At 38.9% G+C, this 67,469-nt stretch overlaps 1 protein-coding gene across 1 annotated transcript; it reads left to right on the plus strand.

Moving 5' to 3' along the window:
* Positions 1 to 29,875: 29,875 nt before the first annotated feature.
* On the plus strand, positions 29,876 to 49,709 carry VCAM1 (vascular cell adhesion molecule 1). The gene is made up of 9 exons (XM_059136798.1): positions 29,876 to 30,066; positions 30,594 to 30,869; positions 32,993 to 33,313; positions 34,834 to 35,100; positions 39,531 to 39,806; positions 41,600 to 41,920; positions 42,830 to 43,096; positions 44,574 to 44,840; positions 48,758 to 49,709. Exons 1-9 carry the CDS (start codon positions 30,003 to 30,005, stop codon positions 48,916 to 48,918), a joined length of 2,220 nt encoding a protein of 739 aa, XP_058992781.1. The 5' UTR covers positions 29,876 to 30,002; the 3' UTR covers positions 48,919 to 49,709.
* Positions 49,710 to 67,469: the final 17,760 nt, after the last annotated feature.

Below are 67,469 nucleotides of genomic sequence, written 5' to 3' on the forward strand. Positions count from 1 at the left end.
CATGTGTCCAACCCCATAGAATGTACAGCACCAAGTGTAAACTGTCATGTGAACTATGGACTTTGAGTGGTAAGGGTGTATTCATGTAGGTTCATCAGTTATAACAAATGTCCCACTCCAGTGGGGGATATTCATAGTGGGGGAGGCTATGCATGGAAGAAGGCCGGGGACAAATGGGAAATCTCTGTATCTTCCCCTCAAGTTTTCTATGAACTTTTGACTATCCTAAAATAAAATGTCTTCAAAAAATTGTTAAAAAAAAAAAAAAAAGAAAAGAAAAGAAAAACAGCCACAGAAGGAAGTTCTCCAATGACTCTGTGCTGAAGGATGGAGAAATCCGGAAGGGAGCACTCTAGTGGAAAGACAGAAAGAAGAGCTCTTGAATAGTAAATAGACAAACATTTGACAGATTTGGTGGAGTAATTACTCACATAGAAAACTTTACAAATGAAAAAAGAAAGTGAAACAAAAGGTTGTTGATAAAGGAAAATATAATTCTTAAGCACTCTTTGGCTTAGCAGTGGATAATATTTACATCCTCATAATAATATGGCCATCAACTATTTCTTTTGCTACAAATTGTCATGTGGCTTTATTGGGAGGAGAAGAGAGAACTGAGTGTGTGAGCAATGGTGGGGTAAGGGCCTTAAACCCTCTATTAATGCAAAATGTCCAAAGGGAAGAAATAAACTTGGTAAGTCAAGATATAATATATATATATATATATATATATATATATATATATATATATATATATATATATATTGGAAAGTAATATGGAAAAAGAACCAGTAGAAATGGTGATAGGAATTCAAAGTAGTCACCTAAGTCAAGGTAGGGTAGAAGATCAAGCATGTATGTAGGGGACTGTGGTGTTGTTTCTGTGAAAGTATTTTAAACATTTAGAATATTTGTTTCATTGTTTGAAAGGTACATATATTACTTTGATTTTTAAAAACCTATATTAAGCAACTACCAGGGCCTGGCAAAGTGCTTCACCCTACCCATGACTTAGGAGAAGGGATAAAACATGATTCTGACATTCCAAGACCCTGAGTCACTTGGGAGGATATAAGCTACTACCCATATATAAAAATTAAAAAATAAAGAAAAAGCTATGACTAAATCTGAGGAAAGATGCAAGAAGTTTTGTATTCAAATTACATGCACCTTAGTGTTTATAAAAGTGTGTAAAGCAGAACTTACCATTTTTCTCTTACTCTAAGGACAATGAGAATGAATTACTCTATGTTCTCCTTCCTAAGGGTTTACAAATTTGGCCCCATCGAAGGTTGCTTGAAAACAGGACTATACTGAAGCACTAGCTAATCCCTGCTTTGCTACTGTAATGGCTACCTTTGCAGTGTTCCATCCTGGCTCCACTAGGGGAAAAAAAAAAAAAGAAGAAGGAGAAGAAGAAGAAGAAGAAGAAGTTGAAGTTGAAGTTGTTGAAGTTGTTAACTGCTTACTTTGTACCAGACACTTTTTTCTTACACGATGAGCATTGGGTTCCTGTTCCCTTTTGCCCAATAACCATCCTAAAGGAAACAGCAGGGACAGCTGACGAAGGACAGGCAAATAAAATCAAAACAAAGGGGTCCAAAAAATGGAGGGAAAAAGGGGAGAAAAGAGGAACACAAATATTGTGTTTTCAGAACATTGGGGGCAGCTTCGCCAATGTATTTCTTGCCATTGTTGCATGTTTTACTTGGACATCCTGTCACTTCCTCCATGCCCTTTGTGACAGAAGTTTTTGTGAGGAAGGTTAGAATCACTGAAGAAGTTGTTTATGTGGCATGTTTCTTGGGCAAGAGATTCATCGCGTGGTCCTCTGAAAAGTGTTAAATTGCAGCTGACATTTAAGCCTACCCAGATTAGAAGGTGTCAAATGTACTTGAAGTAAAGAGAAAGAAGCAATCTCTGGAGGGAAGGTGTATCACAGAGATCCACCACGACGTACCCTCTGGAGGTTTATTCTCAAAGTTAACAAAACTGACCCTCTTAGGCTCTGAAGACTGAGAACTATCTGCTTTTTTAGACTAGTAGATTTTGAAGCTAATACATACTTATAAAATAGATTTTGGAAGAAGAAGACAAATATCCAGAAGAAAGTTACCATTTCTTATGATCACACTGTTTAGAATGGATTACTGTTAATTCTTTTGGTTATATATATAAATATATATAGATATCATATTTATGTGAAAAAGAAGTGTCATATTGTGTGCATATGGTTTGCTATCATGCTTTCCTTCCACTGACAATCTGGTCCTTTTTCTTTTTTTTTTTTTTTTTGGTGCTAGATTAAGTTGCCAAGAATTTGGGGTACATTTCCAGACCTAAAGGGAACAAGATAAGGCCTTAAATATAGCTAATTGTTTTTTATCTAGACCTGAAAACCTATGGGATTCAGTCTCCTCTAGACTTAAAGGTCAACTTGGAGATAAATCATTCTATCGGCTAATCATTCAATTAAAATAGATACATATATTTTAAAAATTTAAAGTTTGGTGTTTTCTCTTTATATGCAACCTTATGCCTAGTCAACATTAGATATTCGATATTTTTATCCAGGGCTAAGCATCTTCATGAAAAATTTTAAATACTTTTTATTGTAGATATATCTATATAACAAAATTTGCTCTTTGCCTTGCATTTTTTAAGGGTACAATCTGTGGCTTTAAGCATATTTACACTGTTATACAAACATCACCACTATCTATCTCCAGAACTTTTCCATCTTCCTTCAAACTCTGTACCCAGAACAAAACCAACTCCCCCTGCTCCCTCTCCACAGCCCTGGTAACCACCAGTGTACTTTTTGTCTCATGATTTGACTACTCTAGGTACTCAAGTTATAAGAGAAATCATATGTTAGTTCTTATGTGACTAGCATATTCCATTTAGCATATTTTCAAGGTTCATTTCGTGTTTTGGTGTATGCCAGAATTTCCTTTTCAAAGGCTGAATAATATTTCACAATATGCATATGCCACATTTTGTTTTATCAGTTCATATGTTGAATACAAAAATTAAGTTTATCAATTACTCACGTGTTCGAACTTTTTCTTCTTTTGACACGTGTGGCAGATCTGGCAGGTGATGACTGTTTTGGGGACCCCTTCCATATGTAGAGTTACTGAACAGCAGTACCCAGACAGGGACTACATTTCCCTGTCCCCATTACATCCTGGCAGGCCCCATGACTTACTTATTGCTAACCATGTGGGAGAACATGGGGCTCGTCATTTCTGACCTGAGGAGCGTGGTCTTCTAACTACCTACTGGTAGGCTGACACTGGGCAACTTTGAAACCACGATGGCCAAGCCACAAGGGAGAAGTAGCCTGGGTCCCCGAGTCACCTCTTTAAGGGGGGGGTCTCCCTATTAGGAATTATACTGGGTTTTGCATGAGTGAGAAGTTTACATTTAAACCACTGAGATTTAGGGGCTGTTTGTCAACCCCATTTGACATGGATTCTAAGACCCATCTATTTCAAGTTTCTCCTCCCTTTCCAGCTCCTCTTTCCCATTCTCCATTGCTGATTCTTTCCTCTGCCTTCACCCCTGCTTTTCAGCCGCTGGGCCATATGCACTCTATTTCTTGAATGATGCCTCTAGCAATCCTGTCCTTCCCAAACACTCTGCTGTGATTTAGTTTAAGCGAAGACAGACAGAGGGCTAGGTTAAGCCAGCTGAGAGCCTAGAATGCTTTTCGATGGACAGTGCTGAAAGTCCATTGGAAATCTTTTTACCAACAATCCTTTCAGGAGAATTCTGCATTCGTTGAAAGGAGTATGTTGAAAAGCCTTTGGAGGGAGGACTGAGACCTTCAGAGCAAAAGGTCACTTAAACTGCCTTAGGAAGCAGGAGGGTTCTGGATAATGCAGGGCTTTTCGTTTGCTGAGCGGTGCTTAACACCGAACCCCTTCTCTAAGCAAATGTTGAGCAAATATGAGAAAATATCAGTTTGTAAGAGAGACAAATAATTATCCTACTCAGATTTCCCACATGTCTCAGTCTGGCTCTGAGTTCAGGCCACCAACTTTTCTTGCTATTTCTGGTCTATTACATTTAATTCCAAATGTCCCTTCTGCTGTTTATCCTCCTCACGGCTGCTGGAGTGATCTTTCTGAAGCACGACTCTGGTCATGTTATCTCTGCTGGAAAACTCTGAGGCTGCTCATTGCCTACGGTTGATGTTCCTCGAGTGGATCTGGCCCCCTGGCCGGTGAGAAGAGAGGAGGAGAGAAGAATCACTTAGCTGGTGCAGGCGATGATGTCACCATTCCAAATCTTGAGTTCCTGGCAGAGGATGAGGCTGTCGTGGAAGACGTGAATTGTGCATGCCTAGCTCTTTGTCCTCTGCGTCTTTTTTGCTTAGGCTGTCCCTTCTTCCAGAATTCCAGAGGAATATGCACTCATCGTGCTAGTCTCAGCTCAAGGGTTATCCTTTCTATGCAATCTTTCCTGACAAGCCCCTCACCCCCTCACTATCTGTTTCTTTCTGTCTTCTCTCCCTCTCCAAATCCAGGCAGTGGTGGAGAGGTAGAACAGGTTTTCCAGGATTTAAACAGGGTCTTACGACAGCGTGAGAACAGTTACTGTAGCAGCGGCATTTTAGAGGAAGCCATATGCTCTGGTTACACTTAGGGCGTTTTGCAGCTGCACGCTGCTGCTCCCTGCCTTACACACGGACACTGTTGGTAATTGCTCCCTCCTGGCCCCCGAAACTGTGGGGTGTGGAGGATGGGGAACAGGCCTGTCCAATGGGCCAAACACAAGAGTTTAAATGTTTCCTCTGGGCAGAGGAATGCCCATTTATCTTTTCGTCTTCCTGACTCCCCTTCTTTGTTTGGGTGCCATCAATCATCCTTTGGTTAGGAAACACGAATTAAATGTCTTACAGTGAGTTTACCTTGCAATGAAGCAAAGCAGAGGAAGACCATAGACCATTCTTGTACAGGAAATGTCTTTGCCATTAAAAAGGTGACCCAAGGACTTATTTATCCTGAAAGTGGTTGGTTTGAAGCCAAAACGGTTACTTAAAAAATAGTATGGGCCAGCCCTGAGCACCTGCTGCCATTGGTAATGTTTAATTAACAGCGTCGGGCCGGCAGGCCTGGATCAAACAGCTCTCGGGGATTGAAGGGGAATGCAACTGCCAACTGATAGGTCCCCCAATAATGGGTCCAAGATTAAAGGAGCGAGACTGATGCAAAGCGAAGGTCAAGCAAAGCTTTGCTTCGCGCCAAGCATCAAGAATCAAGCCGAACATTCGGGGCCGCACCTCTTATAAGAGAGGGCGACCTTTCTCTGTTTCACAGACTAGCTTTTAAGGGCAAAGGCCATGTGGTCAGGCCTGGCCACGCACAGGTGACCAATGAGATTGTAACACACACAGGAAACTCCATAGTCATGTTAGGTCACACATAAGTGACCAATTGAATTACAATTTACCTTATAGTAGACATTTGATCTAGCCTATCACCTTCGTTAGAATTGGCGCCCAAAAGGCTCTCAAAGGGCGGGGCCCATACTCCTTGGTAGCTAGGGAGACAGTATGCAACCCCCCACTGATCAGATGTCTCCACCTGGCCTGACTCCCACTTGTATCTGGGCTTTGTTACCTGGGGCTGGTTTCTGGGACTTGTTTTTAAGTAAGTCCCCTGGGGAAAGGGGGGCTTGGACAGTTTAAGGGTTAAACAACAAGGTTTTTGTTTAACGGGTGGATGGAAGCGCTCTGGCTAAATAGGTCCTTAAAACACCAACATAATTTTGAGTTGCCTGAGTTTAATTCTGATAAATAGTCCTTATAGAACCATCACTTTATGGAGGATTTCTCACAAAAGAAGATAGATATCATAATGCCTGTGCATGGTCCTTGCTCACTGTGGGTTTCACCACTAGCTTTGGCCCGCCAGCCACACTCCTTTGTTATTACACAAACAATTGTGCTCTGGAGTTTTTTCACTCTCCACATCATCTGTCCTAAGCCTCCAGCAATTTGTCACTTCCGATTCCGGTTTTTCCAACCCTGGCACTGGGTCCCATGGTGGTTTTCACTGGTGAGCTTGATCTGGTAAGCCACGACTCCCTGTGTTTGCTGGTCTATCCTTCCAATCTTGGGGGCCAGTGTTTGCCCCTATGTGCTCCCCTCTTTTATGGGTCCAAGAAGAGTTTTGATTTTTTTTTTTCTTAGTCTGTTCAGCTTTTAACTTGTCATTGTGGTAGAGTGGCAGTTTTCAAGCTCCTTATATGCAGAACTAGAAACTGGAACTCCCCCCAAATGGTTCTTTATTTCTACAGAGAAGTCGTCAGGATCTCACAAAATAAATTCTTTTATCGGCAAAATTTCTTTCACCTCTTTTTCTTCCAGAGGCAGAGTCATTCAGTCACCACTTGCTGAAATTTTTACCAAAGGAATGGGAAATACATCAGGGTATCCGGACTCTCTCCTCCCCCAACTCATAGCCTTGAAAAACAGCATGAATGGGTCACAACACTCTTTTCCTCTGAGCCTTGGAATCCTCAGCACAGAGGTCCCAGTAACTACCAGCAGACTCTAGTTAACAAACGAGTTAAAACCTTCATGCTACCTACCCATATTCCCCTCTATGAGTGACACTGAGTACACAAGGGAGGACAGCACATAGTCTTCCCATTTGAGGCCATTAGACTGTGATGGATAAAATAAATTCAATAGCTCCTTACTTCCACTTTACCTCTACTGCACTTTCTGATTTTGAGAAATCCATATGAGGATGACTTTTACTTTTATGGTAAAAGGTAAAAAAGCTAGGACTTTTTTTATTCTTATTTTTTTTAATTCTCATGTCTTACCTTCTGCGGAAGGGTCTGAGATTGAAATGTGTTATTTAGGGATGCCAGAATGGCTCAGCTGGTTAAGCCTCTGTCTTTGACTCAAGTCCTGATCCCAGGGTCCTGCGGTTGAGTTCCGCATCAAGCTCTCTGCTCAGCAAGGAGTTTGCTTCTCCCTCTGCCAGCCGCTCTTCCTGCTCGTTCTCTCTCTCTGACAAATAAATAAATAAATCCTGAGATGTGTTATTTCATTATAAAATATCATAATTTATGTTTGTTTTTCTCCTAATTCTGGCTCAATTACTCCTGGCCTAAAAAAACGCAAAAAAATCCAAAACAAAAACCAAAACATAAAAACCAACCAAACAAAAAACAGCAGAGCTGCATACTTCAATAGACGAAAAAATAAATTTCCTCTTTGTGGCTGGTAAAATAGGCCCACTACCCCAATGGAATTTTTTTTTTCCTTCACTGACAGGTAACCACACAATTTCCTTCCTCAAAAGCCTCAGCGGGTAAGCGGTGGGAGCTGGAGCTCACAATCGGCAAGTGAAAAAAGAATTGTTCATTGCTTTGCCCTGCAGTCCCGGGAGAGAAAAAGTCAGCTAGCCTCAGCTCTGAGATCTCAGAGGCCTGGGGGGACCCTTCACTTTTCCTGCCCAAATCTGCTCCTTTTTCTCTGCGCCGTTCCTCTGAAGAGGTGATTGAGTTTCCCAGTCAGTGATTATGATGATGTTTTAGAATATAAATGAGGTTCAGTGGCGGTGGGGGGGCAGTCTAGAGCTGATGACTAAGAAAGAATTCTTGAGACATCTTTGGTGCAAAATAGTGGTTTATTAAGACACGGGGACAGGACCCGTGGGCAGAAAGAGAGGTCGCTGGGGTGGCGGGTTGTGTAGGATCGGGTTGGGGGAGGGGGTAAGGAAAAAGGGAGGTTTCTATAGAACTTTCATATGCTAAAGAGGACCTGTAAGATACCGGGTGCCTTGAGGCCTTGGCATTGCCAAGGTTTTTCCCTCTAGCAAGGTATTAACATTAAGATAGTTGGGAGATTCATAAAGAATGTCACAGATGTCCCAGCCAGGAGTGGGGGTGGGGGAAGGTTGCAGGGTGCCCGCTTTTGCTTTGTTCTCAGCCAGGCTTCTGTTCCTTCATCACTTAGAGACAAAGCTTGAAAAGCAAGTGATCCCAGAATCAAAGCTTTTGTTTTTACTCTGAGGTGTAAAATACCAAAAAGAGGTCGGTCGCCAGAGCAGTCAGGAAGCCGGAGAAAGTGGGCCAGTGAAGGGAAGGGGAAAGGGGGATTTCCCAGCGAGAAGATTCTGAATCTGGTATGGGGCTGGGGTCAAGGAGGAGGAACTTATGTAGCCCCCGTCACTGTTTTAACTAAGTTCTGCCTTTCACTAACACTGAGAAAAGACGCTTGGCAGAGGGAGATGCCTTGGGTATCTTCCAAGCAATTCCAACACTGAGACTCTTGTTATCTTCTTGTCTCCACTGCATACAGATTGTTCTTTCCTGCCTAGAAAGGGAGCAGGTTCCTGGAGGCTCTTGATAAATCAGAAAAGAACAGAGCCTGGATGATTCAGTTGGTTCCACCCCTGCTCAGAAAGGCCATTCCTTTGTTCGTGCATCAGGTTTCATTTTCTGCTCTCTGAGGAAACTCCAGGGCTGAGAGGAAAACGTTCCCATACGTTTCTTCTGAAACAGAGCGTTGTGTGGAGTGGTTGACTGTATGAGGCCTTTCTGGGCCATTCTTGGCTGCCATTGGCCGAAGACTCAGGAGCCGGACGCCTCATTGCATTTATGACACTACAGTTTCTCTCACGCTCTGAGCTGCAATGAAAGCTGACTGCCTCTCGATTACTTCCTTATGCCCTCCACACCTCTTCAGGGATTAAGGAACTATTTCCTTCTCTAGTTATAACTCACTTCAGAGAGTTACTATTTGGTTAGAACGGTGAATGTTTTTTATGTATATCTTTCTGGGTAAATGTAGTGTTTTTTTGTTTTTTGGTTTTTCTTAACATTGGTGTCTGAAAGATACGAGTTCAACCAAAGTCTCCATAATTTCTTAACTGGGTGACTCTTGTCCAGTTCATGGCCTCTCTGACTTACAGTGCCATTGTCTCTACAATGGAGTTATCAGTACCTACGTCTTTGGGTGGTGAGAAATAATGAGGAAATATGTGTGTTCAGTGTACATGCATGACGGTATTATTTCACGGGTTGTTCTAATTTTTAGAACAGTACAGCTGAATGGATAGCCTTACCACTGTAAGGATAAGAAAAACGACAATAATAACTTATAGAACATCACATTCTCCAAACACTTTGCATACATTTTAAATTTTAACCAAATAAATTCTTTTCTTTTTAAAAATTTTTAATTTAAATTCAATTTAGTTAACATACATCACCCAGTGACCCCATCCCCCACCCACCTCTCCTCCACCAACCCTCAGTTTGTTTCCTATAGTTAAGAGTCTCTTATGGTTTGCCTCCCTCTCTGTTTTTATTTTCTTTTTCCTTCCCTTTCCCTGTTCATCTGTTTTGTTTCTTAAATTTCACATGATCAAAATCACATGGTATTTGTCTTTCTCTCACTGACTTATTTCACTTAGCATAATACACTCTAGCTCCAGCTATGTTGTTGCAAATAGCAAGATTTCATTCTTTTTTTTTTTTTATTAAGATTTTATTTATTTGACACAGAGAGATAACAAGTAGTCAGAGAGGCAAGGAGAGAGAGAGAGAGGAGGAGGAAGCAGGCTCCCTGCCGAGAACATAGCCCGATGCGGGACTTGATCCCAGGACCCTGAGATCATGACCTGAGCTGAGGGCAGAGGCTTAACCCACTGAGCCACCCAGGTGCCCCGATTTCATTCTTTTTGATGGCTGAGTAATATTCCATTGTGTATATTTTCAAACTATTTACTTATTTATTATTTTGCTGACCTGGTGAGTTTGGCAAAGTGGGTATTTTTAAATCTCTACTTTAAAAATTAGAAGTTGAGAGAGAAGCAAATTTAAAACCTCCAGTAGGTTAGCTAGGTGTAGTATGTCCTATTTTTAAGAGGAGCATGCTGATGTTCAAAGATAAGCCCCTTGTTGAAAGGAGCAGAGCCAATAAATAGAGATAAGTAGAGATAAAAACTAGAACCCAATAGAAATGATATCATTTGGAATTGATATCAAATCCCATGCTCTTTTCATCACAGAAAGTTAATTATATTTAACCAGAATTTTCTGGGGGCTCCTGGGTGGCTCACTCAGTTGGGTGTGTCTGCCTTTGGGTCCTGGGTTCTGGCCTCGCATCAGAGAGCCTGCTTCTCCCTCTGCCTGCTGATCCCCCCTGCTTGTGCTCTCTCTCCCTCTTCCTCTCTGTCAAATAAATAAATAAAATATAAAAAAAGATTTTCTGCTTGTGTATCACTTTCTGGGAGGGAGTGTGAATATTTCCAGTTACAAATTGTGACTTCTTAAACTACTGTTCATCTTCTTGAATTATAAAACATCCCTTTTCAATTCTTATGATATTTCTATTCTGATGCTAAAATTTCTACCCTGGTTTTCTTTTGATATATATTCTCCTTTTCTCTATTTATTTTAAACTCTCTTTATCATTTTTGAAGTAACTGTGTGATTCTTATAAACTACTTACTCCTGGTCTTGGTTTTACAAACACAAACGGAGACTTTCCTCTTTGGATCATTAAGTTTATCTATATATTCTTATTTTAATTACTCTTATATTACAACTTACTTCTAACCCATTTCATATCTTCCAATTATCATCTTTTCCCTAAAAGTAATCCCTTCTTGACTCTGTTTAGGTAGGCTAAATTCTGTTTTGGCCATCTAAAAGTTTTTATTCTATTTTTGGTTTTCGTGTGGCTTACTTACACACACTTATTTTTTCCTATCAATTTAATACCTTTTATATTTCCCCCCATGCAAGCAGACATGCATCAACCCATTTTCACATGCATCCCTTTAAAAAAAGAAAAAAATTCTCCTTTGTCCTCTATCTTTGGTTTCCCCCTACTTAAGGATCACTATTACTCACTCTCTGATTCCAGTGTCTCTGATTCCAGTGTCTATTACTCACTCTCTGATTCCAGTGTCATATATTTTGTCCAGTTTGCTTGTTTCAGATAAAAGAGTAAATCTGTTCCTTGTCACTCCATCTTTGTTGGAAGCACAAGTCCCTGTGGCTCAATCTTCCATCAGTAAATATTGATCCTTTGGACAAATAGAATGCCGTTGGAACGAAATTCCTGAGAGACAATTCTCCATGGATCTCTTGCATTTCATTATTTCTTCCAAACAGAGGCACTGACCACATTTGTCCTAGACTAATTTTTTAAAATTTAGATAGAGAGCATAGAGGGGAGAGGGAGGGGGAGAGGGAGAGAGAAAGAATCTCAAGTCAACTTCACGCTGAATGAGGAGCCCAATGTGGCACTTGATCGCAAGTGCATCCCAAGATCATGACCTGAGCCAAAATCAGGAGTTGGATGCTCAAATCACTTGTGCTACCCAGGCAAACCCCAGCCCCAAACCAAACTATTTTTTGAAGGGTGTTTGAATAATGAACCAACTTAGAAGATAGAAGAGTATTGTCTTCTGGAGGAAAGGGCAGGGGTATTTAAGGTCTTGGAGAGTAAGATAGCATCTCTCTCCAGAGCAAAGGACAAGAATGTTTCCTGTCCAGTAAAATCTATTTGAGTTTTTAAGCTCAGTGCTCTTCTGCAATACAACCCAGTGTGTAAGAAGTCGTCACTGGACCTCTTTGCATCACCCTGTGGGAACTGGAGCTCAAGGAGTCAGTGAAAGAAAAAGGTATTTTCTCTGTCTATTGCTCTTGCTGCAAGTAATGAACTGTCTTTTGTCTCTGAGCCAGGAGTCTGGTGCCCCTGCCAATGATCCTGGAACTGTGGCAGCCTGACATGTTAGCTTGCAAGTAATGTGCAGTCTCATCCTCTTCATAGTTCTTGACAGACAAGATGGAACAGACTAGGTTAAAAAGCAATCCAACTTCTGTCTCACTTTCTCTCGAGGCAAATACCTCGGGAGTCCTAAGTCAATATGTTATTTGGCTACTTGAAAGCCACTTGGCTGCAAAGATCACCTGGAGTGTCTACATTACATTTGAGATACGGAAGGGGCTCCAACTGTTCCAATCCCCCGCTGAGTCTCCTTAGCCCAGATACCAGTCATACAAGGGACTGGGCTTTCAGATCATTCCTAACACCAGGCTTAGAGACATACAGTGAAGGAGACAGATAGAGCTGTCCCTGCAGCCCTGCCTAATTTGCAAATTAATGGTCAAAGAGATGCTACTGTTATTTTAAACCACTGAGTTTTGTGGAGACTAATCATGCAGGGCTGGATAACTGAAACACTGTTTATAACAACCTTCTGGATTTCTTGCTCTATTGGCTAGCATGCTTTCTCTGAAAGATGTTTAAAGAAATTCTCGTGTAGTGAATTTCTGAGATCTTATATGCCTAAGAAGATATTTTTCTATCACATTTAAATAATACTACCCGAGTTAGTTGTGAAAGTATAAACCTAAAATTCTTTTCCTTCAAAAAAGATCTATTGTTTTCTTGTATCCAGGTTACTGTTGTAAAATCTGACATTAGTTTTATACCTATTTTTTTAATGGGTGACCTATAGTTTGTGCCAGCAATATTTGAGATTTTTTTGTGTTCTTTCATTTCTTTAGTATTTTATTATACTAAAAAAAATACAATATATATATATATACAAAAAATATACAATATAGGATGTTTAAGTGCATGTTTTTCCTTATTTATATCTTTTTGTACTTTATGAGCCTTTTCATTTCAAGGTCTTATGCCTTTCTCTAATTCTGAGAAATTCTTATCTTTATTCCCACAAACATCCCTTTACTTTTTGTTTTTCTCTCTTATTCTGTGACTCTCATATAAATGTTGATTGTTCTAATTCTATCCATCGTGTCCCTTACTAATTTTTAAAAAACTGCTCTCCACATCTTTACTTCTTCTTAGTGCTTTCCTAGATTTCTTCACTCTCATCTTCCAGCTCAATAACTTGTTCCTTATCTGTATCTATTCTTTATTTTACCATGTACAGCGTCTTTTATTTCAAGTCTTATATTTTTATTACAATATTTCAAATTTTGCATTTCTACTACAGTATTTCCCTGTGTTTATCACATATAACTGCTTGTTCTTTGTGTTATTAATATCTCCCTCATCTTTTTGAAGGTAATTCTAATACTTTAAATCATTTATCTCTCTGATTATTTTTAAGATATAGATCTTTCCGTTTGTTGCTTAATGCGAGTATCAGATGTCCTACAAGTGTGCCTGTGAGCTCATATTCTCCTGAGAGTATTAATCAACTTTCATGGAAAGGTGAAATTCTAGGTCAACTGTGATCTTTGCGGTACATTTCAGGAATAGGGGTTGGGTGGGAACATCATCCCAGGAGGTCTAACTGGAAATATGGGTAAATTAATTCTTAGAAATGTGGTTTATCCTGGGGCGCCTGGGTGGCTCAGTGGGTTAAGCCGCTGCCTTCAGCTCAGGTCATGATCTCAGGGTCCTGGGATCGAGTCCCGTATCGGGCTCTCTGCTCAGCAGGGATCCTGCTTCCTTCTCTCTCTCTCTGCCTGCCTCTCAGTGTACTTGTAATTTCTCTCTGTCAAATAAATAAATAAATAATCTTTAAAAAAAAAAAAAAGAAAGAAAGAAATGTGGTTTATCCCTAGCCAAGCTGGCACGTTGCAAAGTCACCACGACCTCAGCTTATGGAAAGGGAGGAGCAGAAAGAGTAGAAGGAAGTCCCAGGAGCCCCTGTTCTGTCTGCATCTGTTGTTACTCATTTCTCTAGCTGGGCTCTGGCACTGCTCTCTTGTTTCTGGCCAGCACAGCATTGACCTGGCTGATTTTTTTGTCCTACATTGGCAATATAGCACACTGGAACAGCCCTTCTAATGCAACAAGGTGTGTGTGTGGGGGGGAAGAACACGACTCCTAATGGCTCCCTCAGCTTCTTTCTTCCCCACGTTTTCCAGCTTTCTTCAAGCCTTGATGGTTTCCCAATCTCTGCTCCTTATCATCTCCCTTAACTGCAAAACAACTGCCTCCCAGTGGGGCCCTCACTCAGTTCTTATGCTAGTGTTTGGCTCCATCTTCTTCCCGATCACATGTGTGATGACATCAAGGCTGGTGGGGGAAAAGCTAGTGACCCACGCGTTTGCCATCACATCAGCTGTAATAACATTTGAAATGTAGGTTTTGAATTTCCTTGTACAAAGTTATTAAAGTAATATGAAGAAATGATAAAAGAAACAATCAACTTTGTTTGTTATGTTGCTTAGTTTTACCAGAGAGCTGTTTACTATAGTTCTTTTCTGACAAATCTTTTTTAAGAGAAAGGGACAAACGGAATTTTGCTTTGAATTAGTAGAGTTTTTAAAGAATTGTATATTTTTGGCCCAGGTATCAGAGTAGAAATGCATTTAAGGAAAATTGTTTATCTCAATTGCTTCCAAAGATAATAAGGTAAGGGATACCATGACCAACACCTGCTCTTATTCTGCAATATTAGTCATCTAACTAATTCTTCCCTCTGGGTCCATAAATCGCAACAGTATTTCCTTAGAAACCAAAAGGAAAATAAATCCTTCCTGTATCTTTAATTTCTAATCTGGTCTTATGACTGGTTAGAATGCAGCATCCTGCTTGCCCAACACATTTCTGAGTGTGTTTGAGTTGGATTTTCCAGTGCCCCGAAATATTAAGCCAGGTGAAATTTAGACAAATAATAGAGATGAAATTTTATTCTTATTTGACATCATAAGAGAATTTAAATTCCCTCAAATTACCAAAATTAAATTCAAGCACTTAACACAAAATGCCAGGATTAGAAGTGACTTCAAATTGTTTATTTTTTTTTTAATTTAATTTTTTTTCAGTGTTCCATACTTCATCGTTTGCACATGCAGCTAACAACTCAGTATTTGGATCTTTCTCAGAAATCACAGAGCATGTGGGGCAAATAATTATTACAGAAATGCCCCTGAATCGATTAAAAAGAGAGGGAGAGAAAGAGCGAGAGGAAGGGAGAAGAGATGTCAATACTCTTACTTGTAAATCCTCTTATTATAATCTATTTTTGGAAGATAAACCTATTGAGGGCAGGCTGGATACTATGCTCCTTCATTGCCTTAACACACCTGGAAGACTGAATCATCAAGATGGAGCAAAGGACAAGAAGAGCGTCCTAATACCTTAAACTTCACAGAGAAGTTATCAGGTAGAGGGGACAAAGGCAGTGACTGATCTTCCTGACAACATGACAGGGGCCTGACAATGGTTATGAAAGCTTGATGACCCTCAACATCTTGTGGAACAGAGGAGTCAGGAAAACACGGTGAAAATGTTAAAGGGGGAATATAAGAAACACAAAAGAAAGATGACAAGTTAAACATAATCCACAGAATAAGAAACGTCAGAAGCCTCCTCCGCAGTACACCTACAAACACCTGCCCTTTTGTTAATACATAAAAGAGAGCCTCTTGCTGTAACCCCTTCACGTCCTTGGTAGGGGGAATCCAGACACCTAGGCAGTGTGACATACTGTGGGGAGAAGATCTCACAGGACAGCGATCTGGACAATGCATCCAGCAAGCTGTGTTGGATCTTAATCAGTCTTTTATTTGTTATCCCCAAATCCTGGGGATAACTTTATTGCTCTACTTCAAAAGTCTCAAAGGCAATTAGTAGATTAAAGTAGACATATTCACTGAATGACCCATGTGTGTGCTGGGGAGGAATGCTGGGGGACCACATTGACGTGAAAACGTCGACTCTGACCCAACTTGCAAAGAGAGAAAAAAAAATAATCTGTCACTTATGAGATTCTTTTTTTAATCATATGAGATGTGATTCAAATTTTCAGTCTACACACACAGATCTCTGAAGACCTTTGATGTCTGTGACCTGCCTTCCATGAAGTACTCTCTATGGTCCCGAAGAGTTCACTCATTCATCTTGGCCTTAAATCCACTGTAAAGTGACGGGCCTTTTATTCAAGCATTTCTTTCTATCTAGGAGTATAATTGTATTCAGGTGAATAAGACAATGGGATACAAAAAACAATATGAAAGAGTTATTCATATTAGTTCTCTAATGGCAGAATTGCTCTTGTTGATGAATGAGGATCAGGGGAAAGGAGATTCCTCAAGGAGGAGTTGAAAGAAAGAGATAAAGAGTTTGAAGCAGACCTGAAACAAATTATACATTATCTGTTAACTAAAAAAAAAAAAAAAAAAGAGTTTGGAGCAAGAGGGTAGCACTTACCTCAACAAACATCCTTTGTGTAATAATTGTTTTTCTTTTCCTGGATAGCAGATGCAAAAGATTGAATTAATGATTTCCTCCATTTATGGCATATGATCATCACTGGGCTAAGTAAGATTCCTCTTTTGTTTAAAAACTTGCTCCATTTTATTTCTATGCCTCATTCCTATTCCACCTTCCCACAGGTAGCCATTCTGATATATTAGATGTGTCTATGTTTTCCCCACATGTTCTTGCAGAATGGGTATTTTTTTGTATATTTAATTTACAAAAATAACATCATGTTTTATATTTCTATTTAAAATTTTTCTTATACTCAGGACCATATACTTTAGATTTACCCATGTCACTTCGTATACATGTAGTGCTTTGATTCTAACCACCACACAATGTGTACATTTTCTCTATGATAAATTTACTTAACAATAAATAATTTTCCCTATGGACTCTCCCAGGTATGTGCATCCGGATTTCCTCTGGTTAGGTCACCCCAGGGGTTGCTGAAGTCCATATCCATGTAAATGACCCTTAAGGACCTGTGTGAGAATCTCTTTGGACTTTATAATTCTCTTCCAGCAGTAGAATTGTTTATGTTAAGGTTAGAGTATATTTGAAACACTCCTGGTTTTTTTGAGGAGGTGCCACTTTTTCTTGCAAATGAGGTTGGTAAGTAAATGGGGTGAGCAGACATTAAGGGAGATGCCACAGTCACTAGTAAGAGCAGAACTTACTCTTCTGACTATAGGGATTTTCTCTGTTCTTTGCACCACATCACATTCCGTCCACAAACTTCTCCCATCCTCACACTAGAATCATTGTGTTATATTTTCTGTGAGCTGCCTAACCACTCTCTCCTTTGTGACTATAATGTAACTAGCAGCTCACAGAGCTATGTTAGTGATGTGGGATATATAAATTTCCTGTTGGCCAACAGCAATGCTTAGTGATCTCATTTAATTGTTTTCTGGTGTACTGGAAATAATATTAAAATCAGGGACGATCAAATGCATACAACTTGCTGGCACAGGTCTTAGAGGTGAATTTCTAATAAGATGGCTGACTTTTCAAGATCTGCTAAGGATAAAAAGAACAGTGAAGCATTGAGTTAGTATCCTTTGTATGTGAAACACATGGAAAGCTTGACATCATGGGCTTGGTGAAAGAGAGACTGGTTTTAAATCTGCTGGGAAAAGAAATAGGGCAAAGCCAACTTACAATTGATTCCTCAAGATTAATTCATAAATACTTAATGATAAACAATCAGAGTGTTAGGGCAACTGTATTTTGTAATTCACTCAATTATGTATATATCATTTTGTTTGTTTTTATGAGACTGACTCACTACCTACTGCGCTAACGAGGCACCTCATTTTGTTTGTTTTTAATGTTGTTTCACCCAATGCCCCCACATTCTTCTGTTACTGTCACATGGCAGCTCCAATGACCACACTGCAGTACCTCTCTTATCAATGTGAAGTTCTCAGTCAAGAAAGCCTGATACAGTCATTCCAGACATTCTTACACAGACATTTCTATCTTTTACAGGGGCTTTGAACTTTGATGCTAAATCAGTGGCCTCTTACAAGGGAGAATGCATTCTATAATTCACAGTGGAAACTTACTCCACCAAGAGCAATGACCAAGGCTCAACTTGGGGGAAGGGAGAATGAGACTCCTCTTAGAGTCTCCTGGGATGCAGGTACATGTTTGGGGAGTGGGAAGTTTTAAACACTGTAAGCCTTTACCTAGGAGATTCTCATCCCCCTCCCCCACCATTTTTGACCCATCTACTCACCACCTAACCTCATAACATTCAGGACAACTTTTTCCATGACTACTTGGACAATCACCCCCTTATAGACATAATGGTGCCATCGATCACTTGAGCAAATGTCTTTTGTCTGTAAGACAGGCATTAGGAAATTCGGTTAACTGATTGCCCAGATGATAATTTTTGAAGAAAAATTCTTTTATGTTCCTTCAGTTGCCGTGACATTTTTGTTTTTCAAAAAGTAGCACAGTATATTAATCCATTGGGAAACCCGCTAATTTTAGGCCAGAGGCCTGGGTATTAATTGTGCTCTCTGGTGCAAACAGCCTTATTTGGTAACATGATGGCTCTTTGAAGCTTTAGTTGGATTAGAGAAATGCCAAGATCTTATCCAGTTCATAAGTTATTAAACTATTAAACCTATAGGAAAAGTAAACTACAACAGGAACTTAGAATATTATGACTCTTTTTTCCTTCATTTTTGAATTTTTTGGATCAAGAACACAAAGTACTCTTTCCTTTCATCTTAACACATTTTTCTGTGGTTAATCTTCTCCAAAGCTATTAACACATATGGAGGCTCTACGCTAACAAGCAGTTGGCACAGCTATGTGTTTCTGGTCCCCTTTATTGGATAGCCTAAGCAGAAAAAGAGATCTCCTTGGGATAGTCTCTTTGGAGAGTAGTGGTTTTTATACTTTAGAGCATCAGAATCACACAGATTGCCTTTCCCCTCTGCCCTGCATTGTCACTAATTCAGTGGATATGGGGTGGGGTCTGAAAATTTGTATTTCTAACAAGTGTCCACCCAGGTGAAGTTGATGTTGCTGGTCAGGGACCATACTTGAAGAACCATTGTTCTAGAACACCATTTGCCCAGCATTGAGGCATTGATCTGAATCTCTCTCCATGTCAACCTCATACCCAGGTTGTAGTATGTGATGGGTAGCTTTGAGATGATGCCTCAACCTTTTGTTCTGGATTCCGGAAAATTCTGTTTTCCAAAAATAATCACCACACACACACATACACATCCCAGCAACACAGAAAATGGAGAGTGGGACAAACACATATAGCCACTCAATTTCTCTATTCTTCCTCTCTTCATGACCCAAACTGTAGACAGTCTGGTTCACATAATTGGTCTAAGATAATAAAAAGATCTGATGTTTTTTGAATGGTGCATCATCAGTTTTCAGCAGAATCCAATAGAGAAAGATAATCAGAGTTCAGATATGATCTCCTTTTCTTTCTGGAAATCCGGTATTTATATTGTTTACCATGAAATGTGTTATTCATTCTACCTGTGATAGCTCATGCAACCCTTGAGATAATCCCGTTGGGTAGGTAATACTTTTTATCCCCATTTTATAGATGGGGAAACCAAGACCTAGAGAGGCAAAGTAACTCACCTGAGGTTGCTCAAAAAAGACATGGTGGAATTAGTTTTCTGTTCTATACTGCCTCCAACTGTATAATACTGGAAAACCATGACACACTTTCTTTGCTGTTTACACAGTTTGTAAAATGGGCCTATCTCCCAGAGATAATGTGGAAATAAATAGGATAATAAATGTATTAAGTGCAACAGAGAAAGGATGTCTTGTGGCTGCTAGATACTAATTTTTGGAATATTTTAGATGTTACTTTCTTTTCCCCAAGAAATCAAGTTACATTATGTAAGTTTATTAACACCTGTTTTATTCTTTTGCATGTCTGATCCTTAAAGATTATTTTTACGCCCTTTCTCTCAAAATGATCATGCATTTTGTTGCACTTCGGTGGCTTGGTGGGTTAGGTATCGGACTCTTGGTTTCTGCTCGGGTTATGATCTCTTGGATTGTGGGATCAAACCGGCTTGGAGTTCTGTGCTTCAACGAGAGTCTGCTTGGGGATTCTCACCCTCTGCCCCTCCCCCGAATTGCTCAGGTGCTTTCCCTTTCTCTCCCTCAACTAACTAACTAACTAAATTAATTAATTAATTAAATCTTTTTTTAAAATGGTCATGCATTCCTTTTTCCTGACATTTAATGGAACGACTAAAAATTATTTTATTTTCCATATGTGACACTAAAGGCAGATGTTCTGATGTCATCAGCAGTTGGTGGAAAGAGAGGTCTCTCAGGATATGAGTTCCAGCCCCAGCTCTGCAGCTACTCACCATGATTCTGGCAGTCCCTGAATCCTGCATTACATCTGATGGTGTTGGGTTTGATCAAAAGAACTTGAATTTTTCTCACCATAGTTTAGGATGGATGATGTTCACATTTACAGACCCAGGTAAGGGTGAAACCCATTAATACTTCACAGGGATGCAAAACAAAAATGATTGCAAACACTTTTTCCCCCCTAATTGCAACAACTAGAATAATTAGCACCATGTTGGTTATTTTACTCACCCTGTCCTAGCTGAGATAGACCAAGAGTTAGGAGCAATCCAAGGCAAGCTGGCTGTGATCCCACCTCTTTACTCCTAATCAGGAAAGCACTTCAGAATGTAAATGGGGAAGCAGGATGTGTTTGTCATGGGAATCACCTGCAATCTAATCTATTTTTTAAGAATAAATCATTTCCAAATGGCAACACATTATTATGAATGATTAATTACTGGTGTTAGCACTCGCACCTGCTCACCACTCTTCAGTTGAGAACCACAGGTTTAGATCATTTGCAGATCTCTTCCAGCATATACATGTCATTTATAGTCTTGGAACTTTCATCCAATAATAGACCGTCACAGTGGTCTTTCTGGATTCATTGCCTTGACGATGAGTTACACGGCACAATTACTTCTGAATTCTGTCCAGTTTGCTAATTCAAAAAAAAAAAAAAAAAAAGGGAGGGGGGTGTTGTAGCAGTTCCTTGAAAAAAAAAAAAAACATAAGAAAAGCCCTGAGAGGAAAATAAAATTTCTACCTGAATCATTTCTCCTGCAGAATCCTGAAAGTCATGGAAAATGTCAGGCTGCACAGTGCCTGTTGGCTTCCGAAGATTCCTGTCGTCTGACACAAACAGGGCCTCAGCCTTGGAATGGAGGAAATATTGGAGTCCACTGACCTTAGATGCCCAAATCCTCCTGATGGGAAATCTTTTAGGTCCATGCTGTCTACTTTTATTTTTACATTCAGCGTTTCTCCTCAATTATGTATTTATTCCCTTTGGGATTCATTAATTTTCCCTTTGGGAATTCCTGAAAGACTGCCTTGGGAATTTTTAGAAAGTGTTTTAATCTCCATAAGGACAATGCAATATTTGTGTTATAATTTCCCTTTTAAACATTCTAATCACTTTGTATTTACCCTATTTATCCTGGCACAAAGTCTTCAAAAACAGGATATTCTCCTCAAGTCCCATTTTAGTTATATTGTGGCAAATCACAAGCAAGCTTTTCTAATTTTTTTATATGGAAGTCTTGGAATTTCCACAGCTTGTGCTCTGAGCCAAAAATAATAGAGAGAGATCGAAAGCAGGGAATTTTTGAATTCAGCTGATTTACTTCAAATTACTTTTTGTAGATACATTTAGTTAACAGGGCTGTGAATTGTAAGTGTGATTAGGGAATGGAAAGTTTTGTGAAATCAAAAGAAAAAATGGTAAAAAATAGTTTGCATCTGACAATATCAATCCCAGGAAAAGGTGATGCCCAAGTTATTTACAAGATTCCCTGGACAACTACTAGATAGGAAGACCAAAAAAGGGCTGGGGTTGAGCTGAATTGAGACTGTTTTGAAACTAGGCAATGTGTTAGAGCAAAAAGAACACCATAGAATAAGGAAACTTAACTTCGAGCCCTGACTTTCCTATTACCTAGCTGTGTGATTTCAAGCAGATCAGCTAATCTCTCTGACCCTCAGTTTCCTTCTAGATCTAATGGGGAAAAAAATAAATAAATAAACTCGCCCTGTGTACTTAGAATTGTTAGGAAGCTCATGTGAGATATAGCATATTAAAGAATTTCAGAAATTATAGGAGCACTTGGATGGCTTGGTTGAGTGGCTGATGTCAGCTCAGGTCATGATCCCAGGGTCCTGGGATTGAACCTGGCATCGGGCTCCCTGCTCAGCGGGGAATCTGCTTCTCCCTCTGCTCCTCTCCCCTCCTTGTGTTCTTTTTCTCATTCAAATAAATAAAATATTTTTAAAAAAGAATTTTAGAAATTATAAAGTACTTTACAAATGTGACATGTCTTTATAACATCTTTCAACAATTCAGTTACTCTTTTGAACATGTGATATTTGAATTGGAAGAGATGATGAGATTAATGGGGCATTTTAGCAGGCCAGGACATGCTGTATTATCATCAGTACTTATACATACCCTCAGAAGTTTTTACAGACATCTCTCTTTGGAGCAGAGTCAGCAAATATTAATGATTCTTTTACAGGAACTTCGGAGATTTCCTAGATTTCCTACTGATTTCCTAGTATCCATTTCCAATGGATAGTGACCCCACATGCCACTGAGCCTGCAAGTTAGTTTAGGGGTCCTCCTTCTTCTCATTGCCAATTCCAAAACATAGCTCCGCTCTGCTACTGTCCAAAACCTGTCTTCTTTATCCTCCTGATATACCCGATCCTGCTTCATTCATTAGTGATTTTGATGGTTGCTTCCATCACTTCTTCTCCACTCTTATCTTTATTCTTAAGAATTTGAATATCTTCATGGACCTGGTCTCTGAATTCCTTGATTTTCTGGTTTGTAATAATCACTGCCTCTACCCAACCTTCACTATTCCCTCGTGTAGTCATTTTCTAGAACTTGTCATCACTCCTGATATTTATTCTTCTTATTATGTTCAGTTAGCCAACATATAGTACAACATTAGTTTTTGATGTAGTGTTCAAACTCCTAATATTGCTAATTGAAATCCTAATATCAAGATTTAATTGAAATCCTAGTATCAAGATTTTCACTCAGAAAATGAAGGAATTCAGAAACTAGGTCCATTTTCTGGTCACTCACTACCTCCTTATTTTTTTCTAATTTATTACTACAATCCCAAGTTAGCAGTTCTTCGTCTCTGTCTTATTGTTCCTAGATAGGATGTTCCAGACTCACCCTCACCTCCTGTGCCCCTCTTTTGTGCCATTGTCCTTGGCTGGGAAAATCCCAACTTGGTATCCAGCATTATACCATGTAGAACCTGCACTGCTCTAGCTAAAACTGACTGGGGCAAAACCAGTGACTTCTTAAGATATTTATTTAGGTGTGTCTTCTTAAGATATTTATTTCATGCCACTTTCTATATCTCAGGCCACTAACAACACTTTAAATGTCTATATACACACACATACACGTACACACATTCACACACACGCACACACTCATACTGAAGAAAGGGGAATGGAGAAGAGAAGCTTCTGAAAGAAATTCATTATCCTCTTGTTCAAACACTTTGTGCTTCTACCTGATGTTTACTTTGCTTCCCTGCTGATAATTTCTTTGTCTCATTACTCTATAATAGAAACTCCATGAGAGTAGGGATATTGTTTGCTTTGTCACCGTTGTATTCCTGAGTACCTGGAACGGCGCTTGGCACATAGAACAGCCAAAAAATACTCATTTTGTCACCAACCTTGGCTGTGGAGGGGAAATAGACATGTCCATGTCTAGGGTGCAAACACAAACATTGGGGAATGAGTAAATCCTGGAGCCCAGAGCCTCAGCCAACAGCAGAAGGTCTACCCAAAGCATAAAAAGCAATAGCAATGATCTAAAGCCATCAAGTAGGGTTTCCATGAAGTTTCTGCAAAGAGAACATGCCTTGCAAGAGGGTCAGTGTTGGTTCTGCTTAGAGTCGTAGTAACTGACCAGGTGATATTTGGCCAATTTGTCTACAGTTCTTTAGTAATTATTATTAGCCCAGAAATCATACTGATGAAAGGGAAGAACTTCGCAGGTGAAAAAACTTGGACCTTAAAAGTTAAGACTCTTATCTTAGATTACCCTTTTATTTATAGAAGAGAAGCAAGAATCCAGGTGTCTCTGCTCCTGGCTACTTTTCTCTTCATGGTACCCTGTAAATGTCAAGATGTGTCTAAGCAGTTTAACAGTGCAGGGCTGCGTTACAGTTCTTGAAATGGCACTGGGTTCCAAAAGAAAATCTTACGCATTGTTTAGGAAGACTGAGACTTTAATTTAGCACAGAAATTTAAAATATTTTAAAGGGAGATTTCCAAAGTGTTATGCTTTGGGAGAAAGTTTTCTGAGCTTTAGTTAAATGGAAGAAAAGTCTTCACTTCTTTTCCATACAAAACTCTGATCATTGTAAATGGTGAGATCATTCCCAAATTAAATGTTTAATTAATAGACCAAACACATTTTGGTTTAAAGTGATTTTCTCTTATGGTATCTGTCTCTTTTATCTTTTCCATGCATTTGTTTGTCTCTATTTACCCCAGTCTCATAAAATGTCCTCTCCAAGTCTCCTCTCACAGTGTAAATAGATGTTTCACAATCATTCTGGAATGAGAGGAACCCTGAATATTTTCATCTCCTCTTTTCTTAGTGTGGCCCATGTTGCTAGTGAAGAATGGAGTTGGATTCTTTTGGGGCCAGAAGGTATGGTGGGCTGGTCTCACAGGCTGGCTGCCAAGAAAATCTCCCTTAGGGCTAACAGGAGACAGCTATAAGAACCTGGGTGGAAAGTGTGTTTTGATGCTCAGGGTTCCATTAAATTTTTTTTTTTTTTTCCTAAGCTCTAACAAGAGACAAAGAGAATTCCTTTTTTGGAGTTAGACCGTGAGCCCCCAGGGAAGAATCCAGACAAGGTGCGCCCATACTGTCTGCTCATTCTTCTCCTTCTAGTACACTTGTGGCTGAAGGTGTGTTTAAACTTCAGAAATGGCCCAGAAAGCGGTATTGAAAAGCTTACACTCATCAGCTTGAGGAGAAGTGGGCACAGTCTCCTGGATCACGTGTCATATTCATTGTGTCAAACTGGAGTTAGACTGGGGTGCTTCTGGGTCCTCTAAATGACAACGTCAAGGGGAAGGTATGTCTTTCAACCAACACGGAGACGGAGGTGCCTGGGTGTAGGAGTGTAGGGAACGGACGGTGAAGGGGGCGAGCTTAAGACCCCATCCTCTGTCTGGGCAGTCTTGCTCCATCAAACTTCTCTGAGGCTCAATTTTCTGAGCAACACCATGAAGACAAAAAGAGTCACATCACTCCTCTCCTAGGGTTGCTGGAAGGCTCAGAACACTTTGGAAAACTCTTCAGGGAAAGAGTTACATAAATGGGAAGTGTTACTAATAACTGAATGAATTGTCCTGATTATTGCCTCGGCAATTAATTATCTCTGGATAGGATAACACCCAGCAGCCCAGAAGGCGTGCACTTTTTTATTTCTTTTCTCATCACAGACACTTGGGGGCAGTCAGAGCATCAGACCAGGTAATACGTAAAAAGGCAAGACTTCTACACCCTAAGTGTTAAAATTTGTTGGGAATGCAAAGCCCATGCTGGAAATAGTAAGTACGGGAACAATTTCAAGGCCAGGTGTGAAAGGCCAGAGATGGGATTAGTAGAGAATAGAGGAGGGTCATCCCAACAGGAGAAATGGAAAACACAAAGGCACTTTTGTCCAGATGAAATGCTTGAAAACATGCAATAGTCAAAGCATAAAGGATTAACATTCTGAATTCTGCTAAATAAATTTACAAAAAGGGAAGGAGAAATAATTTCTATAATAGCAATCTTTTTTCTGTTATTATTTTATGTAATAATTCAGTGCTATATTAAAAATTTCCTAAGTCACTCATATCAGGTACATATGTAGTATTAAATATGCATTTTTCTACTCCCAATCATGAGTAATATTTTTCTCACAATTCCAGAATGCCACAATAAATCCACGGTGAATTAAGCTTTGAACCAATGATTCTTCCAGTAGCTTGTTTTCCAGAAAACTTCAAACTTCTGTTTGTTTGTTAAGATACAATTTATTCCCTAACTACAGACAAGAGGTAAATAAATGGCTCCTCTTCTGAGTCACAAGTTGAACTATGTGAAAGTTCTTTGCAGATACTATGCAGTTCTTCATTCTAATAATACAGGAACTGAGTCCTTGTCTTCATTTGTATATTCCCAGGGCTGGCACAGTGTCCGTGCAATAGTTCCTCAATAAACACTTGTAACTTGAACTGAAGTAGGAAATTGTGACCAATACTGCTAGTCACCTAACCATCATCCATTCTTCCCTTTTTTTTAAAATAAACAACATCCTTATTTATTTGGGAGCAACAATGTATTCAGTTAAAATATTCAGTCTCCCACCTTTTCAATGAGCTGTAAGAGGAAGCCACTCCCTGGAATTTATTGAAAGCTCTTTTAGAAGGGGATAAACTCCACTGGCTTTGTCCTCTTGTCCTTCATTTTTCTCTAATTTTCCTGCTTGAGATACAGATGTAATGTTTGGAGATAGAGCAGCTATCCTAGGATCATGAGGATTAGCCCCATGCCAAGCATGACATACTTGATCCGATAAAGAAAATCTCAAAGGATGATGAGGTGAAATTTAATATTTTACATATTTGATTCGATAGTCATAAACATCACGTGAATCACTTCAGCTGGGACTCTTACCCCATCCGAGCATGTGTAAACAAGTGCAGAGACGCTAGCTACACTTGTGCAAGGATTTACAATTCCTGAGCAGAGGATCTGCATTTGAATTCAGGACTATCAGGCTGTGAATTAAGTTCTCTTTCATATTTAGTTATTTATCCATTAGATATTGATTTACTGAGCCCCTACTCTCTACTGGTCACTATGTTCAGGGCTGAAGCTCTCCTGGTAAAAGGATACACATATTTCTGGCCCTCCCACAGTTAATAATCTAGTAACCACATACCAGTGTGTGCTACCTTTAGCTCTTGGTATAACACAGAGTAACAAGCGTATTCCTTCCTCTGCATGTCAGTCATTCGGTTATTACATAACTTACAGTTTTCTCTTATCCAAACAAAACATACTCATCCTTTAACAGCTGCCGAATCAAGGATTTTGGAGCTCTCTACCATCCTCATCACTTTCCTCTGAACACTCTCTACTTTTGTCTCAGTCATAAGAAATGGCATCCTGAATCAGACACCTTTGTTCCCCAGCATGGTCCTGGATGGCATCAGGTGATCTATACTCTGAGTATAGATTGAGTTTACTGCATCTATTTTCATTTCTCATGGCAATGTTGGCTCATGTTCGCTTTATGGATCACTGAAATCTGTCTTCCTATGGACTGTGGTCAATCAACTCTTCACTACCCTGCACTCAAGAATTTTATGTTTCACATTTAAATACTAGATTTTTAATGCATTCCTATTAAATTTCACTTCATCATCCTTTGAGATTTTCTTTATCTTGATTCTGTCATTTCTAAGGTTAACTATCTTTAACAGTCTTTTATTATGAATAAATTAGATAATCATGTCTTCTATGCTACTGATAAAAATGTTGAACTGAACAAATTTCAAAGACAAAACACAGTTAACACCCTTTCTAAGCAGAGTAGTCCCAATATATTGTACTTACACTTGCAACTCTATTCATTCATTCCCTCCACAAAACTTAATGCTTTATCTGCCTTCAACTCAGGTCATGATCCCAGGGTCCTGGGACTGAGCCCCACATAGAAGCCTGCTTCTCCATATCTCTCCATATCTCCATATCTCCATGTCCCCTTGCTTGTGTTCTCTGTCAAATAAATAAATAAGATCCTGTCAAATAAATAAATAAGATCTCTGTCAAATAAATAAATAAGATCCTCAAAAAAAAAAAAAAAGTGCAATAAATTCAATCTGGAAGAAGCAGATGGGACCTCAGCTGGTGTGCAACTCAAAGATATAATGAGGGACTTCAAATATCTTGCTGAAAGCACTATGAACTAATTTAATAGATCAGATATTTCTTCAATATTCAAAACTTGCAATCATATCCAAACTCAGAACTGAAGTTATTTGCCATAACTTGGTCTTTGGGATCCCATTAGATCCTATCAGTCTCTTGTTTTTGTACCTCAGAGAAATGCATTAAAAATCCTAATCCTTGCAAGATTTCTTCTAAAGTTAAGCAGTCAACATAAATGGTTTGGATCACCTTCCATGATGACTGCTTTGTGAAGGACCACTAGGTTACTAGTTTACCAGCCACTTTTGCCTGCAGCCACTCGGAATCGCTTCTCTCACTTCTTTTTCTTTCCTTGTCCATTAGTGAGTCCATCCTCATCCGTATCCAGAAGGATGTCCGGAAGCCTCTCCAGCCATGCAGGGACAGGTGCAGTTTCCAAACCTTAGTTGTGGCCTTCGTTACATAGCTTGTTACCACCCCCACCATGAGTCAATGAGCTCGGGTATTTTCTGGTAGAATTCAATTTTTTCTCATGCAGTATTTACATATGATTGCTAGCATCTTGAAATTCTCCTTCCCAAATTTTAATTTACAGTATTTATTACTTTACTTTTGTTGTATCTACTAAGTGTAAAAGCATGGATTAGACACCAGAAAGGCAGAGATAGATACAAGGATGTATGAGAACTATTGTCCCAGTCATTTAGGGAACTGATGATGATCCAAAGGAGGAGGTAAACCAGCACGTGTGTAATACAAGGAAGTGGCTCTTCCATTCCGGTTTCTTTTTGATTAGCAAGCATTTTGCGAAGACTTGAGCTATGTGTGTGCAAGACTCAAACAATCATTTTTAAAACAGCTTTAAAAAAATAATTTCACTGGGCAGGGATGGGGTGGGGTGGGGTCAGAAGAGCAGATTGGTGAAGATAACCAATATATATATAACAAAACCAAATTATTTATCAATATTATATATTAATATTATAACCAATATATATAACAAAATCAAATTATCCCATATAACAAAGCCGAATTATTTTTCATGTTTTGACTATGTCTGTGGTCCAGTCCAAGAGAGTCACCACTTCAGATGAATTCCATACATTTACATTTAAGTCTGTGAAAGACTTTCAGTTCAACACGTAGCTGAACCAAAGGATTGGTAACTTTTCTGAAACAAAAGGGAAAAATTCTTTCTCTTGTTTTAGTACTGTTCCTTTATTTTCCACTCCAGAAATCATTTCAGAAAGTTGATGTTTGTTGTCAAAGGAATTAATTTTATTAATATTTTTATGACTAGAGGGGGCGCCTGGGTGGCTCAGTGGGTTAAAGCCTCTGCCTTCATCTCAGGTCATGATCCCAGGGTCCTGGGATCGAGCCCTGCATCAGGCTCTCTGCTCAGTGGGGAGCCTGCTTCCCCCTCTCTCTCTGCCTGCCTCTCTTGCCAACTTGTGATCTCTGTCTGTCAAATAAAAAAATAAAATCTTAAAAAAAAAATGTATGACTAGAGAGAATAAAATTAAGAGGTTATGTGGTCTCCCTTTTAAAAAATAACTCATCAAAAGATAAGGCCTTTTCCTTACTCTTGTAAGTGAAAAATTAGACCCAAGTTAAGAATTTGCAAATATGACTTAATGGAGAAAAATCAGTTTGTATGACATAGTGGTTATTTAGCCGCTTCAAAATCCAGAGTATAATTTACTGTTCTTTCTCTCCTCCCTCCCTTTCTCTCTCTCTCTCTCTTCCCCCACCCCACCATCTCTCTCTCTCTCTGTTCCCTTTTTGTCTCTCTCTCCTCCTCTCTCTTTTTATTCTGAAATGAGAGCTCCCTTGTATTTTTTCTTGCAAAGATATCCCTTTAAAAAAAAACTTTAATTTTATCACCTTGGAAGTGTTTCGTGTTTCCAGGGCAGAGAGAGTGAGTGGTTTCTGAACTGAGAGCAAATGAAGGGGTTAATCCTGGGCTTGGCTGAGTGTCAGTGAAACTTTTTTTCTGGCTCTGCTCCGGGTTTCCCCTTGAAGGGATTTCCCTCCGCCTCCAGGCCTCTGCAACAAGACCCTTTATAAAGAGCAGACTTTCCATTTCACTCCTCACTGAGCCTCCCTGGCTTTAGGGGCTAAAAGCTCTTTCAGGACACTTTCAGGTGGGACAGAAAGAAGGGTTTGGGGACCCCTGTGTTCTCATCACAGCAGAAACGAAAAATGCCTGGGAAGATGGTCGTGATCTTTGGAGCCTCAAATGTTCTTTGGATGGTGTTTACTGTTTGTAAGTTCTTTTCTTTGATCTGTTCCAAATGCTCACATTCCATTTCAGCTCTGATTTTGGCTTCAGTCAGTTGTGCAATGGGAGTGAAGAAAGGCACTAGGATTTTTAAGAAGTGGGAAAACCATTTACTGTAACATGTAATATGCTAGGGAACATGGCTCTGTACCATGGTATTATCATAGTTGGAGCTATAAAGAATGTTTTTCGGATACCTTTTTCCAGTGTCAAATAAATAATTGGATTCTATCTCTACTGAGGTCTATCACTTCAGTTTCCTGTACTTGATAATGAGCTTAAACTTAGCAAATATCAAAACAACTTTCATAAACGGGCATCAAGGTCAGGACTGAGAGTTCTCCATGATTCCAACACCTTTGGCAGCGACGCCTATGTTTTTTGGCCGCCTTGTAGTTAGTTCAAAATTTAGGAAAGAGATCAGCCAGACTGTATTCTGGACATTATACTAGAACAGAGCAAAGGGAGTGGAATACTAAACAAAGTTCACTTTTCTCTTTTTGTCCTCACAGCTCAAGCTTTTAAAATGGAAATTTTCCCTGAACACAGAGTTATTGCTCAGATCGGTGATGTCATTTCACTGACTTGCCGTACAACGGGCTGTGAGCCCCCGTCTTTCTCCTGGAGAACCCAAATAGACAGTCCGCTGAATGGGAAGGTGAGAAATGAGGGGAACAACTCCACGTTGACCATGGATCCTGTTAGTTTCAACAATGAACATGCTTACGTGTGCACAGCAACTTGTGGATCTAAGAAACTGGAAAAAGGGATTCAGGTGGAGATCTACTGTGAGTACTTTGGAGGATCTTTGATTTTCCTCTTAATTTTGCTTTTAAAGTAAGTTTTTTTAGAAAGAATATTTTTAAAAGAAAAAAAAAAAATTAAAGGCTATTCATGTCCAGCTTCTTGACTAGAGGACATACTGCTCCGGGAGCGTTAAGACCACTAGCATTAGAAAAGGAATACAAACTTTGCCTTTGTTTCTAACTCTGCCACAAACATAGTGACCATAGGTAAGACTCAACCTCTCAAGGCTTTTCTTTTCTTGGCCATAAAATGAAGATCTCTGAAGTTTCTTAATCTTCTTTTCCAAAAATTTCTATTTGATTATATCCTTACATGTTTACTTTGTCATATGTCTAAATATTTTATGACTTCCATTCTTTGGGGATTTTCCACTTACTTATTCTTATGCAATTTCATATAAACAGCCTAAGTAGGAGATCTATAATTGAGTAATAGGCTTCTGTTGAAGAGTTTTCCCTTAGACAGAAGGAAAGTATCTACAAACATTCCACTCATTTGACTTTGGTACCGATAAATTTAGGAGGGTTGTTTTTGGTTTTGGTGCCATTAAGCCTTAATGCTCAACCACTCTTCCTCATGAATGTTCATGAACATCCCTAGTTTGCCATTCTACCAAAATGCATGCATTCTTGACCCAGCATATAAAGTTAGCAAGAGGAGTAAAGAACCACCTGAAATAAAAATCTTGCCTTTGGTTACTGATGACTACTCTTTCAGAAAAACAAAACAAAATGAAACAAACCCTGAAATCCTTTATGACCATCTCTTCATGAAGACCCCATTTGATTATCTTATAATTATTTTAGTTCCCATCTGCTATGGGGGAGCTCAGCTTTGCCCGGCATCCGTAATTGATTCTCCAATAAGCCCCATGTGCTGTTAATGCGTCCCGAGAAACCGTGCCTGGCCCGCTGCTTTCAATTATGCCGGTTGTATGTGCATAGTTCGTCTGTGCAGCCCCCTGAGCTCCTTGAAAGTCCCCTTATGTAAATACAGGGAAAAGTAGCAAGTTCTCATATTACCTTACAGCAAACTACGCAGATTATGGGCACATTTTTTACAGAATATGAGAGGTAGAAATTATTGGTGGAAAAATTAAAAATACTGTTTGTTTGTTTTTTGTTTCACGTAGCAAAGCATTTCCATTTCCTTTGCCTTTGCTTTCATGTATCAAACAGTTGAAGACTTAAAAAAAAGAGAAATAAAGACCCTTCTGGCTTTAATTATCTTTCCTGAGTTTTTTCTTTAAGAATATCTGTCTCTCGTTACGTTTAACGAGCCCGTCTCTGTTCCACATTTGATTGTAATATTCTTTAGAGCTGGGACTTTGTGTTCTTATTGTGCAGAGTCCTGAGTCCAGCCAATATGTTACCATCTTGACAGTTTGTAGTGAAAAGGTAACCCTTGCAAAGGAAGCAATGGCTGACTTAGATCGAACGTTCCCTGTTCCTTTGGCACTGGAAGGTTCAAGTGGAGTGCTAGTTCAGACGCTGAGTCAGGCATTGCGGGAGTCAAATCTCCTTTCCAGAATTTGTAGATTGCGCAGGTGTACCCATGCAATGATATTCTGAGCCTCAGTTTCCTTATCTGTAAAGTGGATGTATCTCGCCCTAAGATTAGAGAATGTGATATAATGTAAATCTTCAGTGGCAGTACAAAATAATAGAAATCCTGAGTGAAATCCCGGACTTGCCATTTATTAGCTGTGTGACTTTGGCGAGTTATGCAAATGTGCTAATCCTATGTTTTCATATCTGTGAAATGTGCTATGTCTTAGAGTTACAATAAAATTATTTATATTTAAGGAATAGCACAGTGACAGGCACATATATGTATTTAATAAACATTAATTTCTTCTCCCTTCTTTTACTCTTAATATGCAAACCTTAGTACATGTAGGATCAGTGTTGAAGAACTCCCTTAAAGGTGATTGACTCTGATTGGTGAACCCACCCAAAACTATTAAAGGTTATTTGAACAGTGAATTAAGACTGTATCCACAGAAACATTAGACTTGGCTTGCATTGCATTGAATCAGTAAAAGACCTTGTGTTACATGAACAGAAAGCCTTCTCATGTGTATTTATTTGTTTGACCTTTGCAGCTTTCCCTAAGGACCCAGAGATCCATCTGAGTGGCCCCCTAGAACTTGGAAAGCCAGTCACAGTCACGTGTATGGTCCCTGATGTTTACCCATTTGACAGGCTGGAGGTAAATTTGATGAAGGACAATAAGCTCTTAAAGAATCAGGAATTCCTAGAGCCTATGGAAAGGAAGTCCCTGGAGACCAAGAGTTTGGCGGTAACCTTCATTCCTACCAATGAGGATATTGGGAAAGCTCTTGTTTGCCAAGCTAAATTAAACATTGATGAATTTGACTTTGAACCCAAAGAAAGGGAGACTACAAAAAAACTGCAAGTCTACAGTAAGTATTTGTGTGATAGAGTCTAGTCTCTGTGGGAATTTAGCTAAAGCCAGGAAGGCATTTGTTTATAGTTTTTACTCCATTTTTATTCATCGAGAACATAGTATTTGTCAACAGCATAATTCAATGAAAAGAGCACAGCATTTGGGTTGAGAAGACTTCTGGCTCCATGTGAACTTGGGTCACTTAATTTCCTTATTTTCCAATCTATCAAAGGGGAATGCTAATACCAGCTGACTTGGTAGCAGGAAGTGGGCTCAAATGAGATGTTTTTAAACACCTCTTATTTTTGCAAACTCTTATAATATGCTGTGAAATATTAAGTTATAGAAATTTCACAAGGCGAGCACTTGTTCTCTGTGTGCGTGTGTTGTGTGTGCACACGCTCACGGGCTCATCTGCATGTACGTGTGCTCACGCATACCCATGTGCACTGGGAGGGAGAGTAGGGATGAGGCTTGATTACCTCCACATTCCCTGAGACTGCGGGGAGATTTGACGCAGGCTTGTAGTCCCAGAACTGTGTGGGAGTGGACACACTCTACTCCATTCTAGACCAAAACACTGTGTTCTGCTTTGGACACTACATTTCAAAGGAGTATTGCCAACTATATAGCATGTTTAGCTGAAACGGAATGAGATGGAAAGCCTTTAATCAATATTTTGAAAAGCATAGTCAAGATAAGGGGTATTTTTCCTGGAGAATACAAAACTTGGAAAAGAGAACTATCATTAAGTATTTGAAAGACAGTCATGTGGAGAAGGGATTTGATTTATTCTGTAACAGCAGAGGACTGAACTATGGCCAATGTGTGGAATTTGTTTACAAAGAGGAAGGTTTCAGTTCAATTGTTCTAATGATTCGAGCTGTCCCCAAATCAAATGGACTATTTTGTAAGGCAGCAATTCCCTCAACCAAAAGTGCTGAAGCCAACTTAAATGAGCACTTGGCAAGGGTGCTTCTCTTGGTAGAAGACGACTTCTACCTTGTCTGGGAGATTGAACCACATTACTCTAAAGTAATGTAGCAATTTTCTTAATTTCTGAGTTTCTATGGCCATCTGAAAACACCAAACATCAAAAAAAGTATCTCTTGGGGCACCTGGGTGGCTCAGTGGGTTAAGCCTCTGCCTTTGGCTCAGGTCATGATCTCAGGGTCCTGGGATCCAGCCCCAGAGATCCCTGAGCAGGATCTCTGCTCAGCAGGGAGCCTACCCCAACCCACCCCACTCCACCCCCCACCTCCCCCCGCCTGCCTCTCTGCCTACTAGAGATCCCTGTCTGTCAAATAAATAACTGAAATCTTAAAAAAAAAAAAAAAAAAGTAACTCACTTAGATTAGTCAGAAATTGGATTAACTGATTTTTAGGACCCCACAATACTGATTTTATATTAATTTAACAGAGTAAGTTTGTCAACTTTGTGAAAGCATATGAATACAGCCTGCTAGAGAAATACCTTATCCTTGTTGGATCAAGATGATGTCTAGCAGTTACTAATCTTGGGTCCTGCCTTTTCAGTCTCACCCAAGAACACAGTTATCTCTGTGAGTCCCTCCACGAAGCTGCAAGAAGGTGGTTCTGTGACAATGACATGTTCCAGTGAGGGTTTCCCAGCCCCACAGATTTTCTGGAGCAAAAAATTAGATAATGGGAATGTACAGCTCCTTTCCGGGAACGCAACTCTGACTTTAATTGCCATGAGGATAGAAGATTCTGGAATTTATGTGTGTGAAGGAGTCAATCAGGTCGGAAAAGATGGGAAAGAGGTGGAATTAATTGTTCAAGGTAAGTAGACTGTGAGAAAGGAATGATAAAGGTGCTGTAACTGGGGTTTGCGCAGTAGGGAAACAACTTCAATGCCTACATTACTTCCTTAAGTTTTACTGATGACCCATGTGATGTCATTTCCTTTAGCACAACTGTATATTCATCTTACTCAGACCTCTCAGAAGTCTTTCCTCCCAGGGCATAAATGGCTCTGCATTTCTCTTTTCCATCTCTCACCATTCCTTCCCTGCTTCATCCTCTGGCTTTCTCTTTTCCTTCTACCCCCTGAATGTTAGTATTCTCAGGTTACCACATCTGTCCTCATCTCCACTCTGGACTCCCAGTATTTGGGCTACTATATGCTGCTTATCCCCAAATTCATGTTCTCCTTCCATATCACCAAACCTGTCATTTCTTCCTCAAAAAGATCCTTAGAATTTGTCCTCAGTTTTTCAACCCCCTTGCCATTGCCTTAGTTTATCATCTCTGACTTAAACTCTTGTAAGATGTTTTAAAATAACAGCATTCACTGACCACCAGCTATATGCCAGGCACTTTATATATGTTAGCTGTAATCTTCAAGAAATAACTAAAGAGTAAGTGTTTTATACTCATTTTACAGATGAGAGTGTATTGTCTCACGGAAATGAATAATGGCTCCTACAGATCTTATACCTCATACTTGCTTGGAATTCTACTTTCCACTTTATATATGTTGTCTTGTTAGTCTTTACCACTACCTTATGAGGTAAATAAAAACACGAGTTCAGCATCCTGCATACTTTTCCTAGAGTCAAGTCGCTCACTAGGGGTATTTACTATGATTTTAAAACAGGCACATTTTAATCAAAACTCTATGACTTTTCAACTAAATAACTAATTGTCTTCAAAGGGTCATCCTGCTCTCATTCTATCCGCAAGATAATCAATCTTATGCAATGCTATCAGAGTATATACCTTAAACAAAAAAGTGCTCATTATATATGACTTCAACCAAACCCTAATTGCATGTAATTTAAAATGTGCATTTCTTAAAATAACTCTTCATGATTTGGTCAGAAACTACTTTTGTAGCTTTGTTGGTGTCCCTGTACCTCTGTCCATGTTGCTCCTTCTGCCTGGAGTGCCCTTCCTTTACCTGGTAAAGCCTTAGCCATCCCTCAAGACAAAGCTCATGTTAGCCTTCCAATTCCAGATTGTATTAAGCAAAGCTGGGCATTCCTCCCTTTGTCTACACTCAACCCTTCTTATCGAAGTTTGTGTACTTCTGTTTAGTTCAACACATATTAATCAAGAGCCCTTGTCCAAGAATCCAAGAATTATGTTTGGCACTATGGAGGCAGACATGAAAAGTTATGGCGACTACCCTTTAAGAGTTTACAATATAGGGAGGAAGGACAGACGTGTAAGCAGATAATTTAAATATACTTTAGTAAGAACCAAAATAATGTATCTATTTAAATATGTCTTTTCATTAACTTACAAGTGCCTTAAAGTCAAGAACTGTGCATATGTGTGCTTTAATATTTGGGTGTTTACCACAAAAATAGGTGCCCAGTAAATACTGATTGCATAAATTGCAAACATGAGCAACACAAAATTTTAGAATACAAAAACATAGGGCTTAAATTTAGATGGTTAAAACAATAAAAGTGAGACTCACCATCAGTAGATTAACTCAGATGGGTGTTAGCTTACCATTCTCAAGAGACCAGGAAAGTATTAACCTAATAAAGTCATGGGAGACTAATCACCCATCCTGGATAACTTCACCCCATAATAAAATAGATCCCAGTTCAGTGTGGAAAGGAAATGCATTCTGGGATTCAAGAGGGCTGTTTTGAATTTTGCATCATGGGACACTAACAACCTTAGGTACTGAAGAGAGAATTGAACTTTGAAAGGACCTTTCAGGTACTTAAGAATTACTTTACAGGGACCTCGGGTTTGCCTGGTAACACACGCAGCCATTGGAAAATATGATTTGAGGGCTCTTCACAGGCAGGAATTGGGTCTGTTTTCAAGTTCCCCATTCCCACACTAGCATATAGGAAATGATCTCTCTTTTTCAATAAGAGCATATCGGTTCATTGAGATAATCTGAGGAAAGCCTTCTTTGGAACATTCTACAATGTCACAGTGAGACAAACCAAAGAGAAAAACAACTTCTCCTGGCACAGATGAGAAACCTGTAAAATGTGATGTACTTGCATTTCTTATATGTGGAGATTTCTTTCCTCCACCTCAAGTCTGCTATTTGGGGGAACGATTTTAGTGATTTTCTGTGACGTCTCATCTGTCCCTTTCAGGGTTGCCCAATCATTCCCAGTTTCTTCAGGGAACAGGGAGTGGAGATTTGAAATTCCCTTTTTTCCCCAGACAGAAAGCATCCCGAAGCAGCCTGTGGGTCCAGCAAGGACGGCCTTGGCAGCCAAAGAGCTCCTCTGGATAATTTGAGACTTAGCAGTTTGCTCTCCTATCTCAGTTTTCAACCCCTGAATTAATTGAAAGTATTTTTGTATTGCATCAGACAAATTTCAGGGGTGACTTGTGTATCATTTTCATGTTTAGATTTTGACTTTACTTTCAGTGTGATTCTGTGTGCTTTCAATGGCATAACTTTATATTTTTGGCCCAGAGACTCTAAGCTCTGGTCCATTATGGGTATTGGATCTAATCGGAAGATATATTTCTGTAACTTTTCTCACAACCTCTCTTAGATCTTCCTTTATCTCCACATGAGGATGACTTGATTTAGTTGTTCAAGCAACTGAAAAGCTGGGATCACAAATCAGACCCACCTGGCTTCAAGTCCTAATATTGCCACTTGCAAACTAGATAAAATTATTAGCATTTCTGAGCCTAAATTTCCATAAGGAGAAAGAGGCCAAGGAGGGTGATGGGAGAAGAAGGAAGAGGATGAGGAAAACAAAAAGAAGAAGCAGGAGAAAGTGAAAGAGAAGAATTCAGTTATGAGGATTAGATGAGATAATTAATACATGCAAACTGGTTTACATAATGCTTACACACTGGAACCTCTTTTTTTTTTTTAATATAATTTTTTATTTTTTATAAACATATATTTTTATCCCCAGGGGTACAGGTCTGTGAATCACCAGGTTTACACACTTCACAGCACTCACCAAAGCACATACCCTCCCCAATATCCATAATCCCACCCCCTTCTCCCAACCCCCCTCCCCCCAGCAACCCTCAGTTTGTTTTGTGAGATTAAGAGTCACTTATGGTTTGTCTCCCTCCCAATCCCATCTTCTTTCATTTATTCTTCTCCTACCCACTTAAGCCCCCATGTTGCATCACCACTTCCTCATATCAGGGAGATCATATGATAGTTGTCTTTCTCCGCCTGACTTATTTCGCTAAGCATGATACGCTCTAGTTCCATCCATGTTGTCGCAAATGGCAAGATTTCATTTCTTTTGATGGCTGCATAGTATTCCATTGTGTATATATACCACATCTTCTTGATCCATTCATCTGTTGATGGACATCTAGGTTCTTTCCATAGTTTGGCTATTGTGGACATTGCTGCTATAAACATTCGAGTACACGTGCCCCTTTGGATCACTACGTTTGTATCTTTAGGGTAAATGCCCAATAGTGCAATTGCTGGGTCATAGGGCAGTTCTATTTTCAACATTTTGAGGAACCTCCATGCTGTTTTCCAGAGAGGTTGCACCAGCTTGCATTCCCACCAACAGTGTAGGAGGGTTCCCCTTTCTCCGCATCCTCGCCAGCATCTGTCATTTCCTGACTTGTTGATTTTAGCCATTCTGACTGGTGTGAGGTGATATCGCATTGTGGTTTTGATTTGTATTTCCCTGATGCCGAGTGATATGGAGCACTTTTTCATGTGTCTATTGGCCATCTGGATGTCTTCTTTGCAGAAATGTCTGCTCATGTCCTCTGCCCATTTCTTGATTGGATTATTTGTTCTTTGGGTGTTGAATTTGCTAAGTTCTTTATAGATTCTGGACACTAGTCCTTTATCTGATATGTCGTTTGCAAATATCTTCTCCCATTCTGTCAGTTGTCTTTTGATTTTGTGAACTGTTTCCTTTGCTGTGCAAAAGCTTTTGATCACACTGGAACCTCTTAAGTTGTTGGATCTGTTTCCACTCTTAGAGGGATTTGATAAACTACCGTTGAGCAGAGACTGAATTATTGTCATGAAAAGATGCCAGCTTCTGTCCTGACAGGTTTTGATCCACATTCATTCTGTTAAATGAATGAGTCAATGAACTCTTGTGGGTTTGTTCCTTAAAAACATCTCTCTGGGCAGTCCCAAGGTGGAAAGGAGTAATTTCTTCTTGGCACAGATGTTAGCTTGAAAAGAGATGGGGGTGGGGAGGAAGACCATATATTGCAATGTGGTGAAGGAAGAAAAAAAAACTCATCTTCTCTTTGTCTTGTTCTTTTTCCTCCAGAGAAACCATTCATTGTTGAGATCTCCCCCGGACCCCAAGTTATCGCTCAGATTGGAGACTCAGTTGTGTTGACATGTGGTGTCACAGGCTGCGAGTCCCCATCTTTCTCTTGGAGAACGCAGATAGACAGCCCTCTGAGTGGGCAGGTGAAGACTGAAGGGAGCAAGTCCACACTGACACTGAGCCCTGTGAGTTTTGAGAATGAACATTCTTACCTGTGCACTGTGACCTGTGGCCGGAAGAAACTGGAAAAGAGAATTAGTGTGGACCTCTACTGTAAGTGCTTTCCAGAATTGTTTGCTGTTTTTATCCCCTCGGTTTTATTGAAAGAAACAGAATGCAAGTCTGTGATACACGGTGATATCCATGTGTTTAGAAAGGGAAGTTTGCCTTGGGAATTGTTCCTGAATATTTGAACCAGAATTTTCTGATACAAATTAATGGACCCAAATCTTAAGTATATATTACATACATACACAGCACCCACAGTCCTTAGTTTGCATCTTGTCCATGCTCTGTCATCATGCACTTGAACACACTACACATTCACTGCTTCCCATCCCTCTGTGTGTACAGGGGCTGTTCAGAAGTAGTAGTGAGCAAGGAAAGGGAGTCAGTGCCCGTTTGATAACTGGAGAGGGATTACTACCGCTCAGCTATTTGAACAGAGGGTGAGGCCCCAGGCTACTGTTTTGAAGGTACATTTGGGAAGCTGATTGGCAGGATGGGGGGGGGGGAATGAGGCAAAAATGAAAACAGGTAGTTATATTGGCCCCAGGGGATGGACAGTGACAGCTTCTCAGGTGGAAAGCAGAACCAGACATCAGTACTAGACCTTCACCTTGATGACGCTGCATACACCTGCTGTACTTTTTCTTGCTGTGCCTGTCACCTTAATAAAAATCATTTATAACCTCGAATCTATATGAATTTGACATTGCTGGAATTCCTCTGCTGTGATGAATGAATGACAAAATATGCAAAGTGACCTGAAAATGGATTACTTTAGAAGGCTACTCTGCCTTGTTTTAGTCAGCAGATTTCAAGAGAAAATAGAACATTTGCTACCAGAAAACCTGCCCAAACTTGTGTTACCCATCAGGATTTTGTTCAGCATGAGTTAGAGTATGTCTGTGGAGGGATTTGAATCTCTCAAAGTAAGGGTAAATTTTATTGTGTTAACATATTACCCAGAATCCAGCATCTGCTGATGTAGGCACATTCCCAACAGAAATGAGAACCAGAGGTACAGCCTTATTGCAATATGGAAATATTTGAAAATTTAACAACATTTTGTTGAAGGAGAAAAAATTTTGGCATTGCTTTTATTCTTGATAACCATTTTAGTCTTATCTTTATTGGTTTGCATAAGACATACTATAATTATTTAGAATCTAAATCTCACAGTTTTTTGTTAACTACAAATATTGTCTGAGAAATATTTAAGATTTTCTGTCTAAGCCTGGCCATTGGAAACTAAAATGTCTAAATTGAGAACTGCCCTATGGCTCTTATTTGAAACCATGCCTGGGTTCTGAGCTCAGAGAAATATGGGTTCTGATCGCAACTGATCAGTCACTTGATAGATACAATACCTAATGAGAGTCTCTGAGCTTCTATAAGGTTTATAAGTTTTTCTACCTACAAAGTAAGTTAAATGAAACCCATTTTATCAGGCTGATTAGAAGACTGAGATAATGCATATTAAAAGAGCAATACATCATGGGAAATATTTAAAACATTTGAAATATATAGTTGCTAAATAAGATTGTGGAAACTCATGTTCTTTCCATAAGACCAGTTCATGGGTGTCAGACTGCATCACTAAGAAGAGAAAAATAGGAAGTATATTTATTTCTTGAATGATTCATGATTAAGTATTTTTGTTGGTAGCATTTATATTTAGTATCATAAATATGTAGGCTTAATTTCATTATTTATGTATTGGTGATCATTCTATCCCAAGTGAGTTAAAACTATCATTTTGAGGCCTTTGCATTTAATAGAGATTAGTTCCATTTTTCCTTTGAATGTTTACATATAAACATCATTTATCATGATATTTGCAGCATTCCCTAGAGATCCAGAGATTGAGATGAGTGGTCTACTAGTGAGTGGAAATCCAGTCACTGTGAGCTGTGAGGTTCCTAATGTGTATCCTTCTGACCGGCTGGAGATTGAATTATTTAAGGGGGAGAGTGTCATAGAGAGTAAAACCTTTCTGGAGGACATGGACAGGAAATCTCTGGAGACTAAGAGTTTGGATATGACCTTCATCCCCACCACTGAAGATACTGGAAAAGTTCTTGTTTGTCTGGCTCAGTTACGCGTTGGTGAAATGGAATTTGAACCCAAACAAAGGCAGAGTACACAGATGCTTCATGTTAACGGTAAGTACATGAGTGATGTAGCCACAACTTAATATGGATTTCTTAGGTTTGTCAGGCTATAGTTAAAATGAGGTTAAGAGCTAAAACTTCTGTGGAAAAAAAAAAGTAACTTGGGAGGAAATTTTAAAATAATTATTATAGTAAACCACTCCTAACACTTAAAACAACAATCATCTACTAGCTGATGATTCCATGAATTGGCAATTCTAGAAGGGGTCAGATGGGCAGTTCATCTCCTCATTGTGGTATCAGATGAACTCACCCATTCATTTTCAGTCAATTGGCAGGTTAGTGGGGGATGACTTGTCACAGATGGACTCATTCCTATATCTGGAACATTCTTGGGGGTTTCTGGGCCTCCCTTTCTCCATGTGTTGTTTCCCCCTGAAGGAAGGTGGAATAGGTTTTGTCACCAGAGTGCAGCATTTCAGAGAGGTGACAATGAAAGCAGGCTCGAGCTTGGAAGTCCTACAGCGTTACTTCTTTCATATTATATTGGTCACAATGAGTCAACAGACCAGCCAAGATTAGAGAGCTGGAAAAATAAACTCCACCTTCTCACAGGGGGTTCAAATAATTTTTGGTCATGTTTAATGTACCATAAATGTCTATGTATACTATCAATGATCATCCATTCTTTGGTAGTAAAAGACTCTCTACAGAACTTATTTCTATTAGAAAACATCCATGATGTGTTCGCATTCTACTCTCTATCATTCTGTCTGCTTAAGTAAATGGGGACAGAAGCCTTCCTTTGGTAAAGTTAATAAACTGTTAATAAGTTTATTAATAAACATTAATAAACTGTTCTAATCCATTGATTTCATAGTTCAGTTCTGGAACATTATTAAGACTTTTGGAACTCAGGGTATAAAGGGTCAAACTTAACAAGTGTTCCTACTTTTTCAGTTGCACCCAGGGATACAACCATCTTGGTCAGCCCCTCCTCCATCCTGGAGGAAGGTAGTTCTGTGAATATGACGTGCTCTAGCAATGGCCTCCCAGCTCCAAAAATCCTGTGGAGCAGGCAGCTAAGTAATGGGGATCTACAGCCTCTTTCTGAGAATTCAACTCTTACCTTAACTTCTACCAAAATGGACGATTCTGGTATTTATGTGTGTGAAGGGATTAACCAGGCTGGCATAAGCAGAAAAGAAGTTGAATTAATTATCCAAGGTAAGTAAAATGTGATTAATGAGTTACTATTGCCAGTATTATTTTAGTTGTTGCTGGGTTTGAACAAAGTCCTCCGTGGAACTAAAATTTTTATTAAAAACATAGATTGAGGGTTTTGAAGAGCTCCTGATATTTCCTACACTTGGAAAGTTCCTGGAATGGTGCTTCTTCATAAACCATTCCACATCTCTTATCCTGAAATTCTTTAACCTCCAGTGGAATGCTAGCTGTGGGAATGGTGCCAGGAGCTCGAGTTACACTTATGAGACTTGTGATTATGGTGTTGAAATAGGGATAGGATGAGAAATATATGTATATGGAAATTAGTCAGGATTAAAGCCACAATATCTGGCACAAGTGGACTCTGAGTGGTACTCTCACAAGCTACATGCTAGCATTTGCTTAGAAGCCTAAGAAGACATGGAAACCTTTTGTAAATTCTGAGGTTAAAAGTAGCAGTGTCTGTGCCTCAGGTTCATCAACTTGATGTCATCGAACCACTAGCATGGCTTCAGTTGTAAGATCCATACCCCCTCTCTCCAGGACGGAGAGCCAAGACTGAAAACAAAACAATTTCTAGGTGACAAGTTAAATCCATAGGCTGTTTTGGGCAAAAGCATGAAGTGATATATTTGGATTTCTCCACCCTTGCCCTTTGGAGATTAAAAAAAAAGCCTCCCCTCCCCCGGCCCTAGAGCTGTCCTATCCTCTCTTACCCCCTGGTATTATTTCCACTAAGGTATTAGTGATTTTCTTGCTACCTCATTTTAGTGATATTCGTATTTTCAAGAAACAACCTTGGAAGGGCAATGCACAACCTTAAAGAAATGTATGTCATGGTTCTATAGCTGTGTTTGAGGGAAGAATCTCAAATCAAGTCACAAAAATAGATGAACTTAATGGGAATCTCACTTATAAAATGGCAATATGATACCTTCTGCCATGGGCGGTGTATTAATAGAGATGTTGCATATCAAATACTTAGCCCAGGGCCCACCGCTTAACAAATGGTAGTTATGGTTGTTAAGAATAGTAAGAAGGGGAAAAAAAGAAAAGAATAGTAAGAAGGCCATCTCTGCATAACTTGATCCAGGAAAATCCAACTCAAAACTCAGAAGCCTGTAAAGACCTTTATGCTTCAAAGAAAAACTTTGCACAACACTGTGACAGAAAGAAATGTTTTCTTTTTCCACATTTGAATTCTATTACTGTTTATCAACACGATTTTTTGATTAGTCTAGATAAAGAATTAGATTAGGGACATGAGAGAAATATAGACATATCTTCTCTTATTAAAAACACAATCATTTATAACAAACCAGTCAATCCTTGACTTCTTTACTTGCTCCTGTAAACATTTAATGCAAACAGTAAGCACAGATAGGTTCCTGACAGCTAATTGTTGCTGTCATTAAATTAATATGAAAGTGGTTTATATTTCACCCAATCAGAGGTGCCTTTTAAATTCTCTTTACAGTTGCTCCGAAAGACATACAACTTATAGCTTTTCCTTCTGAGAGTGTCAAGGAAGGAGACACTGTCATTATCTCCTGTACATGTGGAAATGTTCCAAAAACTTGGATAATCCTGAAGAAAAAAGCAGAGACGGGAGACACAGTGCTAAAGTCGAGAGATGGTGCATATACCATCCACAAGGTCCAGTTAGAGGATGCGGGAGTGTACGAATGTGAATCTAAAAATGAGGTTGGCTTGCAATTAAGAAGTTTAACCCTCGATGTTAAAGGTTAGTTAGTTTTTTTATTTTGTTTTTGATTATTTTTTCTAATAGTCAGAGGTTTGATGGAATGTAAAGATTTTCTAGGATCAGATGAGTGAGTTGGCAAAATGGAGTTGAATTCCATGTTGACTGTGGTTATTTCTCAGTGTTTCTTAAAATAATCATGCACAGCTGCCCTATCCCGTGGAGGTTAGCCAGGAAGTTGCCATTAATCACTGGTGAGTACAGGATTCCCATTTGCTTTTCTCAAAGTTGACAATTCATCATCGGTCTCCGAAGTCTTGCATTTCCTAAGCGTTTAAACATACATTCAAGACCTTTCTCTGGAGGTTATAAGGAAACTAAAGAAGTAGGATTAACCCAAAGAAGAAAAAAGGCTCTACCCAGGCTCTTGTCCCTCCTATCACAAGAGAATTCTATTCTCTGAACATGGAGTAATTGCCTATTTTCCGGATTGACTCCTTTCAAGATGATAATTAGGAGAGGCAATCTTGAAGCTGAACAACACTGAAGAATGTTTAGACTACAAAATTGCCTTCTTAAAATTCCAGACCCCTTGTCCATCCTACCCTATTCTGAGCAGGGGGTGGGTTGAGCAATGACATCAGCAAAGAAACTTTAGGGGCCCTTTATCTTCCTAACTCCTTTTGTGAATGCACAGTAGGATCTGTTGCTCTTATTGGTGTAAGCAGAATATGTTAGCCTTCACTAATCAGTCTCCACACCTTGTGTGCTGATGAGTTCTCACTGTGTGTTGGGAACTACACCTGGAATGCAAACAAATGCAACTCTTGGAGCCCATGAACTTGGCTATCAGAGTTTGCAACCATGTGTCGGTGTAAAGAAAATCTGAACTCAGAAAACACGTAATTTTACTCATTTGGCCAAATTTCTCAACACTGCAAGCCTTACCATATGTTTTCTGTCTTCACAGTACCTCCTCAAAGCATGACAATATTAATACACCCATCTAGAAATGTTGAGAAGGGGGAAATATCATGATTATATGTGAAACTTTTAGTCGTCCACCCGTAGTGATTATCCTGAGAAGAGTTGATCTGGCCAATGAAATTACTGTGTTCAAAGAATGGAACACTTACCTTGTTTCATGCCACTCAAAATGATACTGGGGTGTCTATAATCACTGCTTCTAATGAGGTTGGGGATGAGATTGAGATCTCAGTTATGACTAGGCTGAAATTCATTCATTCCTAGTTCTTTCGATCTTTGATGCCTCTAGTCCCCTTTTAATTAAGTCTAGGCCCAGGAAATTGGACATCTAACATTTTTGTAATTCTCTTTGTAGTTAATGATTCTCTTTTAAAGATATATCAAAGCTTCTCTACTTTTTAAACTCTATCTCACACATTGTTATTTTTTAGTTACTTTATTAAATGAATAACTTACATATTTGCCATTTTCATTCATTACTTACATGAACTCTCAAAGCATTTTAGGCACTCAACTAAGAAATTCAGGCCCCCAAACTATGGCTTAAAATAATAGTAAATGAATGGAGACAAAAATTTACCATTTTTCCTTGCTTTTTTGAACTAGCTTACCTTGCTATTTAGCTGTGATTTTTTTAAATTATTTATTTATTTATTTATTTTTTAAAGATTTTTATTTATTAATTTGACAGAGAGAAATCACAAGTAGACGGAGAGGCAGCCAGAGAGAGAGAGAGAGAGGGAAGTAGGCTCCCTGCTGAGCAGAGAGCCTGATGCGGGACTCGATCCCAGGACCCTGAGATCATGACCTGAGCCGAAGGCAGCGGCTTAACCCACCGAGCCACCCAGGCGCCCTGATTTTTTTTTTTTAAGATTTTTTAATTTTTTGTCAGACAGAGATCACAAGTAGGCAGAGAGGCAGGCAGAGAGAGAAGGGAAGCAGGTTCCCTGCTAAGTAGAGATCCTGATGTGGGGCTCAATCCCAAGACCCTGAGATCATGACCTACGCCAAAGGCAGAGGTTTAACCCACTGAGCCACCCAGGCAACCTTATTTAGCTGAGTTTTAAAATTACTTTTATTTTTCTTTGTTTTGGCTTGAAAGTATTCCAATGATAAGAATGACTAGGAGTCTAGGATTTTCAGTGTTTATACAGCTAATAAAAAAATAGTGTTTGAAGATTGCCCTGGTAACCGACTCAGCAGCAAATTTGTGTTTGACTGCAGATGCCTGAAGGAAAAACTGAAGACAAAAGATAACATTTATTAAATTGAAAAGAAAACAATAGTAGTAGAAATACTATTGTCCAACATGTTGTCAATATTGATGCCTAATTGTAATTATGATAATGGACATCCATTAAAATATTATGTTTATACTTTGACTAGTTCTACTCTGCTGAAGAAAGTAGAAAGATGAGGCAGTTATCATTATGTTTAGGGTTAAGTGTTTTTTTATTTTAATAATTTGAAAAAATTGACTTCCTCTCATCTGACCATCATGATCCTTTTCTATTTGGTTGATCTCCATGATTAGAAACTTCTAGATGGAATGTAGTCATTCCCAAAATTGATTTCTTCAAAAACAGAAAACATACATGCTACTTTAAGAAATTTAATACTTGTGAGGTCATACGACGCTGGGCAAACACAAATATAAATAGAGATGAGCCTCCAGTAAATGCCATGTTATCTTCCCCAGATCGTCTTATAAGGTTAAGATGGGGTTTTTTTGTTGTTTTTTTAAATTTTTTTTAAGGTTTTATTTATTTATTTGACAGAGAGAGATCACAAGTAGGCAGAGAGGCAGGCAGAGAGAGAGGAGGAAGCAGGCTCCCTGCAGAGCAGAGAGCCTGATGTGGGGCTCAATCCCAGGACCCTGGGATCATGACCTGAGCCGAAGGCAGAGGCTTTAACCCATTGAGCCACCCAGGTGCCCTAAGGTTAAAATGTTAAGTAATAGTGCACCTGTCAGATGATTTTTAGTAGATTGGAAAAAATACTAATTTTAGTTCTATAAACTTTTACCTTCTGTACCCAATTTACAGCTAAATGACAAAGTGACAGGATGCAGAAAGAAAACAAATGCATTACTTTTCAAAAAATATTTACTGGGGGTCAACTACTCCAAGCAATGAGTCAGGTACTAGCTATTCGGTGGTGGACCAAAAAGAAAATTGATATACCATCTAATGTAATTTGTAGTCTGGAAGAGGAAAGAAAAGTTAATAGATAACCATACAAATAAATGTTTAATTACAAGCAGTGATAAGAGTTATGAGAAGAAAGTGTAGTGAGTTATGAAAGTATATCAGGGTTCCTAATTTAAGCTGGGAAAGATGTGGGTCAGAGAATGCCTCTGAGTAAGCAACAATTGAACTAAAATGTACTATCCAAAAAAACTTCAGTTTATCAAGAGATGATATAAATGCTGAAGAGACACCCTACTTCAGGGATACAAAATGTAAAATTTTGTATTTATCTCTGAAAGAGCTGTCAGCAAGAATTCTTTTTCTTACTATCCTATATGGTGTTTGACTATAATGGTTACACTGCAGGATTTTCTTGGAGAACTAATTAGTCATTTCAGTTCATGGTCAGCAGAGCCCTAGCTCTTTAGTGGATTTTTATATATTCCAGAGCAAATACTCTTCCCCAATTCTTGCTTTTGTAAATGAGCTCCAGAAAGTTGTGTCCTTGCTTCCATTCAACAATTGAACCTGATTCTATTTGGACCCAACTTTATGTAAGTCAACAGCTGTCATCTTTAGACTCATCATGACCATGGCAACTGCCAACTGATTATTTGGGTAATTCAGAGAAATATGCATTTTGGTTCTTGCTGGCCCTTATCACTGCTTTGATTCACTCCAATTTAGAGAAGTAGTTGTACTGTTAAAATAAAACATGTAACTATTACTATGAAAACACTTTTTGTACTAGACATTAATTACAACCATTTTGTTGTTTTCCAGGAAGAGAAAATAACAAGGATTATTTTTCTCCTGAACTTCTTGTGCTCTATTGTGCATCTTCCTTAATAATACCGGCCATTGGAATGATCATCTACTTTGCTAGAAGAGCCAACATGAAGGGATCATATAGTCTCGTAGAGGCACAGAAATCAAAAGTGTAGCTAATGTTTGAAACGTTCAACTAGAGACACTATTTATCCATCCAAATGCTTAATACTGCTCATCATTCCACGAGGAAAACTAACTAAGAGTACAGACTTCCCTGAATGTAGTGAATGCTTGGAAAGAAATGGCTTCTTATGCCCCATGCTGGGAGCAAGAGGCCAAAGGAACACGTTCTGCCTGAAAAATAGGCACTACCATTGAGATGTGTTGACTGGAGCAGTTCCTTGATGTGTATATACAATAACATGATCTGTACATATGTAAAATAAAATTACGCCATTGCAAGATCACTTGGAATAGCAGCGTTCTGTAGTCAGATCTTCAAAATAATTCAACAGTGTTGCCTCGGCTGATATAACTGAATGCATCTTAAGAAAGATCATCATCTTAATATTGACTGGCAGCTAAACCTATGTCAACTTTTTAATATTTTATTTTCTTTAACAAAAATTTTATTTCTCTAAAGTTCATTGACAATAACTTCATGTTTTATATAGATGCTAAGGTTTATCTTTTTATAGGCAAGTAATAAACCAAGAAGGCACTGGGTTCACATTCAGGTACTACACACCTCAACCTATGGTATAAGGGTTGACTGGAATTCTCTGGATGGTACTAACATGGTACGGAGATGTTTTATGATGTTGTTTATCAGACATTTTTGTAGCTTTTCCAATGTGATCTAAAAATGCAACTTCTTTTGATTTTCTTTTGTAAATGTTTAGGTTTTGGTTTCAGTTTTTTGTTTTGTTTTGTTTTTTGTATAGTAAAGTGATAATACCTGGAATTGGAAGAATTGTGTTTATTTATTATAAACTGCCTCCTTTCACTGTGGTGTTTGAAATGCCAAGTTCCACAAGTAAAGAATTCAGGCCTGTAGAAATAATAAGCAGATACTTGAAGTGCGAACCTCAGAGTACTTTGATCAGAATCGAGTTATGAGAACTTGATAAAAATTCAGATTTTTTAAGGCTACACTAACCTATTGAACTTAGATATCTTGTTTTGTGTCCTTGGCCTATGCAATTAAATTTATTTGCAATTAAATTTTAAAAATAGAAAACACAAGAGTGAAGGCAGATGAGTGTGTATACATCAAAGGGTCATAAATAAACACCTGTGTACATACCACTAAGATTGAAAGGTAAAGCATTTTTGCTTCCATCAGAGCCCGTCTTATCATCTTTGCAGAGAAGTCAAGTCAGTCTTCATCACTGCCAAGACAGGGCCTTCTGATTAATAAATAGCTATCTGTAAACCTTTTTCATTTTCCAGAATGTTGCCTGTTCATGACCTAAAATCTCACTGATCCCCAGCCTTTGTCAAAGTGGCCCAGGCCACTGATAAAATCCCTTTAGGAAGAGCTGGATTCTCTACTCCAGAAGTTCAATAATGATGTGGGGGAAAAGAGTGATTCTTTCTCCCCTAGAGACAGGAAGTTTTCCACCTCATCTCCTGATCTTGTTTAAAGGGAAGTAGCAAAATGAGATTGAAGACAGGTAAAGAAGACAGATCTTCTACCTGAGAGTAGGTGCCAGATCTTGGGGAAGAAGGGAATTTTCTGCCCTGGTTCCTGGTCTCTGAAGTGGGTATGATTTGTCTTGGACACTATTGCCAAATTTTTTTCTGATTGACTAGTGTTACAGTAAAGCATAGAAGCCACCTACCAGAGCTTTCCGCCTCAAGTAGAAATCCTTCAGATTGTCTTTAAATCTGAATGTGAAACCAACTCTTTCACTGGCCTAATATTCTAGGGGGAAAGAAGCAAACAGCTGATTTGGAGAGGTACATAAGCACTTTCAGGATCTTAGTAAACTTTCATTTCCCTCATAATGTTTCATAGTCTGATTGTTTCAGAAATAGGTTCAAATCTTGCTACTGACCTTTGGTAGTATTGGTTCTCAGCTACGTGTACACTTTTTTAATTTCGGAGACTGGCAAGTTGGCCATCTCTCTCTGACACTGTGATAATTAAGCCAATTAGGTTGAAAAAAAAAATCACGACAGTCCACATCTTCTGACCATACTATCATCTTTCCTGCTCTGGGTGAAAGGTATGGGGAAATTATGAATACGAGAATGACTGGGGAAGGTAACAGCTGGGGTCAATTACCTTATGCACTAAGGAGCTTTAGTTTCCTTAAACATAAAAAGAAGACTTTCTACCAGTAAATTTTAGGGTCCTTCTAGCTCTCAAGCACAATGGTTCTTTGAAAATTTACCCATGTCCTTTAGGTAATTTTTTTGTCACTTATTTTAGAGAATCCTTTTGCATTAAGTCAAACACAGATCTAGGGATCTTCTCACTATCTTTCACTTACTCAACTTTAACAGAACTGGAAACAAAAAAAATCAAACGTTTAAATTAATCCCAACAATAGGAAGTAGTTTCTGCAAAGATTTCATAATAGCCACTCTTCCCTGCAAAGAGGAAAGGGACATTTATAATGTCTTTTGAAATACCTTTTATTTAGCTATAATGGTAATGAAAATTTCACTTCTGAAAAAAAAAATGTTTCAAGCTTTGTTGCTATTAAAGAACCTGGTTTCTCTCAAAAGACTAATCTGTAAGACTTGTTTGAGAAAAGTGCGATGAATTGAATGGAATCAAACGTCTGGGTTTTTGAGTGAAGGACAATGCTATCTGGAGACAGTATGTTAATTGTTTTTAGTTCTTTTGTCACTAGTTAGGACTCTTGGGGGCTTTGTGAAGGAGAGCAGAAGTTGATTCAGTGGCTGAAAAAGCAAGGGTTCAGTCCTGAAAATGAATAAGAAGATGGCACTGACTTTGTGGGGCTAAGAGTAGAGGATGAATCGTTCCTATAATGAATTGTGTCGTGAAGAATTTCAACTAGCTTCCTCGAATGAAAGTTTCGGTCTGTGAAAAAGATGTTTAAAGTCACAGTTTGTAATTAAGAATGTTATTGCTGTCTCTCTTTAGTCCAAAAATGTGTGCAATTAATATTTATTCAATTACCAGGACGTTGAATACTATCAGGCTGAAAACCCAAAAGAAGTGGTATTAAATGCAGAACTTCGAATGCACGATAAAAATGAACGTTATCACTCTTGCTGGAGGTCATATTTACTAGTTAGAAATTTAAGAATAGTCACATGAAACCCACTGAAAAAGTAGCAGACTCAAGGAGTTGCTTTTTATCACTGCTTTGTCAAGGTTTGTAGACATTTTCTATATTGTCATGAAAATCACTTTATGTTCCCAGGCAGAAAACTGAACTAACAAGTTCATTTTCCCTTGTGACAATCTCATAAGGGCCAGCTTCTCCTTATTGGTTTGAGTTCCTCTTATGGAAGCGGTCAAATCATCATAGAGTTAACCCTTAGTGTTACTCACTTGCATATTCTCTGTCAGTGTCCTGGCAGCATTTCCCAAACTCTCTTCATCATGGGAAGTCCATAAGGAACTCTTAAAATACACAGAGTCATGGACTCTATCCCAGACCGACTGCAATCAGAATCTCCAAGGACCTGAAAAATCCAAATTTTTAATGAATATCCCTGATGATTCTTATTTGGGAAATAGTCTTCCAATAAAACTATTTAGCTATTCAGTAGGTTTTCATCCCCAGAAAGCATTAACTGAGCCTCGAATTTTGGAAGGGTTTCTGCTGTCTGCAACCATCTCTTCTCAGCTTTTTTGGAAAATTGGTCTATCATTCAAACACGTTTTCCCGTCTTCAGCCTCCTATCCCCACGAGCTCTTACTAGAGTCTACTCTCTTCCACCTTAAAACAAAACAAAACAAAACAAAACCTAACAAAAACTTTTTCTCAAGCCTGCACTTCCTGCTAGATACAGCCTTATTTCGCCTCTCTTTTCACAGCAAGATTCTAGAAGGAATAACCATTGAATGTACTGCTTCTCAATCACTGTGCGACAAACTCTTATCTAGCTTCTAAATCGGCCCCTACTAAAGTCAGTACTAATCTCTTAACTGATATAATGGAGATAATTTTGAAATATGAAGTCAGCATGTTTCCATTTCTGATGTTCTCTAATCAAAAGGAATTATCTCCTGCTTGTTCCAAGGCTTCCTCACTCACCCTTTCATTATCTGTGGAGGCAGTGAGAACCTAGGTGAGAAAGAAAGAAAAGAATCAAGGCTCAGTTTCACATTTCAAGCCAGGTTTATTTGAATCCATAGGAAGACCCTGGTTTTAGAAGTCAGGCTATGTAGAGAAAATAGAGTGCTTTCCTGCATTCCAAAAATTCCCCCTAACACAGCAAGAGCTCACAGTGTGGAGAAGTCAGAAGTTGTGTGGTAAGCCCCATACACACAGTTGGGGAGAAAGCTGTCCTAGATTGAGAGAAGGAGCCAAGAAAGACAAAGGAATAGCAAGATCTTAGACATGAATGTCCTTGCCACTCTCTGCTGTGAGATCAAATGCAGGAGGATCACTGCTGCAGAATCACTCAAATAGGTGTGGGGAAACCAGGAAAGCATAGGACTATGATCTCCCTTCCCTGGAGATTGAAGCTTCTCAGAGAAGACCTGGGTTCAGCATTCTTTCATAAGGTGTGGTAGCAGAAGAGCAGCATTGGAAGAGAGGGCTGAGGAAATTAGTGAACCAGAAGTGGCCTAGAACCATAATTAAGGAGACACAATGTGTGGGGACATTAGGGCCAGACACAACAGTGGGTCTACAGGTCTCAGCAGTTAATAACACGATGCCTAAAAATGACAAGCAGAACTAGCAACACCAGCTACACAGAGAAGGGTAAAGTACATTCAGCAGACCTCTGGCCAGAAAGAACCAGCCAATGGCATGGGGACCACAAAACTCCCTATTGCCCCCATATGACATCTGAGAGGAGAACAAAGGGCAGTCTGAAAGGCTGAGTAAATATGAAACAATTTAAATTAAAAGGAAATGGTTTCAGTTATTAAACAAGTTTTTTTTTTTCTGATATCAGGAGAAATGGTGACTCAAGGGCAAGAGTAAATCAGTATTAGATAATAAAGTTACTTTTTAAAATTTTTATGTCTATTTATTTATTTATTTATTTATTAACATATAATGTATTATTTGTCCCAGGGGTATAGATCTGCGAATCATCAGGCTTACACATTTCACAGCACTCACCCTAGCACATTTCCTCTGCAATGTCCAACACCCAGCCACCCTATCACTACCCCCTCACCCCCCCAGCAACCCTCAGTTTGTTTCGTGAGATTAAGAGTTTCTTATGGTTTGTCTCCCTCCCGATCCCACCTTGTTTCATTTATTCCCTTCCTACCCCCCATGATCATTGCCCTGCCTCTCAAATTCCTCACATCAGAGAGATAATATGAGAATATTATCTGATTATCTGATTGACTTATTTCACTTAGCATAATACCTTCTAGTTCCATCCACATCATTGTAAATGGCAAGATTTTGGTTTTTTGATGGCTACATAGTATCCCATTGTATATATATATACAATTCTTCTTTATCCATTCATCTGTTGATGGACATCTAGGTTCTTTCCATAGTTTTGCTACTGTGGACATTGCTGCTTTAAACATTCTGGTACAGGTATTTTAAATACCTCATATAAGTGGAGTCATGTAGAATGTCTTTCTGTGATTGGCTTATTTCACTTCATACAATATTGCCAAGGCTCACTCATGTTGTCACCTATTGCAGGATTTCCTTCATTTTTAAGATTGAATAATATTGCAGGGCATGCATAAACCGCATTTTCCATATCCATACGTCTAGATAGTTTTGAAGATGCATGCATAGCCTCAATCAAAAACAGGAAGTTTAATGATTAACAGATTGGAAATTCTGGGAGATCTCTGAAAGACGAAAAACAAATAGACTTTAAAAAAAATGTAATTTAGGCTGCTTATAATTATGCTATAGAAGGTTGAAGGAAACACGAAGGCCAGTAAAGGTAAAAATGTAAAATCTCAAATCTAAATACATATAGTAAAATTTTAGAACATTGTAATAGAAGGAAAATCCTCAGACCTTCCTTACAATGTTCTAAAATTTTACTATTTGAAGCATTCCACCCTCATTTAATTAGCACAATGCTATTATTTAAGTGTTATTATTATTCTCATTTTACAGATGAGGAGCTAAAGCACAGAGAACTCAGGGCACCTGGGTGGCTCAGTCTTTAAGCATCTGCCTTTGGCTCAGGTCATGATCCCAGGGGCTGGGATAGAGTCCCACATTAGGCTCCTCAGCAAAGAGCCTGCTTCTCCCTCTGCCTGAAGCTCCCCCTGCTTGTGTTCTCTCTCTGACAAATAATTTTTTTTTAAAGTCTTTAAAAAAATTCTCTCTCCCTCTCCCTCTACCCCCTCCACATTCTCTCTCTATATAATAAATAAATAAATATTAAAAAAAAAAAAAAAAGCACAGAAAAGTCAAGTAACTTCCCCAAGATCACATAGCTAGCAGATGACAAGGCACAGAGTGGACAAAAGTGTGCCATGCTGAGTCAGAATCATGAATATATGTTCTTGCTGGTAATAGCTAACATTTCTTCCAGTTCTAATAATCCATAATTATGTAATCCTGCTACATTTAAGGTGCCGTGAAGGAATTAAAACGAATCACACACCAATCTGGACTCGGAAAATTAAAAACTCCAGTCAAGGTTTCCGAAGTCTGTAGTCAGGATGTGGTACATGAAAACACATTTCTAAAAAACTTCAATAGTTCATGATTTATTTTCACCTTCTACTTTGGAGAGTCATAGTGACTTTTTACTTTTGAGAGGGATATCATGTTCCATTAACATGAGTTTATTTGAGGGACGCCTGGGTGGCTCAGTTGGTTAAACCGCTGCCTTCTGCTCAGGTCATGATCCCAGATTCCTGGGATCGAGTCCCACATCAGGCTCCTTGCTCAGCGGGGAGCCTGCTTCTCTCTCCCCCTCTCCCTGCCACTCTGCCTGCTTGTGCGCTCGCACTCACTCTGTCTCTCTCTCTGACAAATAAATGAATAAATAAAATCTTTTTAAAAAAATGAGTTTGTTTGAGTAAAAACAATGTAGATGATCTTACATTGAGTATGAAGGTGTGCCCCAAATCATGCAGATGGTATGTAAAAACGGACTTGGAAAAGCTGAATTTGGGGGTGATTCTCCCTAGTACTTATATGGAACACTAATATATGCAATGCACGCTTTGCTGTTGGACCGCTAGATTTTGATCAACACATAATATTTATTTTTATTTACTGTTATTATTACTTACTATTATGGTGATACATTTCAACCATTCTTTGCCAAGTGGATTCTGAGACAGGAAGGTTATAACCTGGGGCTCTTGGGTGGCTCAACTGATTGAGCAACTGTCTTCTGCTCAGGTCATGATCCTGGAGTCCCAGGATCAAGTCCCACATCGGGTTCCCTGCTCAGCAAGGAGTCTGCTTCTCCCTCTGATCCCCCCCTTTTTCATGCTTGTGCGCTCTCTCTCTCTCTCTCTCTCACTCACTCTTTCTCTCTCAAATAAATAAAATCTTAAAAAAAAATAAAGTTATAACTGGCATAGAATAAGAGCTAAGATGGACAGAGTAATACTGAAGCATTATTTGTATTAAGTTGAATGACATGAAATTGCTCTTCAAAAACTGTCCAGTATCAATAATCTGCATGGTTTAACTTGTATGTTGCTGCTGGATTTATCTGCAGTGTGATACACCCCCAAATTCTGTGGTTTAACAACAATCACTTGATTATGTCTACTGATTCTTGGGCTGACTAGGGTCAGCTTCATGGATTTGGATTCTTCTGCTCAAGACACTACTGTTGGCAGGTCAGTCTTCTAGGGGCTGCACTGGACATGAATATTCAAGCTAATTCATGTGGGTGGTGATTAGTGTCAGCTGTCAGCTCCCAGCTCGGCTGTAGCTGTCAGACACAGAACTCTGATTCTTCCCTGTGTAGTGTGGGTTTCCCACAGCACAGCCTGGACTTGGAAGCCCCAGACTATTATTTCCACTGCATTAGATTTGTCAAAGCCAATTTACAAAGCCAGCCCAGTTACTGAGGATTGGAAGTGGGAGGTAGCGCTGTTTCTTGAGGCGTGTGGGAGTACGTGTCTATAGAGTGAAGAGAAAATATTGAGGAGCATCCTTTTGGAGACTATTTACCACAAAGAAAAAAAAATTCTCTGAGTAAAATGAGAGAGATGTGTCTGGGCAGTTTTTTTTCAAACAAGGACGCACGATGTGACAAGTGAGTAATATAACTGGATGCTGTTATTCCTTAGTGTGTGCAGACAGGAATTATAATGCTCAAAAGGATACCGTGACACAAAAATGTCCAAAAGCCTTGACCCAGAAGCTAAGAGGGTGGTAAGATGTGTATCCACACAGTCACAGTTCAAATTAATTTGTCGCCGAGGTAGAGATGAGAACTGAGAGGAAGACAATACTCGTTCTGACCAGGAGAAACTGAAGGATGCACGTGTAGCTCCATGGTGCTATTTGAGCTGTGTCATGAATCAATGGATAAGAGGTAGCCTAGTGGCTACAAAAGTGGACATTCAGGGGGAAAGAGTGAGCATAGGGAGGGAGGGAGCAAAAGCCTGAGACTTCCATGCAGCGAAGAGAATATTGGTCCATTGGGCAGAAATATGGAGGAGTGTAAATGTAAGCTGAGAACTAAGGTTGGGGAAGTGAGTTGTAACTGTGGAAGGCCTTGAAGGTCAGAATTGGGAGTTCGGGCTTTGTTCAGGAGTAGGAGTCATTGAAAGGGACTAACAGGATCAGGAAGTTGGCACTTCATGTTTGTTTGGTGTTTTCTCTCTCTACCTTTATCCCTTGATTATTCCCAGAGACTCTCTTTCCAACTTGCTGCCTGTAGGGGTAATTTCCTTTCTGATGCTTAGTTCCAAGGTCGCTACATTAGCGAGAGATGGAAGGACCCCTTCGCTTATGCTATGCATGGATACAACACACTATTATTTAGCTATTTAAATAAAATTTTCAAAAAATATTATTTAGCTAGTAAAATAACATATTCAAAAAATATTTATTGGCATGAGGAAATGCCCATATCCCCCATTATGAAATAATAAAGAACATATTAAAAAATGAGAAAAAAAGATACATAAAATTTGGAAGCATCATAAAAATCTGAACGTTGTGTGTGCACATACATGTACGCATACAGAGAGGAAACAAAATCAAAGTTGGCCTGGATAGTGGTATGACAGCTGTCCTTATTTTCTTATTTGCACCATTCTCCCTTTTCCAAATTAGAAGGTATTACAGCTTGTATCAGAAAAGTTATTGTCCAGTGTGTTAACCATAGCAATTAACCCACTGAGCCATCCAGGCGCCCCCCCCATAGCAATTAAATCTTCAAACAGCAACCAAGTAAAAATAGCCTTCTACCTGAACTTGAGACTTGGAATTATCAAAGACCTATAAATATTCAGGACTTTGAGAGCCAGACATGGGGTGAGGAAGCCGCTTTGGCCTTCTAAGTATGTGAATGTTCATTCCTAAGAGAATAAAAAGGTGAGGAAAGTGCTTGACCAACCCTTTGCTATGAAGCCACCTCTGGAATTTCTAAATAAGGCCACGAGCTCCTGGAGGGAGGGGGGATGACATGAGGAGCCTGCACACCATCACTCTGCTGTCATGGGGCTTGGAATCAGGAAGAACCCAGCCGTCGCTGTGGGTAAAAATGCCACAGTGAAGTGAGACATTGAGGTTTAAACCTCCAGGTACAGGGACGATTTCACTAGTTATGCAGCCCAGTACCAGTGCCTCCTGCAAATGTTGACTTTCTGTCCCAAGAATCAGTTGTTCACTCTTTTCCGGTCTTGCACAGTTTACTACTGTGGACATCTAATAACTCACTTAAACAGATAAAGAAGGACTTTAGGAAATCCTGAGAAAAGAGGAAAACTGTCACGTCATTACTTTAAGTTACTGTTTGAGCAACTAGATTTATTCATTCATTTGATTTGCTCAGAAATGTCCAGCCAAATAGCTATGGAATTTTGTTTATGTATCTGATATAAGAAAATTACCCTGTGTCTCTTTTGGGTTTACCCTTACTATCAAAGTCTGGCTTTTGACCCTTCTTTCTGCCAGGCACATCCTCCAGGATCTAGCTGAATAGCTAGTCCTAATTTTCAGGCTCTCCAAACAAGGCAGAGAAACTTTAGCTGTCTTTCAACAGCAACAAAAACAACAAATTTTCAAGATTTATTTATTTATTATTTTCAAGATTTATTTATTAATGTATTTATTTATTTATTTATTTGAAAGAGAGAGAGAGCAAGCAGGAGTAGGGGAGGCAGAGGGAGAGGGAGAAGCTGCCTCCTGCTGAACAGGGAGCCCAATGTGGGACTTGATCCCAGGACACTGGGATTATGACCTGAGCTGAAGGCAGACACTTAACTGACTAATCCATCCAGGTGCCCTCAACAAAATTCTTATAGTTTTACCAGGAAGAGAAAGGAGAAGCATGGATAATAGTAACAGAGAAAATCTAAAGGAATAAGTCTTTTTTTTTTTTTTCCCCTACTGTTTCCTTTTGAAGAAATATATTCTCAGGATCTTAGGATAATGATAACATAAACCATCTTGTTTCTTCTTAATCAATAAAAGAGCCAGTATTAATGAAATGCATCAGGGAGTCTGGGCCCTGGCCAGTGGTCGCACTACATCGCTCCAGGGTATATCTGTTTTTCAGGCTGAACAAAGCTAGAGAACAAACCTGGTTGATGTGTCTGGCACATTTTTAATGGGAACTGATAAAAAGAACTGATGGCTAATATTTATTGGGAATTTACTACATGCATGTTCTGGATTAAGTACTTTGTATGAATTATTTTATTTAATACTCACTCACCACCATCCAACTAAGTACTGCTATTTGGACAACAGATAAACTAAACTAGAATACTTGAATAATTTGTCCCAAGGTCAGTATTAAATGAAGCTATGGTTGACCACAGTTTGATTCCAGAACCTGTTCTATTATTCTGTGTGGTGCTACCTCTCATTGGTGGACATAAAATAGTCTTCCACAGGCTTAGACATCTTTGAAGGACAGACGGCAAGTAATCTAAAAAAGGGAAATTTATCTTAGGTCCTTGGTTTGTTATGCGAAGGAAGAAGGGCTGATAATATTGCCCAGATAAATTTTTACCTCATGTTTGTCTGAAGAGCATAAGAATCCCAGATTACTTATGTTAAATATCCAGCTTTGTTCACTGGACACTTACTTCTTTCTGTTGAATTTAAAAGAAACATATGGGTTACTATGTTTAAACGGCCATCTGCCATCATAAGCAAATTCTTGAGGAAATTGTTTTGGACCTAAAGTACAGGACATGTTTGATCTTTATGTCTATTTGTACTTTTGAATTTGGAAACTTTTAGATAAGGAGGTACAAAGGTAGCAGGAAAGAAAATGAAAAAGCAAAAAAAAAATTTAAAAAGCAAAATGAGAGAAAGAATTAAAACTGCCCAAATAGACACAGCCTGATACCAAATTGGTGGTATTACATCAAATAGAAAAGGCTATAAGGTGCAGTTAGTAACAATATCTAGTTAACATGTGCTGAGCTGAACTGATCATTTTGGAAAAGACTCTTGGTCCAAATTTCTGTGTGGTAGGCTGAATAATGACAACCCCCGCTCCTCCAAAATGTCCATGTCCTAATTCCTGGAACGGGTGAATACGTTACCTTATATGGTAAAAGGCATTATTCAGATACAATTAAGGATCTTGAGATATGAAGGTTATACTGGATTACTGAAGTGGGTCTAATATAATCACAAGGATCCTTCCAAGGGGGAGACAGAAGGAACATGGAGGGAGGAGCCACAAGGCAAGGAATACAGGTAGCCTGTAGAAGCTGTAAAAGATAAGAACATGGTTCCTCCCCTGGAGCTCCAGGATGCAAGCAGATACCTTGATTTTAAACCTGTAGGACCCATTTTGCATTTCTCAGCTCTAGATCTGCAAAATAATAAATTTCTGCTGTTTTCAGCCATGTAGTCTATCATAGTTCACTCTAGTACCAATAGAAAATGGTTATATATGACTCAGAGAATTCTAAGGAAGTGGCAAATGGGAAATGCGGAAAAGATCAAGAACTCCTTAGTCATCTCTCTCACCCTTCCTATCTAGTCCACCACTGAAGTCCACTCCCTCTTTCTCCCCTTCTGAACATTTCTCTTTCCCACTCTAGCCCTGTTGGTCCCTGTCCCTCCCTCTCAAAGGACTGAAGACAGCAGTCTCTTGATTCTTGCCCCCACTCCTTCCAGGGTAATTGGAGTGTGCCCCACACCTACCATCAGACTCACATTTATAAAGGTCTCAGCCCCAACCTTGGTTGGATCCACATGATCTATAGATAAAAGGCCCAGGCTCTTCACAGTGGCATCCCAGACCTTCTACCCCTCCATATTTTCTATCTTCTCCCACTGTGACACACACATGCAGCCTCTGTGCCTATGCTCAGACTTGGAACTCTGCCTGGAATGCTTTCCTCCCTCTTTGTCATCCCAACATCCTACTGGGGAAGGAGGAAGTGTGGGAACATGGAGAATAGTGTTCTGGTAGAAGGATCCTTGTTTGGGGAAAAAGTCGACATTTTTTTTCATATAAATAGTAAATTAACACATGCCTCATACCTTGAATAAGGGAAAGAAATGTAACCATTAATGAAAGGTAAAATGCAGTAGAATTCCAAATTAAAAGGGAAGAAATCAGAAAAGGGAATGAAAAAAAATCACTCTATACACTAAATAGCCACAAATAAGAGGGACAGGTCAGAGTTAAGTTATGCCTTTCATTACTCTAATGTTCCAGACTGCTTAAGCTAAATGAACAATATGTAGCAATATACCGTTTATAAAAAACAAATTTAAAACAGAAATGAAAAGAGGTTGAAAAAAAAAAGAGCTGAATGGGTAGTTCACAGAAGAGCGAAATGACAAACATTTATGAAAAGATGCTCAGACTGTTGTAGTCAGAGAAATACTAAATAAATAACTGAGATATCACAACATTCCTATTGGATGGTAATAGTTGAAAATAGCTCTAAAGCTATTTTGTTGGAAAGGATGTTGAAGCAACAGGAACACTCTTCCTTTGCTGATCAAAATGTAATACAACCCTTTAGATGGTGAACTACATATATCTATTAAAATTTTAAAAATATGTATTCTTCAACCCAACAATCCTATTCTTGGGAATCTATCTCATAGAATTAAAAGTCTCTGGATACAAAGTCATGTGACTAATGATCCTTTATGGCAGCAATGTTCATAACAACAGAACACTGAAAATAAACTGAATGACCATCAATAGGGGATGAAAAATAATAAAACATCCTGAGGGAATATGTTGTAGTCATTAAAAAGAAGAAATTAGAAATTAGAAATTCAAAAAGAACATGATAAAAATACAATTACAGTGGAAGACATGAATATACCACTGTCAGAACTGGTCATTTATAATAGACAAAAGATTAGCAAAGTCATAGAGGAATTGAATAATTTTGTTGAGATAGGTACAAATAAAGAAACTTATAAGTACAGAGTATACATTTAGTAGAATAGAAAGGATACATTTAGTAGGGTACTTATAAGCTTGCCATATATGTTTCCAAAATAACTTCTTCTGGGACTCTCTACCATTTAAAAAAAAAAAAAAGCATCAGTCCATGAGGACATATATGTTAGAATATTGGTTGCAACAGCATTCATGGTGGAAAAAGCAATATATATACATATGCAAAATATATGTGTGTGTGCATTCTCATTCATCCATTCAGAAAATGTGTCTTTATTAAACTTCTGCTACATGCTTTGTTCTGCTCTAGACACCATGAAGTTTAATAAAGGACCCCCACCTTCAGGAGAACTCTGGTTGTAGCTGAGGAGCCGAAGCATACAGACACAGTTACATAAAGGCACCAAACAGGATATTTTAGACAGGGGACCCTATAAGCAAAGGTCAGAGCAGGAGGCAGAAAAAGCAGGATGTATTCTGGAGATGAGGAAATGTTATCTCATCGGAGAAAAGAATAACATCCCACTTACTAATAAAAGAAAGATATGTAGAAAGAAATCACTAATTACCACGAATTCTTAATGAATTCTAGTGAATGGAGGCAGATTGCCAAACAGCATTGAATAGGGAGCTTGACATGGACCTTGTTAAGATTCTAAAGCTTTTAAAATAAAAATGGAGCAATAATAACTAGGATTTGAAAGGGCAGATAAAGTTATGCCAAACTAAGTTAGTTTTCATTTTTCATGAAGCTTCTAAATAAGAATGTAATAGACATGAAGAAATCAGAGTTTTGGCAAGGGTTTGATAGTTCTTTTTAATCTTTGGGGGCAGATGTAGGACAGTTAAACTGACTGAATGACTCTAGAAAACATGTCGTGGGTGAATGACTCTGTTACCTACAGGAAGTTTCATAATGTGGGAGAATCTCTTTTGTGACCGACACACTGATGGGTCTCAATCAGTGTGTGTGAAAAGGAATCTGCTACTAATACTGAAAAGTAAACTGACATGGATTCAAGGTTTCCCCTCGAATAATCTTGTTTACGGGTATTCAGATGGTCTAAGTGAACAGGAGAGAAGTGGATGTTAAAATGAGCTGGAGAGCAGCGTGCATAACCCTAAAACCCTCCAACCCTCAGAAGATATCTGGACATACCTCCAGCAATGGCACAGATACACTGCCTCAGAGAGTAATGGAAGCTGCAGCTCTTGGGGGTAAGAGGCATGTACTCTCTGATCCCAACTTTGATTTGGATCTGAGATGAGGCTGAGGCTGAAGCAGGAAGTAGCTAATACATTGATTCACAATCTGCGTCATGGGAAAGATTAGGTAAAAGTTGATAGTAAATAATATGAAACATGGTTCTAGTCCAAATTGGACAGAACATAATTGGGGCATTGTTTTAAAATTTTGTCCACCATCCTTTATTTTTAAAGGCAGTAATTAAATTCAGCTAATTAAAAGGAAATCAATCAGGTTGGAGACAGTGACTAAAGGAACTGAGATGTTTAGATTAGAAGGACTCAGGGACATTAAATCTTCCATCAAATATTTGAAATCCTATTATAAAGAACAGCAAAATAATGGAAAGAACATAGGGCTTTTTAACTCAGATAGAGGTTGTACTATTAGAGACTTCAGAATTCCTTTGAAACCTCAGATTCTAGGAAATCTATAATAAGATTTTATAGTAAATTAGGAGGGCTAGGTTCAGAACACGCTGGGCACACCCCTCTGGTATCAAAGCCAAAGAACAGAGTAGAGCCCAAACTGCTGGGGTCAGTGCCAGCAGGGTTTCCTGGAGTGGTAATTCTAACGAGGGCATCCAGAGGACAAGCCAAAGGGTTAGTTAACAAACAGGAAGACTGGGCAAATGTCATGATGATGAGAAGACAGAACTAAAAAAAAAAAAAAAAAAAAAAAAATGTGGCAAGAGGCAACCAAAGAAGCCGAAGATTCAGGATGCCACAATCATAAGGACTAAAGAAGAAGGGAAGTAAAATAATGAGGTTGGTGGTTGGGTGGGATGACAGAGGGACAGAGCAAGAGTCAGGTCAGGACCAGGATTACTTCAGGTCAGATCTTGTGATCACCCTGATAAGGATGACTAGTGTTGGGCACAGAGTAAACACTCAATAAACATGAGATGTTATTGTACGACACTGTGCCCTCATCAGCTGAGTTGGAATCAAATATTCAAAGTGATGGGGACAAACTAAATTAGGACTTGACCAAGGAATGTCACCCTAAGGAACATGGATGTTATCGTACAGGCATAAAGAAACAAAAAGTTATTTGAACTGGGATGTGCTTTGGGAATATTTCTTGTTCAGCACTACAAAGAATAGAAGGGTATTATAATAAATGAGGCAGAGCCATTAGGTAAGACTCCCCCCACACACACACACAAAAAAAGGACTAATGATGGCCTTAACTAGGAAGTGGTGGTTTGGGAATGGGGTATATAAGAAAGGGCCTAGGATTGGAATTTATGAGCACATTGCCTAATTGAATCACAGAGCTGGCTCTGTATAGAGTCAACATGACCAATACAAAGATACACCATGATGTAGTTACACTTATCTAGTATAGGACAGAGCGGGTTGGGAATACTCAGTCCCATTAAACACTACTCACTCCAGCTGATCTTAAGCCAAGGAAGACTCTTTAATGACTGTGAAGTTTCAAGCACCTGAAACAAAAGTTTTTGTTCTTTTCATGGCTTCTTTCTTCATTCAAATGTATTCAAAGAGAAAGTTAAATTTAAAGTCTGCTTGAGTCTGAGCCTATCAGGGTCCATCCGCTATAGAGATAAAGGAAAAAAGAGGTTCTCCCAGAAGCTAAAAGGGATTTTTCAAGAATATGGAATGATCCAGTTTCACATGCTATAGAATGGTAATGTAAAGGACTAAAAAATGGCCAATTATTTAAAGTCAAGGCATATGGCCCACAGATTAATATGTTAATGCCAAAATCATGAGAAATAATGTGAATATTTTAACCCACAGTAGTAAATAAAATCTTATAATCATTACTGAGATTCAAATAGATGGAACTTAAAATTAGAACGTAACAAAGGAAGGATATTTTTAAGCGTAAAACGCAACTTAATAGGGAAGAAAACTTTGTCAAGAAGACACAGGTCTGAGTAGATACCCATGGACTTAAAGGCAAAAGGATTTTGGAGAGTATTTAGATGAGTATAAAGTGGATAATAAGTGATTTAATGCATACAACATTGGCCGCTGACACTTTCTTAAAATAACAAGCAGTGTGAGACCCATTCATTCATTTCCTCTTGTATTTATTTAATAAATTGTGTGTGATGTTAAGGAATAAAAGAGTCTCTTTCATTAAGTCACTCAAAACATATCAGAGACTCCCAAGAAAGTGTCCCAGAGTTTGGGTCTTAAAAGATGGCCAAATGTTACAAAATGAAAGAGACTAGGATGAACTCTCCAAGCAGAAGGCCAAGTTAAAAGAAATGGATGGGGGCACCTGGGTGGCTCAGTCATTACGCATCTGGAGCAGAGTTAGGAAAGAAACCAGAGCTCAAGACATCAAGCTGCAAGTCATTAGCACAAAATGGCAGTTGAAGTTATAGCAATATGTGGGCTTACTCATTTCTTCCTCCTCTGATCACTCTCTTTGAACTTTTTCTACTCATCTTAAAGTGTGCCAAGCTTGTCTCCACCTTGGATCTTTGTATTTCTTCTCCCCTCTACCTGGAACACTCTTCCTTTGGGTCATGGTGTGGTTTCTCACTTCCCTCTGAACTCTACTTAAATCGGACCTCCTCAGAAAGGCCTTTCTAATGCTCTCTGTCTACAGTGGGGTCTTCATGAAACCATGTACTCTGACTCTAACCTTTTATCCTGCTTTATCTTTTCTTCATAGACCTTAGTAAGCCCTGAAATCATGGTATGTATTTATTTACTTAGGTGCTCTGCCCCTGCATTGCCACTCCTTAAGAACAGGAGCATTGTTTTGTGTTACTGCTATACTCTAGTGCCTAAGACAAGTGCTCAATAAAGATTTGTTGATTAAGTGACTATATTAACTATAGTTCTTCTGTTTTTGGTTTAATTATCTACTAACCAATTCAGATGAGAAAACAGAATATAAAAGAGCTTTCAATTATCTTCACTTTTGCCAAATAGGGTTTTGTCACATTTTAGATTCTCCACCACTAAATGGTATTAAGGAAACATCTCAAAGAACCAACCCATTTAGCCCGAGGAATAACTAACTATATGATTAACTTTTTGTTTATTGTAGACAATGCTAATGTCATGTAGAACTTCCATGAACTTCTTATTTGGCTCTCTGCCCTACAAATGGAAGGATATAGGGATTTTTTTGCTTCCTCAGTTCACATTGAACTTCCTATTTTCAGAAATGCTGAATTCATCCTGAAGTCTGCCCACTGAGCATTACTAGATTAACTGCCTAAACAGTGGTTTTATTACAAGACATCTAGATTTTATTAAATAAGACTATCTAGTCCACCCAGTGTAAAAGCTTCCCACAGGAATCTGTAATCATTTTATCTAAATCTAAATAATTATATGGACCCTTCTTAAAGAATATATTTTACTTAATTTATGTGGCTTTATATTTAATCTAAACACTTTCTGAGAGTGTGAATTACTTTTCATCTATGCACTTGTTAACCTACACAGCAGTGTTAATATTATAAAGATAAGCACTAGTTTTTTTTTCCTTTGATAATAGTGGGATATTTTTCTAAATATAGGTGCCTAATCCACTGTAACTTTTGGGGAAATGATATTCTTTTCTAAGTGAACTATAAAGTAATATAGATGTATATTTCAATGGACAAGCAGCATTTGAAATTTATATGACTGTGTCTTAAACACTTTCTGGCTTGAGTCAGAAAGCTTTTGGTTAAGATCTTATTTCCACTTTTTTCTATCACTGATACGTTATCGATAGCTACCATGTTAACTCTGTTTGTGATTTTTAAATACAAAGGGTTATTTTTCTAATGATGAGTCATTATGGAAAATTTTG

This window comes from Mustela lutreola, chromosome 10, assembly GCF_030435805.1.
Source record: "Mustela lutreola isolate mMusLut2 chromosome 10, mMusLut2.pri, whole genome shotgun sequence".
Lineage (NCBI taxonomy): Eukaryota > Metazoa > Chordata > Mammalia > Carnivora > Mustelidae > Mustela > Mustela lutreola.

Excerpts from the sequence above, each read along its gene's own strand:
- VCAM1 (XM_059136798.1), top strand. The coding sequence starts at position 30,003 with ATGCCTGGGAAGATGGTCGTGATCTTTGGAGCCTCAAATGTTCTTTGG. Across the intron at positions 41,921-42,829 it reads ACAGATGCTTCATGTTAACG|TTGCACCCAGGGATACAACC; the intron begins GTAAGTACATGA and ends CTACTTTTTCAG. Across the intron at positions 43,097-44,573 it reads AGTTGAATTAATTATCCAAG|TTGCTCCGAAAGACATACAA; the intron begins GTAAGTAAAATG and ends TTCTCTTTACAG.